Below are 72,089 nucleotides of genomic sequence, written 5' to 3'. Positions count from 1 at the left end.
ACACAACACGACTCTTCGGACCAGGCGCGATGCTCGGCTCCTCGGACATGGTGTCCGCTCGGCATCCTTTGGCTCCTCGGACACAGGCGCGGCCCCTCGGACACAGGGGTCCGCTCGGCCACAACACGGGCTCCTCGGACAGCCCCTTAGGCACGCACACACGGACCAAATTTTTTTGCCTATTTCCAAAATTTTTCGTCCATGCCCATTCTAGGGACCTTAAGTACTTTTAGGCACAAAAATTATTTTTTCCTCATGCATGCTAAAATTTTACGACTTAGACAAATTTTTTCTAAGTAGAAAAAAAATAAACATTGCTCTGTTGATTTAAATTTGTATGGTTACTCACCTCCCCATTTTTATTTTTTGTAGATGAATCGATTCGACTATAGGGGAGGTGACAACCACACGAATTCTGACACGTCCGTCCCGCAGTTGAGTGATACTCCTCAGAGCAGCGACTCCTCGTCGAAGTCTCCTGACAGTCGCATTCATGAGGACCGCCTCCACCGCTTTAAGAAGATCCTCCCCCGTCCAGCTTTATATTTTCTTCACGAAGAGCAGTTCCTTCATCAAGCTGAACAGTCGACAATGAGGGTAAAGAAGTCCAACAGACTCCCGCAGGACCAGGATCCTCAAGTAGCCTGCAGAGCAGTACAGAAAGTGGTGGAACGCAGTGAGGTCCGCACTGCAGCTTCTTCGAGACCACCCCGCCAGACGCCAAAACCACATAAGCCTCGGAGAAAAATTACCCAGAAATTTGCTACCGAGATCCAGCATCTGGCTGTCCAAAAACCAAGGAAGGAAGGAGAAGAAACACCTTCTTGGTTTATCGCCAAGCCTACGAAACTCAACCCTGGGATGTTTGACAAACACATCCAAGCCTTGGGCTTGAGAGGGGTGAATGTGATATGTCCGCACCCCCATCAGAGGGCTAACAGGCCTGGCGGACCTTACTGTGCCTGGTCTAGGCACCATATATATGCAGGAGCTACTATCCTGCTACACCCCTTCTTCCGGTCAGTAGCGGATTATTTCAACGTTTCTCCCTTCCAGATCGCTCCTAACGGGATTCAGGTGTTGTCTGCCCTGTTCATTCTTTACTTCCTGCAAGGCTGGGATGAGCCTACCCCTCACGAAATACACTACCTATTCGACTTCAGAACCAACCCGAGCCATAAGAATACATGTTTTTCCACCTCTTTCATAGGCATAAAGGGGTTAAATACCTTTATGGAATTGCTCACAAGTCGAATCTTGGGAAATACTATACAGAGTATTTTCTCACGTCGGACATCAAATCCAACAACCTGGCTTTTACGCATGCGGGTCCATTCCAACAACCCTTGCCCACAAAAGAAATGTTTGACCGAGCAGAGGAGTTGGCCAACATGTGCATCGAGGAGAAGGATGTGAAAAATTTGGTTACTGTAGATAATCTTCAGATGGTGGGCCTGCTACCAAGTAACCAGAACATCACAGTGGAGAGCACTACTGAGGAAAATAATGCAACTGATCAGTCCAACGCCGGCACTAAGGTAGTGACCGATCAGTTCTCTCCTGGACCATCTCCTCACTCCCGCAGACCAGGCGATCTCATCATTAGGGAGCTCTAGCCAGAGGACCAGCGTAGACCTGTTATTCCCACACAGCCTGGGAAGGGGAAGGCCATCCATCTTGAGAGGGACTTAAGCTCATCATCCGACGACGAGGACGACTTCCTCAACCAAATCCTCAACTCAGGTCTAGTAGTCATAGTGATATGTTTGTTAACTTGGTTATATGGGATTAATAGAACTGTCTAGTAGTAGTAATATACTTATCCACATATTGCTTTATTATTATTTTTTTTACTAACAAATCTTGTACTTTCTCTTTTGTAGATTCAGAGATGTTTAGGCATTTCAACGCCCCTCCTGCTCCAAAGAGGAAATCCGGGGAAGGAAGTGGCTCCACCCCTCCGAGCAAAGTCCCAAGGACCACTCTGCCCAGCCAAGGGAGACAATCCGAGGGGTCGATTGCAATCCCGTAGCTGACCCCTTCCTCGCTTCCCCCCTCTGCGAGCCTAACCCCCACTCGCCCGACTGGCTGGAGTGAGGTACTTCGCACTGCTGGTACTATTGGGAAGGAAGTGGTTGATCAGACTCTTCATGACGCTTCAACGATTCAACGCTTTGAACCCTTTCCTTGACTTAGCATTGATGTCGTCTTACAAAGAGGGCTTGCTCAGTTGGCGAATGTAAGTATTCTATCACAAGACAGTTTGTTATTTATATTTATACTTGTAGTAACCTCTTGTTTTTCATGCAGGCGCTCATCACCATCAGTCATGCTCAGCATCGAGCAGTAGACTACAAGGAGTTGATCAAGGTCTTAAATGATCAACTAGTGGAGGCCCAAGCTAAGGTGGATACTCTAACTGCTTCGGAGAAAGACTCCAAATCCAAGCTGGAGCAGGCAGAGAGGACCGTGGCTGAGTGGGATGAGTCTCTTAGGAGACTGTCTGATGAGAATCAACAGCAAGTTCAAACCAACAAGTCACTGGCCGATCAGCTGGAGAAATTGACTCGTGTGAACGAGGAGTTGACTTGCGAGAATGAGGAGCTAAGGCGGGAGAAAGAAGCCGATCTAGTTCGCAACGAGGAAATCTGCTTCAACTGCCTTTCCCAGGTGTGGAAGCTGAACAAGCCTCTCAACCTTGACTTTCTCACAGAGGAGGTCAAGGCGGAGGAGCTTGAAAAATGTGAGGCAAAGGCTGCCGAGGAAGCAGCTAATCCTACCGGCACTACATCTGTTTCCCCCACGCTGTCATTCCGACCGGAAGGAGCAGTTGATGCTGAGGAAGGGGTTGATCAACCTGCCAGAGCCGACCAATGATCTCTCATTCGACCAGAGAGGCCTCCATCCGACCAGAAGTTGCCATCCGACCAGCTCTCTAGTAGACTTTTGTTTTGTATTTTGTTATGTACTCTTGCTCGTATGGCCGAGCTGTTGGCATTTATACTTTACTTTTTCTTGGCTAACTTGAAACATTCTAAGTCTTTTTAGACTTAAAACATTATAAGTTTTTTGTGAATAGCAAAGTCACTCTAATGTATGCCTTATATTTTCGCATGAGTACTTAGTTTTCTAACTTAGAAATTCTAGACATTTCATAAGTCTATACTAAGTATACTTTCTCACACTCTTATTGCTCTAACATTTTATGAGCATAATGTTTATTGTCACACGAATATTTGCTTCTAACTTAAAATTTTAAAAAATTCTAAGTTACTTAAGCTTTGTCAAACAAGTTAGCTTAATGGCCTTTTTGGACTTCGAAAATTTACAAGTCAGCCTAAAAACAAATATCTTTGCTCGTGCTCTTATTGCCTGTGTTGAAGTGTATGCCAGTATACCCTATGTGCCCCCCAAGTGATTGAGGGTTGAAAAATCCTTGCTCACTTGCTACTTGACCGAATTTGTCCGAGCAATTATTACTTGTGAAACACATAGAATATACAAAAGATATTTCAGCAGTTAACCACTGCAAAAACATGCAACTGTTTAAACATTGGTATTCTTCTGATGGATACTGACCAGTTGAACACTGCCCGGTATTTCTTTTTAGAAGACCTTTTTTGTTTTAAGTTGTAATGACAGTTGAACACTGCCAAAGCAAGAATAATCAACACATATGCAAAATTTGTAGCAAGATTCGACTGCGCTGCGCGTGATCTCTTTTATTACTCGTAAAAAAAAAAGGACAAAATGTGTCTAATTACGAGTCTCAAACAAAATAACATTGTTCAAAATAACATGACTGGTTAGCAAATAGCCAGTTCACAAACAAACTTAAATAACAAGTTAAGCACTTGATACAAAGCTACTACTCTGTAAGTAGTATTCATTGATAATATTTCCTCAAGTACTCGCCATTCCAATAGTTCCTAATCAGCTCTCCATTTAACTGAGCAAGCTTGTAAGTGCCAGGTGGCAAGAGTTGCTCGATTTGATATGGTCCCTCCCAGTTTGGTCCTAGTACTCCAGCCGCTGGGTCTCTGATGAACACCTTTCTGAGGACCAAATCTTCGACCTGGAACTTTCGATCTCTAACTTTGGAATTAAAATAGCGCGCCACCTTTTGCTGATGAGCAGCAACTCTCAAGCTTGCTTTTTCTCATCTCTCCTCGAGGGAATCTAAAGATTCAGCTAGCAATTGGTGATTCTCCTCCTGGTCGTACATGGTCCTTCGATGAGATGGTGGGTCTACTTCAATAGGTAACATGGCCTCATACCCATATGCCAAGGAAAAGGGGGTATGACCAGTTGCTGTCCGGGCAGTAGTCCTGTATGACCAAAGGACTTCTGGCAATTCTTCCACCCAAGCACCCTTAGCTCGCTCTAGACGCTTTTTTAAAGTGTCCTTCAGAGTTTTGTTTACGGCTTCAACTTGCCCATTGGCTTGTGGATGGGCTACCGAGGAGAAACTTTTTGTGATGCCATGCCGAGTGCAGAAATCGATAAATATGTCACTGTCGAACTGAGTGCCGTTGTCAGACACTATCTTCTTGGGCAGACCATAGCGACATATTATATTCTTAACCACAAAGTCTAACACTTTCTTTGAGGTGATTGTGGCTAGTGGTTCGGCTTCAGTCCACTAAGTGAAATAATCCATAGCAACCACCGCAAATTGTACTCCTCCTTTCCCTTTGGGTAATTTCCCGATCAGATCAATGCCTATACTGCAAAAGGCCATGGGCTCTGCATTTGCTTCAAGACATTCGGAGGCGCCCTGGGCACTTTAGAAAATCTCTGGCATTTATCACATTTCTTTACATACTCCATAGAATCCTCGTTCATTGTAGGCCGGAAAAATCCTTGCCGCAAAATCTTTTTAGATAGACTTTGCCCCCCAGCATGATCTCCACAGAACCCCTCGTGCACTTCAGCTAATAATTTTTTTGACTGGTCGGGTGCTATGCACCTGAGTAGAGGCAAAGAGTACCCTCTTCTATACAGCACCCCATCCATCATAATGTACCTAGCAGCTTGCCTCATAATCTTCTTTGCTTCATTACGATCATCTGGGAGGGTTCCTTGCTCAAGGTAAGCAATGATGGGTGTCATGCAAGTGTCAACTATTGTGATGGGCATGGCTTCTTGTTCATTAATGCTCGGCTCCGCCAAGTATTCCACCGGTACTATATTTAGGGTTTCGGCATCTTTTGCACTAGCTAGTTTTGCTAGAGCGTCTGCGTTAGAGTTCTGCTCCCGTGGTACCAACTTAATGGTATACTCCTCGAATTGTGCTAGCAGATCCTTGGTCTTATTCAAGCACGCCATCATGCGTAGGCCCCTTGCTTGATATTCCCCTAAGACTTGGTAGACTACCAATTGGGAATCACTGTTCACTTTAACCGACTGGGCATGAACATCTCTAGCCAAGCGCAAGTCTGCTAGGAGGGCTTCATACTCTGCCTCATTATTTGAAGCATTGAATCCAAACCTTAATGCGCAATGAATTCGGTGCTTCTCTGGCGTGACCAATATAATTCCAGCTCTTGAATGATGCTCGTTCGACGACCCATCAAAAAAAAGTTGCTAGGTAGGAAGTTCCTCTTTCTGCCCAGTGACACGCTCTTGCTGGTTGGGAACATCAGCGATCCCAGTACATTCAGCAATGAAATCCGCCAAAGCCTGACCCTTAATAGCAGATCTCGGTTGGTACTTGATTTCGAATTGGCCCAACTCAACCGCCCATTTAAGTAGCTGACCAGATGACTCTGGCTTCTGCAAGACTTGACGTAGGGGCTGGTCGGTAAGGACTTTAATGGGGTGTGCCTGGAAGTACGGCCGAAACTTACGTGATGCAAGTACCAGGCAATAGGCCAACTTCTCGATCATGGGGTACCGGGATTCCGCTCCTATCAAGCGCTTGCTAACGTAGTACACCGGATGCTGCACTTTATCTTCTTCTCGTACTAGGGCAGCACTAACAGCGTGCTCCGTGACTGCTAGGTACATAAAGAGGTCTTCTCCATCAACTGGCTTCGAAAGAACATGAGGTTGGGCCAAGTGTTCCTTTATGGCTTGGAAAGCCTGCTCACATTCTACCGTCCATTCAAACTTCTTGCTCCCTCTAAGCAGGTTAAAAAATGGGACACACTTGTCCGTCGATTTAGAGATGAACCTGCTTAGAGCTGCAATCCGCCCAGTCAAGCTTTGCACATCCTTAATTCTGGCCGGAGACTTCATTTCTGCGAGCACCCTTATCTTTTTTTGGATTTGCCTCTATTCCTCGGGAATTCACAATAAACCCAAGAAATTGTCCAGAACTTACTCCAAATGAGCATTTGAGGGGGTTTAACTTCATGTTGTACTTCTTCGGCATTGCAAAGCATTCCATCCAGGTCTCGTACATGTTTTTCAGCTTCCTTTGACTTTACCAGCATATCATCTACGTATACCTCCATGTTCTTGCCGATTAAGTCACGGAACATACCATTTACCAAACGCTGGTAGGTAGCTCCTACATTCTTCAATCCAAAGGGCATGACCTTATAGCAGTACAACCCTATGTCTGTTCGGAAGCTGGTATGCTCTTCATCAGGAGGATGCATGCTAATCTGGTTATACCCCGAATACGCATCCATGAAGGACAATGTTTCATGACCAGAGGTTGCATCCACCAACTGGTCTATTCTCGGCAAAGGAAAGCAGTCCTTTGGGCATGCCTTGTTCAGGTCAGTAAAGTCCACACAAGTTCTCCATTTTCCATTGGGTTTGGGCACTAACACTGGGTTTGAAACCCAGGCAGGGTAATATGCTTCCCTTATGAACCCATTTTCCTTTAGCCGCTCCACTTCCTCCTTGAGAGCCTTTGCTCGATCCTTGTCAAGCAATCTCCTCTTCTGTTGCACTGCTGGATAGCTTTCATCCACGTTGAGCATGTGGCTGATCACAGTTGGTGAGATACCCACCATGTCCTTGTGAGACCAGGCGAAGACATCTTGATTCCTTCGCAAGAATTCTATAAGCTGTGCTCTCACTCCTGCCTTCAACTTTTTTCCAACCTTGACTCCTCTGGTCGGATCATTCTCATCTATTAAGACCTCCTCTAACTCCTCAGATGGTCCCACCTCACTTTCATAATCCCCAAAGCGAGGATCAAAGTCCCTTCCCTCACTTTGGGCAACGCCCTATTTGGTGACTTCATAACCGGATGGGGCTTTTTGTTCTCTTAAACCAAGAATGCTTTCTTGGCCAAACTCTTCTAACATTTCTTCTTCGACTGTGAAACTTTGATCGACATCCATCTCATCTACCTCCTCCCTCTCGACACATACAATCATGTTGCTCTCCTTGGCCCCCTTCCTTGCTTTAGCTACCGAGGCATTATAACATTCCCTAGCCTCTCTCTGGTCTCCTCGGACGCAGCCTATGCCTGCACTGGTCGGGAACTTCATGGAAAGGTTCCATATAGAGATTGTTGCATGCAAGGTTATGAGTAGTGGTTGACCAATAACCACATTGTAGGCGGACGGGCAGTCGACAATCAAAAACTCGGTTATCACTATCTCATGCTTGGGAGCCTCCCCCGTTGTGACTGGCAACTTGATCGTTCCAGCTGGTGACAATCCTTCTCTAGTGAACCCATAAATGACTTGAGAGCATGGCTTCAAGTCATTGATAGATAGCCTCATCCTCTCAAAGGATGAATTATAAATAATGTTCATAGAACTCCCTGTGTCGACCAAACATCTCTTTACTTTCATATTCGCTATCTGGACTGTCACGACGAAAGGGTCATTATGAGGATATCTCACGTGTCGAGCATCATCTTCAGTGAAAGTGAGGGACTCACTTTCGTATCGTGGGTTCTTCAGAGGCCGCTCCTCCACAGCCATAACTTCGGAGGTTGATGCTGCATCCAACTCATGACGGAGGGTGTGAGCATACCTCTCCCTTGCCTTGTTGCTATCTCCGACCAGATGTGGACCTCCACATATGGTGTCTAAAGTGAAGTCCACAGGCTCAGGTTGCAAAGGTGGGGATCGTTGCCGCTTGAACCCAGGATTGTTGTTACTTCCCTCTCCTTGGGTCTTCTCTGCTTGATACTTTTTCAGTTTCCCCGACCGGAGGAGAAACTCTATCTCATCCTTGAGATGATTGCACTCATTCATGTCGTGACCATAGTCTCCATGGAAGCAACAGAACTTGTTCATATCTCTCTTACTCATCTCCTTCTTGATTGTTGGGGGTTTCCGGTAGGGGACCTCCTGATGGCTTGCGAGATATATCTCCGCTCGGCTCGCCGAAAGAGTGGTGTAATTGGTGAACCGAGGTTCATATTTAGTTGGCTTGTCGTTTGATCCCGACTTAGCCTTTTTTTCATTGTGGCGGTTAGATCCGTTATTCCCACGTTTCTTACCACCACTTTGATCATTTCCACCATTCTTGGGAGGATCAGTCGATCCGCTCGGATTGTTCAGGCCCTTCTCTCCCTTCTCAATTGCATCATCCAATTTCATGTACTTGTCCGCCCAGTCAAGAAATTGTTGTAACGTTGAAATTGGATTGCGATGAATGCTGTCCCACAAAGGACTCCGATAGATTATTCCGGAAGAAATTGCCACCATCTTCCCCTCATCTCTAACTGCAGTAGCTCGGTTAGCTTCTCTCATGAACCTTTGTATGTAGTTCTTGAGAGACTCATCCTTCCTTTGCTTAATATCCGCCAAGTGATTGGCGTAAATTGGAGGGGTCCGAGCAGCACTAAACTGCCTGCAAAACTCCTTTCTAAAACTTTCCCAAGAAGTGATAGAGTTAGGCTTAAACTTCCAATACCACTCCTGGGCAGTGTCGGACAATGTGGTAGGGAAGACTTTGCACCGATAGTCATCACTCACTCCTAGCAGCTCCATCTGATCTTCGAATTTCCCCACGTGCCTTATCGGATCTGCCTTTTCTGTATAAACTGGCAGTACCGGTGCTTTATACTTTGCTGGTTGCTGGGCTGCTCTAATTCGAGCACAGAACGGGCTGCCACTCCTGTGGTCTACTGGATCGATCGCAGGGTCATTTCGACAGACCCTGAACTGCTGCTGTTAGAGCATCAAGCTGGGCTTTGATGCCTGGGGCCACTGCTTGGGACTCATTCTCGGGACCGCCTGGTCGGGCGCTCCTATTCGGCAGACCATCATCAAGTATTTCTACTTGACTGGTAGGTCGGATTGGATCTCGCCCTTCGACCGGGACGGTTCTTCTCCTATCAGCAATGGCGTCTCTTAGATCCTTCTGAGCGGTATGCTTTCCTAACCGATCGAACACCGTACTCCGAGTTTTTTTGGAAGGCTTGCCATGCGGAACATGTTCCTTGCCACTGCGCTGGTTGGGATGCAGTGGTGGCCTTCTTGTCTGCGCTGGGCGGTCTTTTCCTCCTCGATGGTTGTTATCATTCTTCTCCTTCTACTGGTCAGTGTGATGACTATCAGCTTCATCACGACCATGCCTATCTTTGAAGTGAGAAGTTTCTTTACCTCGAGGAGCTCTATTTTGCTCCTGCTCAGGTGGAGTTTTCTTGCTACCTGATTTATGACTTCTGGATCTAGAAGTCTCTGATCGGTGGCTCCTTGAGGGGGTTCTAGAGTTCCCCCTTTGAGTTGAGGCAGTGCCCGACCGGACCCCATCTTCTTCCCGACCAGGTGGGTTACTACCACTCCTGTTTGGCCCTCGAGAATGGGGTCTATCAATGTTCTTACGACCAGCTTCTGTGGTCCTTGCTCATGGGGTGGCTGCTCCTCGTGCTGCAGCTTGGGCATTGGCCTAGGTCAGCTACGTAGCTGCCTCCAGAGCGAGTGCAGCCTCGCGATGTCGCCTATCAGCCTCCTCCTGCTGTCGCCGGATCTCCTCACTCCTGGCGTCCATCTCCCGTATTTGCTGCTCGAATGCAGCCTTCTGCCTAGCCATTTCTTCAGCGAACGCCTCCTGTCTGGCGTTGAATTGTGCCACTTCCTCCTGGAAAGCCTCCATGGCCTCCTGGAGTTGTTCAACCTCTGGAGTCACGTCCTCGAGCATGACTCTAGGCTCAGTCTCACGGTCTTGGGGGCCAGGACCTTCTGATCTGGCAGGCTCTTTAGAGGAGCCTGTCTTCTTGGAAGCCGCATTGGTGTTCTTAGGCGCCATAATACTTCAAGGATCGTCTGTCTTTCTCTTCAGGCTCTCAATGAAAGCACCAAAATGTTGACCGCGTTTTTGGCCAACGATGTGTAGACGTCAAAAACAACAAAAACCTTCAAGAGAAATAAACGACACATACGATTTTTATAGTGGTTCAGCCCCAATGTGTTGGTAATAGCCTAATCCACTTAGAGTTGTGATTATAGATCTACACTCAAGATCAGATGAACCTGAGTCAACTTAGTTTCTTTAGTGCAGATTACAAGAATACAAGAATTCTCTCAAAATACAAGTACTCTCTCTCTCTAGAAAATTAGAATTCGAATCCAAAAGTCCTCTTTATGATGCCATAAGCCTTGTATTTATAGGCTCAGAATCGTACAGATGATGTCCCCCATCATCGGGATATTTTGTTATTATTATATTTAATTTACAATAATATTCAAAATATAACAATATACTATATTCGTGGGATAAACTGAGAGATTCCCGTGCAAGCCAAGACCGATTGTTGTTGAAGCCGTTTCTGGGATTTCTTGCGTAGCCCTGCTCTGTCTAGTCGATCCATATCACATTCAGGCTGGTCAGCCAAACCTTCATTGGGCAGACACGCACCTGACTGGGCAGACATGCACTTGGCTGGGCAGACATGCACTTGGCTGGTTGGACATGGTCATGACCGGTCGGCCAAGGTCATGCCTGGGCAGACAAACATGTGACTGATCGGACAAGGTCATGCCTGGTCGGTCATGACACTTGACTGGCTAGTCAAAATTCTTCACTAGTCTACCGGGTCATTCCTAAGCCAGATCACCCAACCATTCCTTTGCCATTTGTCATTTCTATTGCCACGTCATCGTTTTCAAATTTTGGGGATAAAAACTTTAATATTCTTGCTTTACATTTCTTAAGTTGAGATATTTCAAGCAATTTATATTAAAGTGTCCTTATGTCTGTTTATTCATACAAACACGTGGTGGATTTTAAGCTCGAGCTTCAATGCATTCATGCACAGTTTACCCGATGTATTCGTATCCGATCTCGTTACTTTTCAAGGCCGGAACTTACTTTTACCATGCACTCAAAAGTACTTATATGGCATGTAATGTAGCTGGTTTAGTTATATCCTGCTTTTCTAGTTACTTTTCCTTGTCCTCAGGTAGCTCCCCAAGGTTATGAGGTCGAAACTATCTTTTTGCGAGATACTCCAGCCTCGATCTCGACTTAACTTGAAGTAGGTTTATTTATATTCCAACTTTCTGTCGATTAATTTTAGCTGGTTTTGTTCCAAACCTATTTAGGTTGTGCTGTTGGTTCGTAATCCATACACAAATATTTTTGATCTAGTTATGTCTAGATCGCGCATTTGGTTTTATCCAAATTATTTTTCCTCGCGCATTTGGTTATATCCAAACTATCTTAGCTCGCGTATTTGGTTATTTCCAAATACTTATTTTTTAATAATTTGGTTATGTCCAAACTATCTTAGCTCGCGTATTTGATTATTTCCAAATACTTTTATTTTTAATAATTTGGTTATATCCAAACTATCTTAGCTCGCATATTTGGTTATTTCCAAATACTTTTATTTTTTAATAATTTGGTTATATCCAAACTATCTTAGCTCACGTATTTGGTTATATCCAAACACTTTTATTCTTTTCGTATATGCCATTTTATTTTTTCAAGCTGACGGTATATATACCACTAATGCCCCCTTAATATCCTATGAGTGTCACCATAGGTTATTAAATCAAGAGAGTTTGCAAAAAATACATCATAATGGAACGAAAGCGAACTTTATTCGAAATTGAACAATTTATTAACAGAAGCGTAGTAAAGATAAAAAAACATGGTTACAAGTGACATTGTTCCTACACTATTGATAGTAAGGTCGTAAATGTTCGCCATTCCATGCCCGTGGTACCAAATCCCCGTTCAATCTTGCCAATTTGTAGACGCCAAGTCTGATAACCAATTTGATTTGGTAAGGTCCTTCCCAATTAGGCCCGAGCACGCTAGCAGCTGGGTCCCGCATAGCCAAGAACACACGCCTTAGCACCAAATCTCCCTGACCGAATTTTCTGTCTCGAACCTTTTTATTGAAATACCGGGTAGCTCGCTGTTGGTATGCAACATTTTTTAGTTGAGCCCCATCCCTTCTTTCTTCGACCAGGTCTAGACTTACTTTGAGCTGGGATTGGTTCGAGCCTTGGTCATAAGTGTGGCTACGAATGGTGGGTATTTCGACCTCGATTAGTATCATAGCCTCGCATCCATATGCCAAAGAAAAAGGTGTATGACTTGTTGAAGTACGAGCTGTGGTCCGATAAGCCCATAAGACCTGGGGTAGCTCCTCGGGCCATTTTCCCTTGGCTTCTTCCAATTTTTTCTTCATAGAGCTCTTTAGGGTTTTATTCACTGCTTCGACTTGACCATTCACTTGGGGATGAGCCAGAGAGGAGAAGCTTTTTATTATCCAATTTTTCTCACAAAAATTAGTAAACAGGTCACTATCGAACTGAGTACCGTTATCCGATACTATCTTCCTTGGCATTCCATATCAGCAGATTATATTTCTTACCACAAAGTCTAAGACTTTCTTTGAGGTAATTGTTGCTAGGGGTTCGGCCTCGGTCCATTTTGTAAAGTAATCTACCGCGACTACAGTGTATTTAACTCCGCCCTTGCCTGTTGGTAACGAGCCTATGAGATCAATTCCCCAGACTGCAAAGGGCCATGGGGAGGTCATCATAGTTAGCTCGGAAGGTAGAGCTCGCGGGATTGCTGCAAACCGTTGACACTTATCGCATCTTTTAAGGTAATCAAACGAGTCTGCTTTGATAGTGGGCCAGAAGTATCCTTGGCGTATAATTTTCTTTGATAAGCTATGCCCCCCAGTGTGGTCCCCACAGAATCCTTCATGTATCTCTTCTAGGATCTTCTTAGCCTCGGGTGGAGTCACACATCGGAGCAGTGGCATAGAATATCCTCTCCGATATAGCCTTCCTTCCACAATAGTATATCTGGGGATCTGATACATCAGTTTTCGAGCGTTGTTCCGTTCTGCTGGGAGAAAGCCGGTTTCAAGGTATTCAACTATTGGGGTCATCCAAGTTGGCTCAGACTCAATCATGCAAACGTCCCCCTGTTCAGGTTCGCTTATACTGGGTGCCGACAGGTGCTCGATTGGTACAAGATTCAGCTCGTCGACCTCGGTGGATGCGGCGAGCTTGGCTAGGGTGTCTGTGTTCGAGTTTTTCTCCCGGGGAACCTGCTTTATTGTGTAGAACTTGAAGTGTTCGAGAGCTGCTTTTGCCTTTTCCAAATATGTAGCCATTTTTGTCTCGCGAGCCTGGTATTCCCCTAAAATTTGATTGACTACCAACTGTGAGTCACTATAGCAATGTATCGTCTTAGCCTTGAGTTCCTTGACTATTCCAAGTCCTGCTAGCAAAGCTTTGTATTCAGCCTCATTATTGGATGCTTCGAAGTCGAGTCTCAAGGCAGAGTGAAATCGGCTACCAGTCAGAGTGATCAATATGATTCTTGCCCTTGATCCATTTTCGTTGGAAGACCCATCGACATAAAGTTTCCATAGCTCGCGGCCTGGGGTTATAACTTCGTCGTTAGTCATTCCAGTGCATTCCACTATGAAGTCTGCTAGGGCCTGTCCTCTGATGGTTGTCCTCGGATGATAAGTAACCTCGAATTGTCCGAGCTCAACAGCCCATTTTAATAATCGGCCCGAGGCTTTTGGCCTTGATAAGACTTTTCGTAGTGGTTGGTCAGTCAACACATGGATGGGGTGTGCTTGAAAGTAAGGTCGGAGCTTTCGAGACGAGTGAATTTGGCTGAGAGCCAATTTATCCATTAAGGGATATCTCGATTCTGCCCCCAGTAACCTTTTGCTGACATAATATACTGGCTTTTGCACCTTCTGGTCCTCTCGGACGAGCACGGCGTTGATGGCGTGTTCGGTTGTAGTGAGATATAGATACAAAATTTCTCATGTGATAGGTTTCAACAAGATAGGTGGCTCCGCGAGATGCTTCTTAAGCTCCTGAAATGCTAGCTCGCATTCCTCTGACCATTCGAACTTTTTGCCCCCTCTCAAAAGATTAAAAAATGGTAGACAGCAGTCTGTAGACTTCGAGATAAACCTACTTAATGCTGCCATCCATCCAGTCAAACTATGGACATCTTTATGCTTTCAAGGTGAGGGCATGCCAATTAACACCTGGATCTTGTCAGGATTAACCTCTATTCCCCGTGCGTTTACGGTGAAACCGAGGAACTTTCCCGGCGATACTCCAAAGGAGCATTTCTGGGGGTTGAGCTTCATGTTGTATTTCTGAAGCACGGCGAAGCATTCTTCGAGGTCATCAAACATGGTTATTGTTATGTTTAGATTTGACCAACATATCATCACCATAAACTTCCATGTTATTTCCTATCTGTTCAGAGAACATCATATTTACGAGCCGTTGGCATGTGGCTCCAACATTCTTGAGCCCAAACGACATGACATTGTAGCTAGGGGTGGCAATTCGTGTAAACGTGTCGGATTCGTGTCGACACGATTATGACACGACACGATTAAGGTCGACACGAACACGACACGATTATTAAACGTGTCAAAAATATGAACACGAACACGACACGATTATTAAACGGGTCAACACGACACGAACACGATAACACGATTATGACACGATTATGACACGATTAATCATAATTATACGAAAAAAATCAAAAAACCTATGTAAATTATTCGTGTTATCGTGTCTGACACGATTATGACACGACACGATTATTAAATGGGTCGACACGATTATGACACGACACGATTAAGGTAAACACGAACACGACACGATTATTAAACGTGTCAAAAACTCAAACACGAACACGACACGATTATTAAACGTGTCGTGTTCGTGTTTACTTTAATCGTGTCGTGTCGTGTCGTGTCATCGTGTCGTGACCCAAATTGCCACCCCTAATTGTAGCAATACAGTCCTTTGTCTGTTACAAAACTCGTATGCTCTTGGTTTGAGGCATGCATGGAAATCTGGTTATATCCAGTATAGGCGTCCATGAACGACATAAGTCCATGCCCAGCTGTGGCATCTACGAGCTGGTCAATCCGAGGTAGGGGAAGCAGTCCTTAGGACATGCTTTATTAAGGTTAGAGTAATCGATACAAGTTTGCCATGTTCCGTTAGGTTTCAGAACTAGCACTGGGTTAGCGACCCAATCCGGGTAAAATGCATCTCGTATGAATCGATTTGCCTTTAACCTATCGACCTCTTCCTTCAGGGCTCTATTCTTGTCATCATCCAGGAGTCTTCGTTTTTGCTGCTTCGGGGGGAAGCTTTTGTCAATATTAAGGGCATGGCTTATCATATTCGGGCCTATCCCTACCATGTTCGAATGTGACCACGCGAAAACATCCTAGTTCTTCTTCAAAAAGAAAATTAATTGCTATTTCGTTTCTTCTGGAAGGTTTTTTCCTACCTTCACTATTTTCGAGGGGTCTACTTCTTCGAGATTGACCTCTTCGAGCTCTTCTAATGGCTCGAGATCAGCTCTTTCCTCTATTCTTGGATCACTTTCTTCGTCTATCTCAAAGACTGTCCCATCCTTATTCTGAATTATGACAAGTGTTTGTGCACTTGTCTGTTTATTTCCTCTAACGGAAATGTTGTAACATTCCCTTCCCACAAGCTGGTCTCCTTTCAGCGTCCCGATGCCACTAGAAGTCAGGAACTTGATGGCCAGGTGCCTAACAGAAGATACTACTCCCAGCCCTACCAGGGCGGGTCTCCCAAGCAGTATGTTGTAGGCCGATGGAAGATCCACTACTACAAACTCCATCATCTTGGTTGTCGAGACTGGGAAGTCTCCCAAGGTCACGGGGAGTTAGATGGATCCCACACATGCAATCCCTTCTCCTGAAAAATCGTACAACGTCGTTGCACAGGCCTTTAGGTCGTGAAGCGTGAGTCCCATATTTTCTAAGGTGGCCTTATAAAGGATATTTACTGAGCTCCCGTTATCAATCATGACTCTGTGTAACCTCTTATTCACGAGCTAAAGGGTGATGACCAGTGGGTCATTGTGAGGGAATTGTACATGAGACGCATCATCCTCAGTAAATGTTATGGGTTGAGATTCAACCCTTTGTTGTTTTGGAGCTCTAGGCTCGGGTTCGTCAGGAGATCCGTCACCTGTTTTCAGCTCATTCACATATCGTTTCTCGGTGTTCCTACCCAATCCTGCAATATGTGGTCCCCCCCGAGATGGTTATGACATCTTCTCCATCAATTGGAGGGGGTCGTTCATCCTCCCTTGCTCGGGAGTTCCTGTTCTGGGTAGGTGGTGCTGCAGTTGCCTTCTGGCTGGTAGAAGCCTGATTGGGGTTTTGATTTCTAACATATTGCCTGAAATATCCTCTCGAGATTAGGCCTTCGATTTCATCTTTTAATTTCTTGCATTCATCGGTTGTATGTCAGATGTCTCTATGGAATCTACAGTATTTGTTGGAGTCTCTTTTCGCTTTCTGGTTTCTCATGGGGTCTGGACGTCTGAAAGGGACCTGGTTTTCATTAGCTAGGTAGATATTCTCTCAAGACTCATTGAGCTCGATATACACTTTGTATACGTAGAAATATCTTTCCCCTTTCTTCTTCTTTCCCCCTTCTGCCTCGGGATTATTCCCTTCATTCTTCTTCCTTTTAGAAGGGTTGTCCCCAAGGGGTTTTGAGGTCGTAGGATCCGCCGAGGTCGAAGCAGAGTTTGCGTTTGTTGTTGTAGTTATGGGCTGAGAGGTCATATTCAATGTTGACCTCGCCTCTTCTACATTAACAAACCTCTGAGCTCATCGATTGAACTCGGTTAAGGACCTTACGGGCTTCCTCTGCATGTTCTCCCAGAGAGGACTTCCAGGCATTACTCCGGCTCGGACAACCATTAAATGGCCACTGTCGTCTATGTCACGAGCTCGGGCGACTTCCAAATTAAACCTTGTTAGGTAACTTTTCAATGTTTCATTCTGCTGCTGTCGGACATTGGTCAAGGTAGACGCCTCGGGCCTAATTCCGACCATGGATTTGAATTGCTTTTTGAAATCTCTAGACAATTGATCCCAAGAAGCGATCGAATGTCTCTTATACTTCTCAAACCAGTTTTTTGTTAGCCCTGTGAGCGATGCTGGAAACAGCATGCATCTGAGCTCGTAGCCTACATTACTCGCTTGCATGATTGTATTGAACATACTCAAATGACTGTATGGATTGGAATTCCCATCAAATGGTGGGACATGAGGAATTCAGAATCCCTGAGGAAATGGGGTGCTAGAAATATGAGGGGTGAAGGGCTCGAGTTCTTCGTCGAACTCTTCGTCCTGATCCCGACCTCGTTCATTTTGTAAGAGCTTGAATGCTCTTTCCAATTGTTCAATCCTTTCTTGGACTGGATCCACGGGGGGTCTGACTTGAAACTGGTTATCGTTGACCACAACCCTAGTTTCGCGCCTTCGCAAAGGGTTCTTGCGTCCATTGAGATGATCCCTCAGATCTGGATTTGAGGGGTTATCATTACCCCGATTATGGTTCAGGTGTTCTCATAAATCTGGGTGATCCCTTCAATTCCCAGTATTTCTGCATCCCAGGTCATACATACTGACTGACCTAGTGTCTCCCGAGCCTTCACTGACATGGTTTGTTGCACGGTTTTTTCAAGATGGGTTCTTTGCCGGTTGCCTTGTCTCAATAGTGTGAGACCGAGACATTTGGCTTCTCGTGGGTTGGGTACCTCTATGTCCCTTAGTGGTCTCCCCATTTCCATGTCTCTGCCCAGCTCACCTTTCCCTATCATCCTGAGTCGGTTGTGTATTTCTCCGAGTTGGTGATGGATACCTTATTGGTGATGGTGGGTGCCTTATGGGTGATGGTGGCTGCCATCCATTACGGGTCATAGAAGGCCCTGAGGTTGCTTGAATTGGTTTAGGAACGCTCTGCGCGTTACCAGGATTTTGGGTCCGAGCCTCCGTGGGGGCTCGGTTATTCCCTATCTGTGACAGTCAGAATCCCGTGATTCGTAAGGGGAAAGACCGGGTAAGCTGTGCAATCCCACACCGCCTGGGGAAGGTCAAGTGTGATGATTCTAAGACTGTGTAGGTATGGGACTACACAGTTGAAGAGGTCTTAAATGGATTGATGGGTACTACCTATATTAACAAGATGCATCTTCTTTCCGGTAGCCCATCACTTGAGAACTCCAAAGTTAAGCGTGCTTGACTTGGGGTAATCTAGGGATGGGTGACCTCCTGGGAAGTTTTCCTAGGAAGCATGTGAGTGAGGACAAAGCACGCTGGAAAGACTCGTGTTGGTTTGTAGAGCCAGTCATCATTCTAGGAAGCAGCCATAGTGACGTGGGGCGTCACAAATGGTATCAGATGAAAGTGTACGCAAAAAACTTGTAGTCTTCAATATAATGTACGCAAATGTACGTAGTCAACAAGTAATATAATGATAAGATGAGTATAGTCTCCACATGGATTGAATTGGAAATAAATTGGGTAAAATCAACACATAACAATTTGGGTAAAACAAATGGTATCAGAGCCTTGACCCAGCCGGAAGTGTGGCCGACGGGGATGTCGGGCCCGTAAGGGGGGGTGATTGTGACAGTCAGAATCCCGTGATCCGTAAGGGGAAAGACCGGGTAAGCTGTGCAATCCCACACCGCCTGGGGAAGGTCAAGTGTGATGATTCTAAGACTGTGTAGGTATGGGACTACACAGTTGAAGAGGGCTTAAATGGATTGATGGGTACTACCTATATTAACAAGATGCATCTTCTTTTCGGTAGCCCATCACTTGAGAACTCCAAAGTTAAGCGTGCTTGACTTGGGGTAATCTAAGGATGGGTGACCTCCTGGGAAGTTTTCCTAGGAAGCATGTGAGTGAGGACAAAGCACGCTGGAAAGACTCGTGTTGGTTTGTAGGGCCAGTCGTCATTCCAGGAAGCAGCCATAGTGACGTGGGGCGTCACACTATCCCGGCCAGTACCTCCGCAATTGAGTTGGCAGGAGCTCCAACCTGGTTACTTCTCCGGGGCCTTGATGGAGCAGGCTGTTCTGCTGGCGGCAGAGGTTGCTCCGTTCTCCAGGTGGCAGCGTTTTTGCGCGGTCGCCCACGAGGCTTGCGTGGTGGAACATGAACGTCCCATGGAGGCGGAGCTTGGGCCTCTGGCGGAGGTGGGGCCTGAGCCACCTGTGCCTTAGCAGCCAGTCTGGCCAGTTCCTCATTACGTTTCTTGGCCTCTGCCAACTGCTTTCGTAGTTGACGATTTTTGAGCTCCACTATTGGGACATATCGTTCAAGATTATAATACATGTCCTCGTCATCCCTGGGGGCCGGTGGTCCTCGAGAGTCGGATGACCCACTCCTCTCATCAGGATCTGAATTCACCATAGGCTGCTTTCCAAGGCGTCGGGGGTAGTCAGCTGTTGCGATCAATTTAGTATTTGATTTTAAATACGCAAGTGCACGTAATCACACAAGTAATATAATGATAAGTAAATCGTCTCCACAGGGATTGCAAATTAGAAAAAAAATAAGCAAAACAATTACTAAACAATTTTAGGAAATTAAAAATCAAGTGGGTTGTTTATAGGCTAAGCAAAATATTAAAATAAAATGGAAATACTTAAATTAAAAATTGAACTGAACAAGAAAATTGAGAGAAATATATGGATTGCAAAATGGACTTGAATTATTGAATTCCCCTATATTATTCATCCTGAACAAATTGCGGACAGATTGCTGCAGCAATATTCTAGCAAAACTCCCAGGTTAACAAGAATTCATTTAAACACCCATAAAACTTTCCCAAATTTTATGACATTAATTCTTCAACCTAATTAAACATATTCCTATGCAAAATCAGATTTAAGAATGCAAATCAAAGTTTAATTCTCAAAAGTTACCCAAGGCAAATAACATATCCCTATGTTACTTACTAACATAACCTAACCTAGATTATGACTTGTGTCATCCAAGTTTGTCCCATTACATTTAATTCTTCCAGCATTAAACATAATTAAATAACTTGCCATTGCTGGCCAAACAACAACAAGAAATTAATGTAAGCACACTTGAATGAACAAAGGAGATTTTACTAGAATAAAGTGCAAGAAATTTATAGACTATAACATAGGGTTCATCAACAATTCAAGCCACCTAAAAATTAGTTCATGGCTGAGTTCATAGACATTAATTTACAATCAAAACAGCCCATAATATTCAGATTTAGAATCCAACTCAGAAATTAATAAAATAAAGTTTAGGAAAAGAAGAAAGAACAAATCCAAAATGATGCTTGAGCTTCGTATGCTTGTTCTCCTTCTTCCTTGTTGGTATTCTAAGCTTTTCTCCTCTATTTTTTCTGGTCTTTTTTTACCAAAAATGACTGATGGGTACTTGTTACGGCTGAAGCACTCTTTTGGGTATATTAGGTTTTCTCTTCTCCTTCCAAAAGTACCATCTTGCCCATCTTTTATCTCCCAAAACATAAAGTCTTCCTTCTCTTTTGTCCTTTTCTCCAATATGCTGACTATTTCCTTTTGCCCTTGCCACCTCAGCCAAAATGTAAGCTTGCCCATTGACTGCCACGTGTTCCATGTGGCCCAAAATCTGCCTGATCAAAATGCTTCAATTTTTCTACAGAAAACCTGAATATTCAGCCATCAACAACATAATTTCAACAAAATAGACTCATATGCTAGCTCATTCCTTTGTGCAAATATTTATCCACGAAATTATTATCTTTAACCCACTAGCTATTAAAAACTAAACAAAAAATAATTAAACTTAATCAAGATAATAAAAACACCAAAGATAGCTACAAAAGCTAAAAATAAACTAACATCACCCATACTTTTCACAATTATAAGATCAAAAGTACATGAAATAACTCTTTATTCAAGAGTTATCATCAGCTTCATCTAAAATTTCCTCCTCAGGAACGTTGGGATCATTTGCTGCCATTGTTGATTCAGGGAGGCTTTCTGACTAGACTCACACACATATTGCTTAATGCTCTCAATGAAAGCACCAAACTGTTGACGCCATTTTTCGTCAACTTAAATAGTAGAGCAATTAAACAAATGAAAAATGGAGCAAATGAATTTAAAGAGGAAGACAAGAAGGTTTTTACGTGGTTTAGCAGTTAATTCTGCCTAGTCCATGAGTCCATGTTATTAAGACTTGGAGTTTTCTGGAAATTCTTCTGAAATGAATTCCCCAGAGCTTTCTCTCAAGATATCAGGAATCAGTCCTTTACAAGTGGTGATTCCTTCTCTATTTATAGAGAAGGATGCAGAATTCATTCCCACATATTTCGGGAAAATATTCTGTAATCAATTGAAATAATGATATTAAATGCATTATCTCCTATATACATGGAAACGTCCCATGAAGATCGGGAATAGATAACAGATTAAATGACATCCCTTAAATATTGGGATTACACAACAATAAATATGTTCACACGTAAGGGGCTATCCCAGACGATTCATCAAGTCTTCGAGATCAGTGATTGGCATTGAGTCTGTCAGGACTTATAGATCAATCACGAACTTTCCACCCAACTTCACGCTACGCTCGGGATAGGTAGGTACTATCGAGGTTGTCATCACCGAGCTGATACCTCCCGAGCTCGAACTATCTCGCCTGAGGATACTCGGTAAAAGATATATTCAAGTGTCGCGCCATTGCCCATCGCGGGCTCAGAGAATATCCGAGGTTACACATCTTCGAGGTCGTTGCTTTGCTTCAGAGGGTTCTTATCCATGTGATGTTTTCATACATTTCGAGCTCACACTTGACGAGCCCAGTTTTCGGAGTCATAACCTCTTATCTCGAAATCTGTGTGTAACAATAATCATAAATCAAATAAAATAGAATAAAAAAAGTGGAAAATTAGAAATATATTAGAGATTTTGACTTGAATTCTCCTTTTATTTTTTAAAAAAAACTGTGAGTTTTCCAATTTTGACATTGTCATCATTTAAAATATATTTGACGACAAACTTTATAGGTATTATTTATGTTTTTTCCAAATAAAGTTGCTTCAATTGGCTTATCACATTATTGTCAAGGCAATGACAGTATCCTAGATTTTGATTTGTTGATTATTTTAGCTTAGGAACAAATGGAACTTGAGTAGCTTAATTCTATAAAGACAAGTTTTAAGAGTTTTTTTGCTTCCATTATTAAGTTCATTTATGTATAGAGGACGTTTACTTCATTTAGATTTGATGAATTGAAATTCTAGACATGATCATTGTTTACCTTGTATGGTGTGAATATGTTATTGATCAGTGACATTATTCATACTTGTTAGTTTTAGAAGTTGGCAGGTGTGATAAGTTATTATATACTATTGCTACTAAAAGATATTACAATACCTATACATATATTAAATTTTCTATGTAGCAGCATATTTTGATGGGATGGTAAATTCATATTTTGTCCATTCTATTTACTCGTATCTCTTCCGGAAAAAAGAGAAGAATTATTGAGAGATATTATAGGCTTTTGCATATTTATAAGATTCAATTCAAATTGTACCAAAACTTCACATATAATAATAATAATATCCATTGAGAATAATATTTAATTAATTTAAAAAATAATTATTTAAATTTTAATTTATATTCATATACAAAAAATTATAAAATATTTTTAATTTAAAAAAATTCTACAAAAATAGATATGAACATATTATTATAAATAAAAAATTAATATCATATTTAAATTTAAAATAATAATAGTAAATTAATTAATCACAAATAAGAAGATAAAAAATAAGATGGTTATATCAATTTTATTATTTTTATTATTTTTTTTATTCATTTTAAATAATAATTGTAATTAAATAAAATATAAATATATTTGAACTCACAATAGCTTCCACACTATTGAAGATGGTAGAAAATATTTCGATTATTGATGCTACAAAATCTATTTGAAGATTTATCAATTAACTTATACTTACTAATTTGTTAAAACTTTGATGTCTTTTTTTTTCCAACCACCTCCAACAATCTCAATATCACCCACACAACATAAAGATCGAATAACATCTAAAACATGATAGAAAAATAAGATGAAGATGTTATAATATTAAGATCAATAATTTAAAATAAAAACTTTAAAGATTAACGAACATTAATAATTGAATAAATACTCAAACTTTAAAGATTAAAAAATATTAATAATTGAATAAATACCCGAGAGGATTGTGTTATCAATAATACGTAAATGAAACAAATTTAGAGATATGAATTGGAATTCATTGAAAATTGAAATTGAAAGAATTTAGAGAGAAGAAGAGAAAAACAAAATTAGAGTAGAGGAAAATATGATATTTAAATTATAAAAAAAATATTTATTATTATTATAATATATAAAATGAATACAACAATTAGATTAAAAAGAGAAAATAGATAGAGTGGTTTGAGATTAATAGAGAATATTTATAATATATATAGATTCACAAAGAGATTTATATCTATCTTTAAATAATAATATTTTATAAATATCTCATTTAAGTTTAAAAAATTAAATTTATTATTATTATAATATATAAAATGAATAAAAAAAATTACATTATAGGAGAAAATAGATGGAGTTGTTTGAAGAGTTATTAGAGTGTCACATCATCTCATTGAATCTCTCCTTTATATCTCTTCTATATAATAAGTGTGTAAATAACAAAAATTCTTGGTTTTAACGGTTTGTTTTGTTAAATTTAACGGAATACTCTAAATATTTAACGGAATATACCTTTAAAACTAACTTAGAAATAGATATTTATCAATTATATTAATATAAATTTAAATATTATAAAATATAATTATTATAATAATATTTAATATAAGACTACACGTATAATTATTATATTAATATAAATTCAAATTCAGATTTAAATGTTATAAAATATCATTATTATAATAATATATAATGACTAGATATTTAATAACTATATTAATATAAATTTAAATATTATTATGGTAATAATATATAATCCTATTTTTTTTTTACTAATTATAATAATATGATTCAAATATTATAAAGAATTATTATTATTATTATATAATATATTATCTTAATTTTTATTAAAAAAATTATCAAACAAGACTAGATTAAAATTTTTTATCAAATAAGACTAGATATTTAATAACTATATTAATATAAATTTAAATGTTATAAAATATTATTATGATATAATCCTATTTTTTTACTAATTATGTTAATATGAATTCAAATACTATTATTATAATAATATTTAATACAAGACTAAATATTTAATACTTATATCAATATAAATTTAGATATAATAATAATAATCTTAATTTTTATTAAAAAATTTATCATTTATATTTAAAAAGGTTATCATATTATATATATATTTAAAAAAAAATCTTAAACAATGTTTTGGTTTAATTTTTCATTTAATATGTTATGCTATTCTTTTATATATAGTATTATTTATTTATTTATTTGAAATATTTATATGACAATGATACAAATTTAATAAATATAATTAATAAATTATATAAATAAAACTAAACAAACGTGCATTGCACGTTGCTTGTTTCTAGTATATATATATATATCTCTAGATTTTTTGTAACTTTCCCACCTCCAAGTATATTTTGTCCACGTGTTTACTAGTTTTCACGTTTAAGGTTTTTTTTTTGTAACACTTTTTTCTCTCTTTTCTCATTGATTTCAAAAATCTTTTTTGGCAACGCCGCTGGTCGGTTGTGCTCAAGAGTGGTACCATTGCGGCCTACTCTTAAAGGTGGTCATTTTAATATGTGAGAAACATATGTTTTTTGCCATCGCTAGAGAAGATGACCATAATAAAAAAATAATTTTTTAGTTTCTTTTTATATTTTGTTAACAAAAATTAATTAAATTTTAAATTTGAACAAAATTTAGTTTACAAAAAAAGTGTATTCTTATTTTACATTTACAAGATACCATATGACATTCTAAACAATTTTAAAGCTATTTTAATAACATATCAAATAACTTATTTAAAATAAATTCTTTAGGATACTAGAACATAAAAAGAATCTTTTTGATAACTTTCTAAGTTTGTTGTTTGCTTTAAATTTGTGTCATACCCAAAAATTTAGCTATATATCAAACTGTAACTAATTCATATCTTAAATGATTTAAAAAGTAATGAAAATGTATATTTTAAAAGTAACTATGTAGTATACTAAATAATATCATTTTCTAATAAGCTATGCATGCTAACTTAAAATTATAGAAATAATTTTTTATACTATATGATAAATAATTAGTTTTTAGGGGCAACGAACAAATTAGACCAAAAAATAATCATAGACAAATGTCTTTGTATCAATTTTTTTTTTAAAAATGGCCCAATCCAACAAATTAATATAACAAAATACCACATATACCATTACCCTCTTCAACCCTTAGGTAAACCGTAATTTCACCCTTTCATCTATGGCCCAATCCAACAACTCCACCGCGGTCAAGTAATCCAGGTTCGAATTCGGTGGTTGAGGCGCTGAACTTCCAGTGCCGTCGTGGCCCATCGGTTGCTTTCCCGACCTCTGCTAAATCTCTGGGTTTTGTTCGTTGGAAACAGTGGTATAGTGAGCCTCCTGCCCACCATGCTGACCCATTTCGTTACCGTGCCTTGAACGAGTGACCACCATGATGAACTTTGTTCTGAATCTTTTTCAATAACACTAATTTGCATCTCTCAAGGAAAGCACCAATCTGTTGACGCGGTTTTTCACCAACAGTGAATAATGTAATTAGTTGGAATAAATTAGTGCTTAAGGATAAACCGTAGTTAGGAAAATAACACTTAGGGATGCTAGAAATGAAATATCAAGAACACTCGTTCCTTTTTACGTGGTTCGGAGGCTAAAATCCCCCTAGTCCACGAGTCAATATTATTGCTGTATATCTCTCTATATTTTTGCAGAGTATTTGCTTTACAGAGAAAGAGCCCAGCCCCTTTCCCTACCCAAGGTCTTGGTATTTATAGAAGAACCATCCCAGGTTAGGCATTGGGGTCATCATGTGAATACAAATCCTTCATGTGATCTGTCTTGCACAAATGATGAATATTACAAATTACATTAAGGTATGGTCTAATCATTAGGTAAAACTGATCATGGGTCGTCTGGCATAATCGGACATGTGATGTCTGATTAGGCACATTTATGTTACATGTCTGAGAATTCAGGGATAAACAGACATGTGATGTCTGATCACACACGTTTATATATAACGTATCCAGGTTTATAAAGGTTCCTGGAAATAGCAGATCTTTAGCGTACCTCGACCTGAACATAACACCAGCTCTTGTCTAGGATGATGTGCTTCATATGCGTCTTTAGCTCGTGTTATTTACATGGGGGAGTCGCACTGCCTTCGCGGAGGAAATATGAACTCGTGGATCATCTAGTACTGTTCTTGGCTAGCTAGCTGTACTTGAGCTGCCTAAAAGACCCGGGCTGAAATATCAGGATGTACATTTGCCCCCCAAGTCCCTGCCCGTGTCTTATGATGTCATCCTCTGACTGAAACGGTGGGGGCTTTTAAACTTTTGCCGTGATTACCCAGGTTCGGCATTACTTGAGTATGGGACACGTGGAACGCCGTAATTGGCGTCTGTTCGGGTTTCGAGGACTGCTTTAAATGGCCTAGCCAACTCTTTGCTGCCGTTTAATCTTTCGAAACATGATCCTCGTATCTTGCACCAGCCTGATCGGACGGTCCACGACGCTTTATGCCTTTTACGTATAAATAGGGTTGGCAATTTTCCACCTTTCATTCGAAAGTTTTCCACATCTTCTCTCTTCTCCACTTTCAACCCTTCTCCTTTCTCGGAGGAAACCGAAAACCATTTGTGGCAAAAAACCTCAGAAACCCAATTGCTCAGGATTCTTCCAGGAACTCTCCCTTGCAAAGTTTACTTCTCTCACCTGAAGAACATACTGTAAGTATTTTGAATTTGCTGAAATTTTTTCTTTTACTAGTTTCTGGGTTTTCTTCCTTTTCCTCTTTTAAATTTTTTTTTTATATATATACCATGCCTATCCGCACTCCTCCGTAATTCATATTAGACTATTTACCAAATGTCTTTGGCACATAGGCTTCGACTTAGTTTTTACTGAGTAGGTCTTAAAAATACCTCTATAACTGGGGTATCCATAAAATTGGGTAATTTCTGGGTAATTTACAGTAGATTTTAGGAAATACCCATTCAGGACATAGAAGATGAAAAGTTTTTAGGGTTCGACACTAGGTTGCTTAGGGGTTACACTTCTTGGGTGGTTTTTGCTTTAAACCGTTCCCCAAGGAGGGTAGTGGCCTGATTTTATGATGTACGAATCCCTAAACATCAGGGGTCTATTGGGAAACCTAGGTGCGTAGCATAGGTAGTGCGTGGCACCACACTGCGGGCTGAGATTGCCTCAGCTCGTGTGTTAGGATCCTCAGCCTTTCTTTGTTATTTCTTGCTTGTATAAAAATTCTAGGTTGCCTACTAAGAGTTCAATCGTTCTTGTTCTATAGGTGAGCTAACGGAACCCAAGAAAGGTGTCTCCAAGAAGAACGTAGATGGTTCATCGTCTCAACGGGCCAATAAGGGAAAAGAGTTCACCTCTGAATCTCCCATCCCCCAGTTCAGCCCCGTAGTGGAGGAGGAGGTTGTGGTCGGACCTGACGCCTTCTTTGAGGCAGAGAGGATAGCCTCCAAGATCATGACCCAAGGAAGGGTCAACAAGATTATGCTGTCCCACAACATCGAGGTCGGGACTGGCGTCCTAATTGCTCGACCTCCGTTTGAAGGGGAACGAAGCTGCGCACCACTTCAGGACGACTTTGCGGCCTGGAGTGATGAACACCTAAAGGCAAGGGCCTTCCTTCTCCTCGATCAATACTTTGCCAACTTCCTCAACTACGTGAAGTTGGTGCCATTTCAGCTCCCCCCGAACTCGTATCGGCTGCTGGCGGGGCTGAAGTACCTTTTCTTGAAGCATGAGTGGGAGGTCCCCACCCTCGCGAACATTCTATACTTCTTCTGCCTCAAGGCCAGCCTCAATTAACGAGGGCAAGGTGACGAGTTTTACTACTTGACCTGATTCCCAAACTCGCCTGCAGTCATCGAGCTGCCCAACCATCCCAACGACTATAAAGATCAATTCTTTATGTCGAATGGGTTTCACAACTGCGAACATCGCTACTTTAGCCGTCCTCGTAAGTCTTCTTTCCTTCCTTAGCTCGTGAAGTTATCTCTTCGTATCTAAAGTCTTTTCACGTGTATATTAACTGAGTAGTACCTTCGTGCAGCCATTTTTGCGAGGACGACCAAGTTTGTGACCCTCGGGGGTCAATACGATACACTCTTGTGGCTCCCGCCTGGCGAGAAGGATTACTTCCAGCTCGTGTTTGATGACACGATGTTGGCGTGTAAGCTAATTGTCGAAGGCCAGACTCTGGCCTTGAGAAGAACTCGAGCTAACCCCCCAGTTGTCCGCGAGCTAGCATCTATCCCTGAAGGGGGTGCTAAATCCGGCGAAGGCAAAGAGGAAGAAGAAGAAGAAGAGGTGCCCTTCGTTCGGAAAAGGTGAGCTCCCGAGGCTGCTTGGGACCCTGATGTAGAATGAGCTTCATCGGGTGTAGCAGCAGGCCCCTCCGGCCAAGTTAACCTGTACCCCTTTAGGGACTTAGATAGGGATGTCACTGACCTTAGGCTAGTTAGGTTTAACCCAAACTAGCTCATACACCGTCACCCTAATGACCTCGACCGTAACATATCCCTGCCCTAGTGCGTGGATCACTTAGTGGTTCGCCACGACATGGGCCATCCTAAGGGAACTATAGTCGTAGATAACACCCTATCATTTAGGTCAGCCCTTTTCAAAGAGTACGGGACCACCCTTAGGTCGTGGCCCTCCCTTCTCCAGGGTGTCTTTGCCCCTGGAATTAGGCAATATGTGGAGGAATTCAGCCCCGAGGTAGAACCTAAGCCCGAACCTCCCCTAATCCAAGAAGTTATAGACTTAGGCTCCCCTTCTCCTATAGCAGTTCTAAGGCCGGAGGTCGTGGCAATAGACTCCTCCTCTAGCTCGGAGGGTAGGACTTCTTGTTATACCTTGAGCATGTATACATATTTTATGTAGACTGATGACTTTGCAAGTATACTAATGTCTTTTCCATTCTTTTTCAGGCAAGGAGATGGCACAATCCGGGATCCCTGACATCTGTGCGGTCTTTCAGGAAGGGAAATCCAGCTCGGGGCCACTCGTGAAGAAACCCCGGCCTTCATCAAAGAAGGCGACCCCTGCTGCCGGGATGTCCTCTAAATCCCCGGCTAAGGGGAAGGACCAAAGCGCGTTAGCTCCGGCTGCTACAGCCCAGGAGAAAAGGGGTGCGGCTCCACCTCCTCCCCAGTTTCCCCCTGCCCTTGCCTGGGATCTGGCAGCGTCAGTTGATCCCCCAGCTCCCATTGCCCCTGCTGCCATCGTACGCACCTCGGTCGACGCCCAAGATATGGAGAAGATCCTAGACACCTTTTGGGGGACTATCTATGAGACAACACACCATACTGTGGAGCATTTCTACAAAGCCAATCCAAGGGATCTGTGGGTGATCGAGGAAAGGAGCCCGGAGAACGTCATGGAATTCGCGTTGGGGATGAACCTTACGGTAAGCTAACTTTCCTTAGCTAAATACCTTCTTGATTTTTCCCCAGCGCAGGTCTAACTTGCTTCTTTACTTTTGGAAGGCGGTCTTGGCTCAGCATCACAGCATAGCTCGGGCCAGGGCCAAGAATGAAGAGCTTAAGGCCGAGCTCTAGACCGCTCAGGCCGCTCTGACTGTTGCCCTCGCAGCTGCTCAACAAGGCGAACTAGGCGCCAAAGCTGCCCTGAAGGCGGCCCAAGAAGGGGAGCAAGCTGCAAAGGCTGTCTTAACAGCAGCTCAAGAGGGCGAGCAGGTTGCAAAGGCTTCCTTGGCCGCTCTTTAGGCCGAGCTCGCGAAGGCTAAGGCCAAACAGCTGGAGGTCGAGGCTGCTACTAAGGAGGAAAATGCGGCCTCGATATCTTCTATGGAGAGCATGCTGTATCATTGCTGGGCCTTCAATCAGGATGGCAACTTCTCCTTCCTGGCCTCCAAAGTGTGGGGGCATTACCTCGAGAAGTTCAAGGCTCGGCTTCAACAAGAGCTGCTGTCCGAGACCGGGGAGGCCTCTACCGCTGGCGAGCAGGAGATCGAGGAGGTGACGTCCTCAGAGCGCCCCGGAGGGTCCTAGTTTTCTTTTGTCTTTGTTTATCTTACATATTATTTTTTTTGGTTTTTGTAAACATTTGCCATTTTTTGGCTTGGTACGAGGTTATTCTACCCGAGACAATTTATTTATAATTCTAGTATCTACTTTTTTTTATCTATCCCTTGATTTTTTTCTTATGCTCATGACTTATACGTTCAAAATCTTAGGAAATGACTCTTAGGTCGAGATAGATACTTTAATTTTTTGTTGTAACCAAAATTGATGTTGATTTATATCCTACCTGTTAAGTATCAGGCCTTGAACCTGGTTGTATCCGAGATTTTGAATGTTCCAAACTTAGTTTTTCGTTAGGTTTTATTGTTATCTCGAGCTTTTGAGGAAGCCACTGGATCTTTTGCTACCTTCCAAGTTTCGGACCTGGTTGTATCCAGGATATTTAATTAAAACTTAGTTCGTGTTAGTTTTATTGACACCTCATGTTTTTTTAGAAAAAACACTGGTTAATCAATTTTACTAACTTCCAAGTTTTGGACCTGGTTGTATCCAGGATTGATTTTTAATTAAAACTTAGTTTGTGTTAGTTTTATTGACACCTCGTGTTTTTTAGAAAACAACACTCGTTAATCAATTTTACTAACTTCCAAGTTTTGGATCTGGTTGTATCCAGGATTTTTAATTAAAACTTAGTTCGTGTTAGTTTTATTGACACCTCATGTTTTTTAGAAAAAACACTGGTTAATCAATTCTACTAACTTCCAAGTTTTGGACTTGGTTGTATCTAGGATTTTTAATTAAAACTTAGTTCGTGTTAGTTTTATTGACACCTCATGTTTTTTAGAAAAAACATTAGTTAATCAATTTTACTAACTTCCAAGTTTTGGACCTCTTCTCGGGTTATATGCCCCCCAAGTAATCAGAAAGTGAACTTTCTTGGTTGCTTTGGACAAACGCTATCATTCGAACTAAAACATATATGAAACCATATGAAGATAAAAGAAATACACAATGATTCTTTTGTCTCTTTAAACGAAATTTACAACTAATCCTTACATAGACAGGTGGTATGATCATTGATAATACTTCTTTAGGTGCATAGCATTCCATGTCCGTGGAACTGCTTCTCCATTAAGTCGAGCCAATTTGAAGGTTCCCTCCTATATGAACTCCACTATTTGATAGGGCCCTTCCCAGCTCGGACCCAAAGCACCGTCTTTGGGGTCCTTGTTTGCCAAAAAGACCCTTCGGAGTACCAGGTCGCCTAAACCAAAGACACGCCTCCTGACCTTTGAATTAAAATAACGAGTGATTTTTTGCTGGTAATGCGCGAGCTGTAGCTGCGAATCCTCTCATTTTTCATCAACTAGGTCGAGGGATGCGCTGAGCAACTCATCATTCCGCTCCTGGCTGAAGGTCTGGAGTCTGTGTGTGGCTATCTTTGTTTCGACGGGAAGGACGACCTCACTTCCGAAAGTCAGGGAGAAAGGGGTGTGCCCCGTAGAAGTTCGGTGGGAGGTCCAGTACGCCCACAGCACATGCGGGAGCTGCTCGGGCCAGACTCCCTTGGCCTCATCCAACCTTTTCTTAAGGCTCGCTTTGAGTGTCTTATTCATGACCTCGACCTGCCTGTTGGCCTGTGGGTAGGCCATAGAAGAGAAACTCTTGATTATGCCATGCCTCTCACAAAATTTGGTGAAGAGATCACTATCGAACTGAGTTCCATTGTATGATACAACTTTCTTGGCAGTCTGAATCGGCACACAATACTCTTGACTACAAAGTCGAGGACCCTTTTTGAGGTGATTGTTGCCAGGGGCTCCGCTTCCGCCCATTTTGTGAAATAATCGATGGCCACCATCGCATAGCGAACTCCTCCTTTTCCTGTGGGCAGGGCTCCAATTAAATCGATTCCCCATACCGCGAATGACCATGGGGATGAGATCATTTTCAGCTCGACTGGTGGAGCTCGGGCGACTGTGGCAAACCGCTGGCACTTGTCACACTTTTGGACATAGGAGATGGAATCCTTTGATAAAGTGGGCCAATAATATCCCTGCCTTAATATTTTTAAGGCTAGGTTTTGCCCCCCAGCGTGATCCCCACAGAAGCCTTCATGCACCTCCTGCAAAATAGTTTTGGCCTCCTCTGGCAGAACGCATCGTAGAAGAGGCAAGGAATGGCCACGTCGGTACAACGTCCCATCCACAATTGCATACCTTGGAGCTTTATAGAGTATCCTCCTCGCATCTTTTCGCTCATCAGGAAACTTCCCTGTCGTAAGATACTCTATTATGGGAGTCATCCAGGTCAGCCTGGTATCAATCATCTCGACCTCCAGCGTACTTTCTGCCACGCTCAGATTTTCCAAGAATTCCACTAGTACTATGCTCAGAGTCTCGACTTCCTTGGAGGTAGCGAGTCTAGCCAAAGCATCGGCATTGGCCTTCTGCTCACAAGGGATTTGCTCGACTAGGCCATATTCAAACTCGGACAACTCCTTCTTTACTTTGGCTAGGTAAGCCGCCATCTTGGTCCCCCGTGCTTGATATTATCCAGAAACTTGGTTTACCACGAGCTGGGAATCACTGTAGCATTGGACGGCCCTGGCCTTTAACTCCTTCGCCACTCTAAGCCCGACCAATAAAGCTTCGTATTCGGCTTCGTTATTGGATGCCTCGAACCTGAACCACAGCGCAGAGTGGAAATGATGCCGTTAAGGAGATATCAAAATGATCCCAGCTCCAGACCCATTCTCGTTAGATGAACCGTCCACAAAGATTCTCCACAATGCCTGTACCGGCTCTCTCAAAAGCTCCTCCTGGAATTCAGTGCATTCAGCCAGGGCTTGGCTTTTGATCGTAGTCCGTGGTATGTATAGTATTTTGAACTGGCTGAGCTCGATTGCCCATTTCAAAAGACGTTCCGATGCCTCAGGTTTCTGCAGTACCTACCTTAAAGGTTGATCGGTCATGACGTGGATTGAATGGGATTGGAAATATGGCCTAAGCTTCCTGGAGGCTGTAATAAGGGAGAACGCCATCTTTTCCATTAAGGGATACTGTGATTCAGCTCCAAGAAGTCTTTTGCTTATATAATATACTAGCTTTTGAACTTGGTCCTCTTCCCGGACCAGCACGACACTGGCTGCATTTCCCGTAACAGCTAAATAAAGGAAAATGGGCTCTCCCACCGTTGGTTTAGACAATACTGGTGGCTCGGCCAAATGTGTTTTTAGATCGAGGAAAGCCTGCTCGTACTCCTCAGTCCATTCAAACTTTTTGTCTCCCCGGAGAAAGTTATAGAATGATAAACACTTGTCAGTGGACTTAGAAATAAACCGATTATGGGCTGCCACTCTTCCTGTCAGACTCTGGACATCTTTATGTGACCTGGGCGAAGGCATTTCTAGTAGCGATCTAATTTTGTTTGGGTTCGCCTCTATCCCTCTGGTTTTGACTATGAACCCCAGAAATTTTCCTGATGCTACTCTGAAAGTAAACTTTTGGGGGTTTAACCTCATACTATACCTCCTTAGGATCTCAAAACATTCCTTCAGATCGGGAACATGGTTATTGGTAGTTTTTTACTTGACAAACATATCATCAACATACACTTCCATGTTTTTCCCGATTTGATTAGTGAACATTCTGTTGACCAATCTCTGGTAGGTAGCCCCAGCGTTCTTCAGTCTGAAGGGTATGACTTTATAATAGTAAACATTGGTTAGAGTCATAAAGCTAGTATGCTCCTGGACCGTGGGGTTCATAGCGATCTGGTTATATCCAGAGTACGCATTCATGAAGGACATGAGCTCGTGCCCCGCGGTGGCATCCACCAATTGGTCAATCCTTGGCAATGGGAAACAATCCTTGGGACAGACTTTGTTTAAATCTGAGAAATCGATGCAGGTCCACCATTTTCCATTTGGATTTGGGACTAGGATAGGATTGGAGACCCGGATCGGGTATTTAGCCTCGCGAATAAAACCACATTTTAATAGCCGAGCTACTTATTCTTCCAGGGCCTCAGCGCGGGTTGTACCCAGATGCCTCTGTTTCTGGGATTTCGCAGGCATGCTTTTGTCTACGTTAAGGGTATGCATGATGACACTCACTGTAACGTCCCAACTCCAGGGACCGCTACAGTGCACATTGCAAACAGTGCTAAACTCGCTAATCGAGTCGTTTGGCCATAAACGTGTAACTAAGTATGATTAGCAGTTTAGGGATTAAAATTTTTGGTTAAGATACAACGTCTCACTAGAACGTTTACTGTATACATTGGGATCCCAAAAATATAATTTTAGAGTCTATTACAAGAGAATATTTACAACAGGCCGTTCTAAGCGGCAAAACAAAGTTTAACCCTAGTTCCTCTTTCAAACCTCGCCCATGTATTGGTTGAGCAGCTGCATATGTACACGTCACCACCTAAGCTCTCCAACTCAAGGATGGTCCAGCTTCCTTTTGCCTTTACCTGCACCACAAAGCACCCATGAGCCAAAGCCCAGCAAGAAAAACTCATATGCTCATGAACAGTCATATCATGATATCAAATCATATCTGGCATGCCTAGCAAACATAGCTTTATTCAGCATGTAAATGAACTCAAACAATGCTGGGGTATCCAGGATAGGAAATCCTGCCCTTCTGATTGGAGGACTATTAAGTCACTCCTAATCAGATGAGTGTCTCAACACTTGAGGTTCTGGTAAACCATGCTGAGTGACCAACAAGCAAGTCACTACGGGGCTCAACAAACAAAGCCATGCATATGATGATCAAAATGATCATACAGAGCTCATAGCTCTGATCAGATGAGTGAATATCACTTGAGGTTCTGGTAAACCATACTGAGTGACTGACAAGTAAGTCACTAGGGGCTCAGTGCCCATAGCCGTGTAACGACACCGTTACCTGGGCTTTCCTGCAATGGCTCTTATCAGATGAGTGATTGGCAAGCACATCACTGTGGGGCCAGTGCCCATAGCCATGTGACATAACAGTCACGGGGCTCGCTGGACCTGACTCTAAATGGCTAGCCCTTGGCTAGACAAGCGCTTTTAGTATTCATCGACCTTGAGGTCGGTCCGGCATTAATGCTCATTTAAGTCATTCAATGGAGAAAGTCGATTAGATCTAATATTTGTTTGCTTGCGTGAAACATGCTAAGGCCGTCCTGACTAATGAGTCAGCGCTATGTGACCAGTGTCCAGTACCACTGTCGAACCTGACTAATGAGTCACAGCTTCACAGTTGATACTAACACCTTTGCCAATTCTGACTAATGAGTCAGTACCATACACAAGTAAGCATTGCTACCAAACATATATCATATGTCACACATCCAAAGATGAGGCATTCAACATGCTTACTTAACAATTGCGAGCATAATAATGATCATGCACAAACATAGAGACTCAAGCTCTGACCAATCTCATATTCATCATTCATGGCATGCTCTAACCACATGTTTCTCGTGCATCACATGCATCACACTTAATCATCCAGCATGCCTCAATAATAATCCTATGCAAATGAGCAAGATTGCTAAGCATTTATTATGCTATCAATGTTTACATTTAAACATCCAACATGCATCAATAATAGCCATGCATGTCACACATGGGGTGCAGTTTTCTTACCTCGGGTTCGAGCAAGAATTAGTAAAAGAACCACCCTTGAGAACGATCAATCCTTTGGTCCTTTAGCGATCAACTAGTCATAACCAAATATGGAATCCCATCAATAAAATAAATCATAAAAAGGTTTATAATCTAAAACCACACTCCCGGGATCCATCCCGTACTCTCGGGACTCTTAATCTACCCAAACGGGGTAAAGGAATCAACCCTCGAGCCCTAAAAGTCATCCCGAGCCCTAAAAAATAGGTTGCTGGAAAATGCACTAGCACTGGGGCGCTGCCTAGTGGCGCTGGGGCGCTGCCCCAAAGTCAGAGAGCTCCAGAATTAGCTTTGCCTAGCACTGGGGCACCAGGAATGGCACTGGGGCGCCATCAGCAGGCCAGCAACTTTTCTGGTCTTCTCCCCTGCGATTTCCCTATGAAACCAAGTCCCAAAACCAATCCCAAACATCATCAAAACATCAAATTCAACCCCCAAACCTCATCTACATCACACCCTCATCAAAACCCAAGCAATCTTACACAAGAACTTCCATGAATTCTCACAACTAACATCTCAAATTCCCAACTGAAAACTAACTTGAAAAACAGGGTAAAGCTTAAGTTCTTGGATGAAACCTTACCTCAAGTTGGATTTGAGTCCTCTTCAATGATTGAACTAAGTTCCTAAGTTCCCACCTTTGATCTCCTAGCTTGGTTCTTCAAGTTGGCTTCAAAAATTCCGAAGGATGGAAGAGGAGAAATGGTGTACGGGAAGGAGAGAAGAACTAAAGATGAGGATGCTCTGTTTTGGTCTAAAGGTTTCTACAGCCTTGAATTGATATATATCTTAGGGGTGAAAAGACCATTTTTCCCCTAGGTCAAATAAAGGCTTCTAAAGACTCCCAAGGGTAAAATCATCCTTTCCCGCCTATCTTGTTAATTATAATTAACACCCTCCAATTCCCATTATTCTCAATATTCTCAAATACCAATAATTCACATCCCGTTACCCTTTAATCCCTGACAACGTTCTAATCACCAAATTACCCCGTGACTCACTTCGAGCCCCGAACTTAATCCTGTTATGACTAGACCGAAAACTTGCATTCCATGATCGTCTCATGCCGAATGGCTCGAGCCAATCCACATATAATGTGGTATTATTTATAATTCACCCACATGCATAAAAATACACAATCACGCCCTCAACGGGCCAAATTACCAAAATGCCCTTATAATTAAAATTGAACCCATATGCATGCATTTACCATCATATAATAATATAATTCACATAAACATGCATATAATCATTAAATATCATAATAAATCAATTATGGCCCACCCGACCTCCTAATCAAGGTCCTAAACCTTATTAGGAAATTTGGGGCATTACACTCGCGCTGATCCCTACCATGTCTTCATGAGACCAGGCGAAAACATCTAGATTTTCTTGTAGAAATTTTACCAGCTCCGCCTTTCTCTCAATGTCAAGGTTCTTCCCGATCTTAACCACTCTCGAAGCATCTTTGGGATCGATGTTTACTTCTTTGAGTTCTTCAATAGCCTGGAGCTCGGGCCTATCTTCGCCTATTCGTGGATCAATATCATCATTCGGGGTGGTTCCCCTGCCACTGACTTGCTGAGGTTCTTCCATCCCAGGATCAGTTCTTACTTTCTGGGATTCCTTGCCTCCATCCTGTATGGCCATCGTCTGCTGCCCGGGTTGTGATTTTCCCTTCATGGAAATGCTATAGCATTCCCTGGCAGCAAGCTGATCGCCTCGGACAGTACATATTCCTGTAGACGAGGGGAATTTAATCAGAAGGTGGCAGACATATGTTATGGCTTCGAATTCCATCAGCGTGGGTCTACCTAAGATTGCATTGTACGCGGTCGGAAAATCGTCGACCACAAACTCGAGCAGCTTGGAAAAAATTCGTGGTCCCTCACCCAAGGTTATCACTATCTCGATCCTTCCGATAGCTGCCGATCCCTCGCCGGAAAACCCATACAGCATCATGGAGGTTGCCTTCAGCTCGGTCACAGACAATCCCATTTTGTCCAGTGTGGACCTGAATAGTAGGTTCACAGAACTCCCGTTATCCACTAGTGTCCTCCTAACTCTCTGATTGGCGAGTTGGACGGTTATGACCAGAGGATCATTATGCAGGAACTGGACATGACTAGCATGTTCTTCAGTAAAACTGATTTGTTGTTTCTCCAATCATTGTTGCTTAGATAAACGCTGCTCCGGGACGAACTCAACTCCATTGGGAGACCTTAACTCATTGATATACCTCTTCTGGGAACCTTTGCTCGTGCTTGCCAGATGAGAGCCTCCGGAGATGGTTGTTATCTCTCCTCCTGTTATCGGAGGAGGGGTATCCTGATTCACCTGAGCTCTAGTCTGATTTGTGGGGGCTTTTGGAGCTGATTGAATGTTTTTCCCAGCAAGCTGATTAGGAGTGATTCGATTCCGGGCATACTAAGCCAAAGGTCCGGCCCTGATAAGTGTCTCGATCTCATCCTTCAAGTGCCTATAATCATTGGTGTTGTGACCAATGTCATTATGGAATCGACAAAATTTTGAAGGGTCTCTCTTCGCCCTTTGATTTTTTAGAGGCTCCGGCTTTTTCCACGGAAGGCGGGCCGAATTTGCCAAGAAAATGCGCTCTCTAGTATCCGTGAGGTCGGCGTAAGTTGCATAGATCGATTTGAACTTCTCCATGGACCTATTTTTCTTTGAACCATTCTGGCCGCCCTCACCACTTCCCTTCCTCTTGCTTCCTTGTAATGCCCCGGATTCCCTAATGTAGTTTGACGGCTGGATTAGTAGGTCGGGAGGGCCATAATTGCTTAATTATGCCATTTAATGTGTTTATGCACGTTTATGAGAATTATATTATAATATAATGTTAATTGTATGCATGTCAACGATATATGTTGAGACCACATTATGATGTGGGTTTGTTCGCGCTAGTCGACATGAGACGATCGTAGAATTTTGATTAGTGGTTTAGTCACAACAGGTTTAAGTGTCGGGACTTGGGTTGAGTCTCGGGGTGATTTTGATGATTAGAGCGTTACCGGGAGACATAGGGTAATGGGATGTGAATTATTGGTGTTTGAGATTATTGAGAATAGCGGGAAATGGAGAGCGTTAATTATGATTAACGAGTTAGGAGGAAAGTACCAATTATGCCCTTGGGAGCCTTTAGAAAGTATTAATTGACCTAGGGGTAAAATGGACATTTCATCCCTAGGATAGATATAACCTTTGACAGCTGAAGAAAGTGGTGGAAAACAGAGTATGCAAAAGGAGTTCTCCTGTACCTTCTTCTCTTTACTTTTCTTTGTGGTTTTTGAACCAACTTTGAGGATTCAAGCTTGGGAAGCAAGCCTTGGGAGTTTAGGAGTGTGTTCCACCATTGAAGACAATCATAAGCCAAGCTTTGGGTAAGTTTCTAACCATGGTTTTCTCTGGTTTGCCCTGTTCTGGTTTTATTTTGCAGCTGAGTTTTCTAGGGTGAATTCATGGTTTTGTTGGGAGATTTGGCTAGGGTTCCCATGCTTGTGATGTCTGGGGTGTGTTAGAATGGTTTTTGGGATCATTTGGCATCAAGAATAGGATTTGGAAGCTTGGAGATCGAGTTAGAATCGAAGGAGTTGAAGAAGGTCGGTTTAGGGGAGGTTGGGCCTGGAGGTAGCGCTACAGCGCCCACCCTAGGGCGCTATAGCGCTCCTCAGGAGGGTTTCTGGCACTTGGGCGGTTCTGAGTATAGCGCTGTAGCGCTAGGGGTTGAGCGCTACCCTGTTCCTTCTAAGTCCCGTTTTGAGTGTTTTTAAGGGTTTTTGACTTGGGGTTTCAATCCTTAAGGCCCGGGATCGAATCTACTCACCGTGTGGGCATGTTTCGAGGTCCCGAGGGTGGTGCTTAAGTTAAGACCCTATTATTGTGGATTCTCATTAATGGAAGTTATAATTGGTTGTGATTAGGTAACCGCTAAGGAACTAAAAGATCGATCGTTCTCAGGGGTTGTCTTTATCGTACTTCTCGCTTGAACTTGAGGTAAGAAAACAGTGTATGGATACAATTGCACCCTGTACAGGTATATGACATGCATGGTTTGTATTGAGGCATGTTGGTTGATATATATGAACGTGGATTGCATATTAAATGCTAATGAATGCTGATTACATGTTTAAGACACTGACTAGTCAGGGACCGACTCTAAAGTCGATGATCACGCATTGAATGGCTCTATGGCATTAATTCGGGACCGACCCTAAGGTCGAAGAACTTATAAGCGCTTGCCTGGTCTATGACCAGATGACTATAGCCAAGGTATATGACCCCGGTGACCGTTTGTCACATGGCTAAGGGACGTTGTCCATAGGTTCGACTCTAGAGTCGTGAGGAAGGTTATGTTAGTGACTAATCACCATACACCTGTCCTGATCAACTTATGAGAAAATCACTTATCAGTTAAGCCCTGGTGACCCTATCGTCACATGGCTAGAGGGAGCGATGCTCATTATTGTGACTTTTGGCTATTGTCACCTATTTGCTGGACTGATAGTCCTGAATGGTTATTATGTTCGCTATTGATATTATGTCATGTTCTATTGTGTTTTCTTGCTGGGCCTAGGCTCATGGATGCTACGTGGTTTAGGTAAAGGAAAGGAAAAGCTTAATCAACCCTGAGTGGAGAGCTTGGGCGATGTGGTGTACATACTGGGCCGCTTGACCGCCACGGTCAAGGAGTTCTCAGAGGGACTAGGGGTTTACCCTATTTTTGCTGCTTAGGCCGGCGGGGATTGTAAATTTGAAACTGTAGCGACTCTTTTGTATTACGAACTACTTGTAAACATTTTGAAAGGCTCATGAGCAGTTTGTTTACTTAATGAAATGTACCCTTTCCTCTTTACTGGTTTTCTACCTTAACCTGATAATAACACTTAGATCACGTTTTTAACCAAAGGACTCGGGTAGTAACGCCCTACTTCCTTAGAGCCGTTACTAAGTGAGTTTTTAAGACAAAACAGTGTGCAATGAACTCGCTAACCGAGGTTTTGAAACAAAAGTGTGACTAATTAAAAGTTAAGGCTGTAATCTTTGAAAATGCGTCGTTTCATTAAAACTTCTATTATTAAACATTTGGGATCCCAAAATAAGGTTTGAAAACTAATTACATTTTTGAAATAAGGTTACAGTTAAGAAATCATAAAATCATAGATTATTACAGCCACTTTCGAATAAACCCCCAACCAAAGCAGTCGGGCAGGCCGAACATGTACGCGCCGCTTCACGCTCTCCGTACTCATGGTTGGTTGATTCAGTCATTGCCCTTACCTGCAACACAGAGCACCCGTGAGCCGAAGCCCAGCAAGAAAACTCATGCAGAACATAACATATGCAATGTATACAGTTATCATAACAGATAATCCATAAATAAACAAGTCAATCATTAGACTAAGCAAACACGGCCAAGCCGCCCCAGAGCCTTACCGAAGCCTGGGGTATCGGTTCTCACCGCGAGGATAACTCATGTATCCCTTGGGTCCCACCCTGAATATAGCATAACACATGTATCCACCGGGCCCCGCCCTGACTATAGCATCCCATGTGCTAGGTGTTGCTTTCGGCCCACGGCCGCCCCGGCTTACGCCGTACTCGGCCCACGGCCGCCCCGGCTTACGCCGTACTCGGCCCTTGCCGCTCATTTCATCATAATCACACATATAGTACATTCGAAATAATCATTCACACACATCATGATTCATGTAAGGTTTAAACATTTGCACATAATACAATCTGGGGCCATGCCCTAACCTCGGGTGTTATAGTTTTCTTACCCTTCCAATCAATAGCTTAGATCACCTGACTCCTTGAGCACGATCCCACCCGAGCCTTAGCGCACACCTAGGCACAAACATAGGTCAAAGTCAACACCGAACCCCAAGTCCGAATACCTAGCCTCGGGACCAATCCCGAGCCCCCGGGAAGTCCCAAATCCCCAAAACAAAGTGGCGGAAACAAGCCCCGAACCCTAGGTCAAAATCCATCATCAAAACTCAAAAATTCCCCTCTGTGAACAGTGCAGCGCTACAGCGCTCTAAAGAGGGCGCTGTAGCGCTACAAGCAGAACACCCCTCCAGAAACAGGGACTAGCGCTACAGCGCCCACTGACTAGCGCTGTAGCGCTAGTTGCAGCCCAGAAATCCCAATATCGCATTTCTGCGATTTCTTTCACCCAATCTCAAACCAAACTTCCCCAAATCTTTACCAAACTCAAAATCAAGCTTATGAACACTCTCCATTCATCCCAAGCATCCCAAATCCTCAAATCCCAAGATCATTTATCCCAAATCTCAAAATCTACCATGAACAACCCTAAACCAGAAATTCAAGCAAACCACAAAGTTAAAGTCTTAGAAATCATACCATTGCTGAAAATTTCGACCTTGATTCAACCCTAGGCCTCCTTAGCTTGCTCTCCCTCAAAGCTTGCCCAGAAATCCCCTGAGATTCCCATCAATCCAGCTCAAAACACAGCTCAAACCATCAAAACCCTTAAAACCGAAAATCTCTAAAACTTACCTCAAACATTGATGTGTTCTTGCCAAATCTTCAAGTCTAACCCAAGATCCTTGATGCTCAGCCTATCCTTGCTCTCCCTCAAAGCTTTTCCCCAAGAAAAACGGAGAGGAACGGTGCAAGAACGCACAAACCGTTCCTTGAGAAAACCCCCCCTGTTTTCTCTCTTTTCTTTCTTTCCTTCTTCTTTCTTTTCTTTTTCTTTCAGCATTCCCTCTCTCTATAAAGCCTTATAAAAACCTATCTCCAAAAGCCAAATGACCAAAACGCCCTCCCTATAAATTCTAAATCCTTTTGTTCAAGTAGGGCCATTTTAGTCATTCACCCAATTCCCGCTAATCCTCAAGTGTCTCTAATATTTTCCCGTTGCTTCCCACTACCTGATAAATCACCAAATAATTATCCCCCATCATCAAAATAAATCTCAATCTATTTCTCTGAATTCCTGTTCGTACCCCCAGGCTCGCCCCGAGCCGGGTATAAATTCTTGTCATTACTTTCCGCTAGCCTGCCCACTGGGATCGCCTCGAGTCACAAAGCACAGATACATCCACATACCACTGTGGCCTCAACAATCAACACATATCAATACAGTTACGCCCAATCATGGCCAAATTACAATTATGCCCTTCTAACACGATCCGGGCCTACATGCACACTAACTTACATAGTCATGCATCTCAGATAAACAAATAGTCATATAACATGCTTTAAATCATAACCATGCATTTAAATAATTAGAATCACACATAAATCCCATCATGCCCTCCTGGCACGCTAATCAAGGCCCTTAAGCCTTATTAGCGAATTTGGGTCGTTACAGGTAGCGGGTCAAATTTCCGGTTCACCTTAACTGTTCTGGGGTAACCAGGGCGTTACATTCCTCCCCCTTGGTTATTCTGGGTAACGGTTTGAGCCGTAGCTGTAATGTTCGTTATCGCTCCAACGGGCTGGGCAGGGACTTGGCTGGTTTCTGCCACCGAAGCTCACGCCTCTTCCAAGTTGATCGACCTTTGAGCCCTGTTCAGGAACTCATCCACGGTGTTGACGCCCTTTCTCTGGATTTCTTTCCATAGGTCGCCCCCAACAAGGATTCCTGTTCTCATCACCATAAGCCTAGAACTTTCATCCGCGTCTCTAGCTCGCGCAACAATATTGGCGAGCCTACTCAAATAAGCTTTCAGAGATTCTCTGGAATGTTGCTTTACATTTGCAAGGGAGTCTGCCTTGATACGAGCCGCTTGAGAAGCCTGGAACTCCATCTTGAAATTAGCGGAGAAGCTCTTCCATGAGCTGATAGAATTCTTTTTGTATTGCTTGAACCATTGCCTAGCCGGTTCGAACAGAGTCAAAGGGAATACCGGGCACCTCAACTTAGGTTCGCTATTATGGGCCATCATCAGGGTATTGAACATTCCCAAGTTGTCGGACGGATCCCCATCTCTATCGAATTTTGATAAATGGGGCATCCTAAAACCTGGCAGGTACATTGTTGCTGCGACGTTGGGGGCGAAGAGCTCGAGCTCATCCCCCAAGTCATATTCCTCTTTCTCCTTCTCTGATAAGAGTCTTTTCATTAACTCCTCCATCTGGGCTAACCTCTCGAGGGTTTGGTCCTTGGCTCCCTGGGGCTGTTCAACAACTCCCATTCGATCGCACACATTTGGCGGGTTATTGTCCCTCCAAGCTCGAGCTTGGTTTGGTGGGACATTCCTATTATCACGTACTTCTGGAGACATCCCTCGTGGTGAGTGACACTGACTCCATCGCAAGCTAGATTTCTCCTTTGTGAATTTAGGCGATCTCGCAGATCGGTCTGCGGATCAACTTGAGGGTTCTGAGCTGAACTCAGCTGATTTCTCAAATCTGTGCTGGTCCTATCACTTCGATGACCCTCCATCCAATAACTTCCATTATAGAAACTCAGAGCTTGCGGTCGAGGATGAGGATCTGGGATATTTCTGCGTGATTGAGGGGCATGAGTAGGGGTAGCGGGAGGAGGATTCCTCCTACTATTCCCGTAGGTAGGAACGTTTCGAGAAGAACGAGGTGGAGATGGATGCCTTATCGGCGATGGAGGATGTCTAATTGGCGAGGCAATTCTCATCCCATTAGGTCGGACCAAGCTAGCCCGCAGTCGCTCTGCTACACCATTTCTGATTCCCTGTGTCTGGCGATCTGATCGCGGCATAGGGAGGTCGGTCGGGACATGCAGTCTTTGCAAGTTTTCCCTTGACCCTCTTCGTGGGTATCCATGGGTGCTCCTGGATGCATTTGACGGTGGTGCTGAACTCAGAGTTGAGGTTTTGACCGACCAGCTGACTCGTTGATGATCCCTGGGAAAGCCACAAAATGGGGTTTCCTGGTGATTGTGTGACACGGGCGCAGAACTCAGGGTTGAGGTTCTAACCGATCGACTTGGCCTGGGTTGACTATCCCAGTGGGACTTACGAGTCTCGCCTTGCCTCTTTCCGACGTTAACATCGGTTGCGAGAGGGGTTAGCCAAGCCAAGACCTCCTTGATTTGCTTGTTTGCTTTGGCTAGATGACTCATCAACTGCATGTTCTCCAAATCCACCGCAGTCAAGTAATCCAGGTTCGGATTCGGTGGTTGAGGTGCTGAACTTCCAGTGTCGTCGTGGCCCATCAGTTGCTTTCCCGACCGCTGCTAAATCTCTGGGTTTTGTTCATCGGAAACAGCGGTATGGTGAGCCTCCTGCCCACCATGCTGATCCATTTCATTACTGTTCCTTGAACGAGTGATCACCATGATGAACTTTGTCCTGAATCTTTTTCAATAACACTAATTAGCATCTCTAAATGAAAGCACCAATCTGTTGATGCGGTTTTTCGCCAACAGTGAATAATGTAATTACCTGGAATAAATTAGTGCTTAAGGATAAACCGTAGTCAGGAAAATAACACTTAGGGATGCTAGAAATGAAATATCAAGAACACTCATTCCTTTTTACGTGGTTTGGAGGCTAAAATCCCCCTATTCCATGAGTCGATATTATTACTGTATATCTCTCTATATTTTTGCAGAGTATTTGCTTTACAGAGAAAGAACCCAGCCCCTTTCCCTACCCAAGGTCTTGGTATTTATAGAAGAACCATCCCAGGATAGGCGTTGGGGTCATCACGTGAATAAAAATCCTTCATGTGACCTGTCTTGCACAAATGATGAATATTACAATTTACATTAAGGTATGGTCTAATCATTAGGTAAAACTGATCATGGGTTGTCTGGCATAATCAGACATGTGATGTCTGATTACGCACGTTTATGTTACGTGTTTGAGAATTCAGGGATAAACGGACATGTGATGTATGATCACACACGTTTATATATAACGTATCCAGGTTTATAAAGGTTCCTGGAAATGGCAGATCTTTAGCATACCCTGACCTGAACATAATTCCAGCTCGTGTCTAGTACGATGGGCTTCATATGCATCTCTAGCTCGTGTTATTTACATGGGGAGTCGCACTGCCTTCGCAGAGGAAATATGAACTCGTGGATCATCTAGTACTATTCTTGGCTAGCCAGCTGTACTTGAGCTGCCTAAAAGACCCGGGCTGAAATATCAGGACGTACAATGTTTGTTTTGTGCAAGATTACACTTGTTTTTGTCTTTGTTGTAGGTCGGTTCGTTGAATCTTGAGATAAATGTGAAAAGAAGAGGAAATGGTGAAAATAAAGAGATTTTAGTGGTTGTTTGACTCAAAATGGCGCTGAGGATGAGTTATAGTAAGTTTTTTTTTTTTTTTTTTTTTTTTATGAAAGAAGGATGTTGAAAGGTTAAAATTTGAAAATAATGGAATTAGAGTCACGACATGGGCTTAAGGACCACGACTTTAGTCAAGTTAGAGGCTGAAGGTTGCTGAAGGGAATTAGAGCCGCGACTTGCTCTTATAAGTCACAGCACTAGTAGAAGTCAGAGACGAACCTAGGTGGTGCATCAACATGCGAGTCGTGATTGGGGTTTAGAGGGTCGCGGCGCCTGAAGACCGAACTAGAATTTGAAGTGCCTTAAAAATGACATGGGTCTTGACCTAAGAAAGGCCGAGTCGCGGCCCGCCTATGAAAAAAAAAGAAGAAATCGTGTTTTTTTAGTATAAATTCATACTTTAGGTTTTAATTAGGGTTAGATCAGATTTTAATTACGAATTTAGAGACTAAATTTGATTCAGAGAAATTTTTTTCTGCGCTTTCATATTTTTTGTTTCTTCTTCAAGTCTTTGAATTTTATGTTTCTGAATAGTTATTTTGTTGTTTTAGTCATGTTTGATATGAACTAAACACCTCTATCTAGGGGTTATTGTAGTCGCTTGGATTTCTATTTAATGTTATTATGATGTTCCATTAATTCTTCATCTTTATTCTAATCTATATAATGTTTGCTTAATGCTAGTAAATATCTGATCAATATTTGCTTGATATATGATTTTAATTCAAAATTCGAAAGATGGGAGTTGAATATGATATCGTTATATAGACATAGGTTACATATTGGACAAAAATACCTGTATGGCTTGTGTAGTAATTAGGTTTCTATGCTTAACGCCTGCTATATATTTAAGTTTATCACAGCATGTAGAAAACCTGCATATAGGTTGAGATCTTATATCTTGAAAAAGAATAGGAATCGATTTATGTTAACTTGCTATTAGAATAGGAAGAAAGAAATTTAGAACTGATTAATAAAATTAATAGAATGAAAAGTTGATGAAGTTAATACCCTAGGTCTTTTTATTATTGATTTTTATCCTTTGATTAATTGTCTTGTTTTTAGTTATTGAAATTGTGTTTATATTTAGATCTATTCATCTTTATTTTACTTGCCAAATAGAAAGTAAAGAGCGATTATTGATAATTGGTTAATAGTCTTTGTGGGACGATAATCGTTCTTCCAAAATTTATTACTTGACACGACTATGTACACTTGCGTGCATGTTTAATAGATCAAGTTTTTGGCGCCGTTGTCGGGGACTTTATATCCAATATCAAAATTAATTGTTTTTTTTATTATAATTTGTTTTTTTTTTATATTTTACACTCATTTGGATCGAGGTTGTATTGTCTTTCAGGAATTATTGGTATATGCGGGGAAGTAGACAAAAGGAACTCATACCGATAGATCTTTAAATTGAGAGAACGTGCAGACAAAACCGAAAGATAAAGAAAAGGTTGGATTTTTCTATGGCTGAGAATGCTAATAATGGTATCAACAACAATGCAAATCTGGGTAATGCAGGCAACGTAGAAGCTAAGGCTGACCCGCCATTGAGAAATTATGTACTCTCTACTATTATGTGGATACATTCAAGTATTCGTCCTACTACTGTAGAGGAAAATAATTTTGAGATAAAACCCTCGATCATTAAGATGGTACAAAATTGTGTACAATTTAGGGGATTTCCAAACAAGGATCCAAATCTACATATTACCAAAATTTTAGAGTTGTACGACATTCAAAATGAATGGGGTGAGTAATGATGTTGTCAGATTAAAATTATTCCCATTTTTGTTAAGAGATAGAGCTAAGAGTTGGTTGAATTCATTACAAACCAATTCTATAGTCACTTGGGAAGACTTGGCTCAAAAGTTCCTTGGTAAATATTTCCTCCTGCGAAGTCAACCCGATATAGAGGAGAGATCAATAACTTCCATCAGCTGGATGGGGAGTCATTATATGATGCATGGGAACATTTTAAAGAGTTGTAAAGGAAGTGCCCGCATCATGGAATAGAGAAGTGGCTACTGGTGCATACATTTTAAAATGGTTTGGGGGGAAATACAAGGAAAATTATTGATGCAGCATCGGGATGAGCGTTTATGAGGAAAAGCACTAATGAAGCTTATGAATTATTGGAAGAGATGACCATGAATAACTACAATTGGCCTACTGAGCATGACAATAATAAGGTGGTAGGAGTCTTAGAGGTTTATCCTATTGCGTTATTGACTGCTCAAGTGGCATCTTTAACCAAGCAATGGCAGCAGAATAATTTCGCCGCACAAGAAATGCAAGTACAGAATGTCATGAGTTGTGATATTTGTGGGGGTATGCATTCTTATGAGCAATGCCCGAGCACTGTTAGTTGCTCGACACACGTGAATAGTATGCCTTTGGAACAGGCACATGTTATTGGTAACTTTCCAAGACCTGCACCCAACACTTACTCAAATTCATATACTCCCGCGTGGAAGAATCACCCAAACCTGTCTTGCAAAAATAACCAAGGTTTATAACCACAATATCCACCTTATCAACCGACTTATGAACTACACTCTAGGCCTTATTATGATCAAAACCCACGCCCATCTCATCCACCACCACATCCTCTAATGAACTTGTTGACGGTGAGAACTCGTCAACCAAGTTAAGTTAGCAAAACAGAAATGTAGATATTATCAAACGAAAAGCTTTAGAAATCTAAGTAGAAACTCCATGAATAATTGCAGAAGAAAAATGGTGAACTCAATTTGTATTGATTATGGTGCAATGCTACAGTGATTTTTCCAATCCCCTTCCAAGTGGAAATGGAATTTCTTTTATAGTGGGCTCTAATGGCCCCTGATACAATGTGGTCCATGGGACCAGGCAGTATGCAAGTACACTGTCAGGTGAGTGGTCTCAGAAGTAGTGGTGTCTACTCCAGTACATGATCAGGGTTGGTGGGAGCACCTTCACTTTAGTACTTGATTGTGCCTCCCCTACTCGCCCAGTACGGGTGTCAGAGGAGTGGCTGGTGAGGACCACAACAGGTACCTCACTCATACCACCACTAATTATCTAGTGTGGGTACTATGTCCATACTCTAACTCCTTTTAGTTTGTCAGTGCGCTCCGTACCCATAGGAAAAATGGTGCCCCGTTGGTGGAACTAATCTTAGGGAGAGAGATGAGGCCTCTTCAACGAAGCCTGCTACGTATGTGGTAATACTTGGCACCCATGTGTGAATCGTTGATCTCACTTCATGAGATCAATGCCATGTGGCCCCCAGTTGCGAGGTGGTAATGACCTATGCACTAGCCGTGCCTTGCGAGGCTCTTAGGGGCGAGGGGCCTTGCTATGCTTGCCTCCTTGTGGCACAGATCCAGGCGTGTGAGGCGATGGTGCGATGGCCTCCCGAGAAGATGCTAGCCCGAGGGCCTCGCGTGGCTCGCCTCCTGGGCACGCATGAGGGCCTCGTGTGGCGCAGCTCCTGGGCGCGCACGATAGCCTCGCGAGAGAGTGATGGCCCGAGGGCCTCGCGGGGGCGCAAGCACATGAGGGCCTCGCGTGGCTCGCCTCCTGGGCACGCATGAGGGCCCCGCGTGGGGCAGCTCCTGGGCGCGCACGATAGCCTCGCGAGAGAGTGATGGCCCGAGGGACTCGCGGGGGTGCAAGCACATGAGGGCCTCGTGTGGCTCGCCTCCTGGGCACACATGAGGGCCTCGAGTGGCGCAGCTCCTGGGTGCGCACGATAGCCTCGCGAGAGAGAGATGGCCCGAGGGCCTCGCGGGGGTGAAAGCACATGAGGGCCTCGCGTAGCTTGCCTCCTGGGCAGGCATGAGGGCCTCGCGTGGCACAGCTCCTGGGCGTGCACGATGGCCTCGCGAGAGAGTGATGGCCCGAGGGCTTCACGGGGGCACAAGCACATGAGGGCCTCGCGTGGCTCGCCTCCTGGGCATGCATGAGGGCCTCGCGTGGCGCATCTCTTGGGCGCGCACGATGGCCTTGCGTGGCTCACCTCCTGGGCACGCCCTATGGCCTCGCGAGAGGGTGACGGCCCGAGGGCCTCACGGAGGCGCAGGCGCATGAGGGTCTCGCGTTGCTCACCTCCTGGGCATGCCCAATGGCCTCGCAAGAGGGTGATGGCCCGAGGATCTAACGAAGGCGTTGGCGCATGGGGTGTAACGCCCTACTTCCTTAGAGCCGTTACTAAGTGAGTTTTAAGACAAAACAGTGTGCAATGAACTCGCTAACCGAGGTTTTTAAACAAAAGTGTGACTAATTAGAAGTTAAGGCTGTAATCTTAGAAAAATGCGTCGTTTCAATTAAAACTTCTAGTATTAAACATTTGGGATCCCAAAATAAAGTTTGAAAACTATTTACATCTCAAAATAAGTTTACAATTGATCAGTTATAAAAATCATAGATTATTACAGCCATTTTCGAATAAACCCCCAACCAAAGCAGTCGGGCAGGCCAAACATGTACGCATCGCTTCACGCTCTCCGTACTCATGGTTGGTTGACTCAGTCCATGCTTCTACTTGCCACACGGAGCACCCGTGAGCCGAAGCCCAGCAAGAAAACCCAAATAATACATAACATATGCAATTCATATAGCTGGCATAATTCACTGATAAATAGGAAAACCATCATAATAAACAAGCACGGCCATGCCGCCCCAGAGGCCTTACCAAAGCCTGGGGTTTCGGTTCTCACCGCGAGGATAACTCATGTATCCCTTGGGTCCCACCCTGAATATAAGCATCCCATGTGCTGTGTGTTACTTTCGGCCCCACGGCCGCCCCGGCCTACGCCGTACTCGGCCCTTGCCGTTCATTTCATCATAATCACACATATAGTACATTCGAAATAATCATTCACACACATCATGATTCATTTAAGGTTAAACATTTGCACATAATACAATCTGGGGCCATGCCCTATTCTCGGGTGTCACGGTTTTCTTACTTGTATTCCGAGCCTCCTGATGCACTAAAGCCGCGAGCACGGTCCTCTAGCACGAGCCTCACCAAAACCTAGTCACAACACACAAGAAACGTCCCTCAATACTAATCAAATCAAAAACCGCCTCCCGGGACCAAACCCACACTCTCGGAACTCCCAAATTCCTAAAACAATTTATCAGAAACATCCCCCGAACCCCCGGAGAAAAAGCTGAAAAATGCAAATTTCCAACCCCTGAAAATGGCCTAGCGCCGCGGCTCAGCCCTACAGGGCCGCGGCGCTAATCAAGTCAGAGGCTCCATCCCCTCCTGCCTTCAGCCTTGTGCCGCGGCGCCCCAACGCGAACCCAGAAAAACTGGGTTTTTCCCCTGCATTTCATCATCCAAAACATCTCCAAAACAACCCAAACAAAACCTAAACCCCCAAAACCCAATTCCAAACTTCAAATAGACCATTTAACAACTCAGAAACACAATCAAAGAAACCAAACACACAATCAAATCCCCAAAATCCACATCTTTGATTTTCAACTTCAGAAAATATAAAACCCAAAACCAAACTTAAACCATGCTTAAATTCATCAAACCATAACAGAAACAAGCCTTAAATGTGTATAAAATTCCTTACCTCAAATGGAGAATCCATCCCTAAGCTTCCTTCATCTCCTAAGTCTCCAATTCAGCTCCTCCACTCATCTTCTTCTTCTACATGCCCTAACTTTTCCTTCTCTTTTCTCTTCTCTTCCAACTCTATCAAGACCAACAAATGCCCCCTTAATACCCAAACCGTGACCCACTAAAACCCAGCTGAGAATTGCCTATTACCCTTGCCAAATGACCATGCTACCCCTCCAAATGATCCTTTCCCAACTAAGTCCTCAAGGGTACTCTAGTCCTTTCACTAATATTTCAATTTTACCATTTTCCAACTAAACTTGTTACTCATAGCAGTAACTAATGGTTACCCAGGTTACTAAATCTCCAATAACCATTACCCGCTAAATCTCAACTTAATCATAAAATTCTTGAGGTACCCCTAGGCTCCTCCCGAGCCGGGTACAAAATCCCGTTGTGACTCTGAAGTTAACTAGCTCTCTAGGACCGTCTCGGCACGTGCATCACAATAATAAAACCACACTCACGTGGTACAATTCACGGAATAAAATTATCACATACCAACACAGTTATGCCCAACATGGCCAAACTTACAATTACGCCCTTCTAACACGATCCGGGCCTACATGCATACTAGTAAACATAGCCATGCATCTCAGTTAAACAAATAGCCAAATAACATGCTTTAAATCATAACCATGCATTTAACTCATGAAATCACACATGAATCCCTTCGTGCCCTCCTGGCACGCTAATCAAGGCCCTCAAGCCTTATTAGCGAATTTGGGTCGTTACATGGGGCCTAAGCACGTGCTTTGGATCTTTTACAAGCATGGGATTTTGAGCATCAACATTTGCCCCCCAGTCTAGGAGAGGACCTTTAGGTGCTTTGGTAGACTCTTCTCTTTAATTCTTATAAATAGGCCCCCATGCCAAGTCTATTAGTTACACTCAATCTTCTTAGCTTAGTGGTATTTAGACTTTTGCTCTTTTCAAGAGGTAAGGGGTTCAATCCCCCACAACCTCACTTTTATCATAGTTTCCTTTTTTTTTTTTTATATATATTTGAGCTAATTTTTGGTATGTCTATACCCCTTCATATATTTGGAGGCTAACACATCTTTTCTGTTTATTTTTGCAGACACGCACTTTCGACCATTTGGCTCTTTTTGACCGTGATGGTACTTTTGGCCCCCAACCTCCTTTTGACCACGACAGTGTCTCATTTTTCCTGCTTAAGGTATATTCACTTTTTCCCTTGTTTTCATTGGGTTCACATTAGCACCACTCAGGATGGGGTACTTTGGCCTGAGCCCGTTGTGAGTTAGTCTTGAGGCATGATCCCTTATTCACACCCCGTGGCGGGTCATTTAGAGTGTTTGTGCCTAGAAGTTTTGAGCCCATTCCTTTGTGTTTTGTAGCAATACTCTCATTTATACGTGAACCCCTTTTTGCTTTCGGGACGAGGTCTCATGGCCAGTGACGGTCCGTTCGGCATACCTCTGGGGGTTGAGTTTGTTGACTTGTCTTCAGACTCAGAGTCCCCTGAGGAAAACCCTTACCAAGACCATGACTCCTTAAGGCAGGCTCGTATCCGTCATCTTGAGCACATGGCGAAACTTAGGTGTAAAATTTGGGTGGTGGAGAGTGATATCGACTCGGTGTTGAGAGGAGACGGAGCACCTTTCCCCCTGACCTTAGTGACCATGTAGCGAGCCTTAGGGTGACCCTTTTAGATTTGCAGGGGGAGTTGGAGTTTATGGAGAGACGTCTTCCACCTGAGCCTTCCAGCCCATCCTTGCCTGACGATTGTCATGGGGCTGCTTACGCTTCTCTTCAGCCCTTACTTTCGGTCTTCCCTAGCTTAGCGCTTCCGCAGCTGGTGCCCCGGTGGAAGACTCTTGCTAGGAAGAGAAAATGGAGGGTCAAGTGTTTTGTCTCTTCCTCACCTTTTTCTTTTGGTTTTGTAGATATGGCAAAGGGAGGACGACGATAGGTGTCCATTAATGAACGGGACGACGCCCCCCTATTGGCATCGACCCTGGTGTCCCACGTCTCCGAGAACAAGTTGAGGGAAATTGTAGATCACTACCGTATTCCTCTGGAGTATGCCTTATACACCCCTTCGGGAAATTGCTGGGCTGACCGCCCTAGTCCCGGCTTCGTGGCCCTCAGTGAGCATATCCTGAAGGCGGGTGGTACCATCCCATTACACCCGTTCTTTGTCGCGGTCCTCAACTACTTCGACCTTGTTCCACTTCAGCTGGAACCCAACAGTTGGCTGACGTTGAGCTGCCTCTTCATCACGTTTGCAAAACTTGTCAAACGTGCTCCTACGGCGCTAGAGGTGCACTTCCTGTACAATCTCATGCCCTCTCCCAGATCCAAGGGCTTCTACTTCTTGCAAAAAGCCAACAATGAAGTTCCTTTGATAGACGGCGCAATGTCTAATCCGGGGTCCTGGAAGCAGGACTATTTCTTCGTGAAAGGCCCTCTTTCTGTTCGCGAGCATTTCCGTTTCGCTCCCAATAAGTACCTCAAGCTACCTTTATTTCTCTCCTTCTTTTTGAAACTTATTGTTTTACAACTTATGTTTGTGTCGATAATGGTGTGGATTATGCAGAGTAATTCGCCGTACCCGAAGTTGTTGGGTCGGAAGCGGACGGTGTGTATAAGCTTATCAACGCTGACCTCGCTATGAAAAAGGCTGCATACCTATTCATTGTGGAAAATCTGAACCTCCACAAGATGTCCCCGGTTTTAGATCCCAGGTTGCTGTGGACCATCCTTGGGTCAAAGAAGATGAAGGCTGCATCGGCTGAGCCTTGCCCGGATGAAGGTGAGGCTGAGGATGTGCCAGAGGAAGTCTCCCTTGGACGCGGGGGACCTCACCAGCTGTCCTCATCTCTTGGGGGATGTCCTCCCTTTGTCTCTTTCGACCCGGGCATAGCCTCCCAATCCCAAGGCCAACATGCCATTCCGGGGCATTTTGTTTGCCCCGACCCCGAGGACTTTGACGCTTTCCCTCAGGCTCCCCTCGACCTTGGTCCATCGGGGGCTAACTTTGCCAATCTTCCTGCACTCCCTTCTGATCTACCGGGCCTCACTTTTCCAATTTTCCTGCGCCCCCTCCCGTTTCGGCGAGCGGGTCGTCTGTCCTTACCCAGCCAGGTGCCCTTAACTCGGAAGGGGCACCTTGGGTGAGTCACATGGCGACCTCTTATGGGCGTCGGTATGTCCAAATTGCCTTAGACCTCCCTGAATCTAACTGGAATGGTCTTGGGAGTTTCGCCCTGTCGGACCTTGCGGAGACTCTAACGCGCACTACTGCTTGGGTGAGTTCATGCATCTTGTGTCGGCCTTATTATATATAGATATATATACAAATTCTTTTTTTGTTACTTATCATTGTTGTTGTTAACTTTCTTGTGCAGGCCTATATTGTGGCTCAACGGTTTGCCGACTCGGCTCACAATCTTTCTGCGTCGAGTACCGAGCGGGACCGTCTTATGGCCCGGGTCCAGGAGCTCGAGAGAGAGATTGGTGAAACCAAGTCTAAGCTAAAAAAGGCTCGGGAAAAACTTTCTATCTCGTCAAAAAGGAAGAAGAAGGCGATTTCCAAAGCCATGATGCTGCAGGAAAAAGTCACCAGCCTAGAGGGCGAACTCCAGGGTGCCAAGGCTATTGCGGCTGCGTCGTAGGAGAGAATCAATTCCTTAGAGGCAGAACTCGAGGTTGCTAAGGCCGATGTAGCTGCGTCGCAGGAGAGAGTCATTTCCTTAGAGGCGGATAGGGCAGCTATTGAGTACAGGTCCATAGAGCGTGCCCTTTACGGTGTGTGGAGGCAGGATCCCAACTTTGATTTTTCTTCTTTTGGCGAGCACGCCGTTGCTCGGGCGGCTTGGTGGAACGCCTGTGGCAGGAGGCCCTGAGGTCATCATTTCATCGTTTCTGTCAGCTATCCCGCTGTGGGTGTATGCTCATTTGAGCCTTTGTAATATTATTATTTTTTGTAAATCTTGCCATGTTACCAAGACTCTTTTTTTTAATATATACATGCGTGGTTATTCATCTCTTATTCCTCTGTGTTTGAGGTCTTTTTGAGCCTGTATGATGGGGTTTGGTAGGCTCCCCTCTATTATTTATCAGGCTAGAGGTCCTTTGGAGCCCATGTGAAGGGGTTCAATGGGTCATTTTTTGGTGCCTCTTGATTACTTTTATAAGGATATTTTGACCCCTTGGGTTCTAGCTATCCTTTTATATATTTTTGCGCGCGCTTATTATTTTTTTGCGAGAAGCGTCCTTCTCGTCATTATTCATAGTACTATTTTTGCAAGGGCCTCTTTTAGGACCCTTTTTGGCTAGACGGCTTGGTGGCCGCTCTAGGCTTATTAGACCTTTTGGCTTCCTTGATGTTCATAAGGGTAGCTAATCCTTGTGAACTTCAGGAGATGCCTTGCAAGATCTCCTCCCTATTTTTTAGGGTTCACCAAGAATTGCATTCCTCTTTTAAAGAATTTTGTTTAAGGCTCTGATGCAAAGGGTCCTTTTTAGGATCCTCCTGTTAGAGGGCCCTTTTTAGGATCCTCCTGATAGAGGGTCCCTTTTAGGGTCCTCCTGATAGAGGGTCCTTTTTAGGATCCTCCTGTTAGAGGGTCCTTTTTAGGATCCTCCTGATAGAGGGTCCCTTTTAGGGTCCTCCTGATAGAGGGTCCTTTTTAGGATCCTCCTAATAGAGGGTCCTTTTTAGGATCCTTCTGATAGAGGGTCTTTTTTAGGATCCTGGTGCAAGGGGTCCTTTTTAGGATCCTCCTGATAGAGGGTCCTTTTTAGGATCCTCTTGTTTGTTGTGTGATTTGCCTTCACGGGCCACTATTGTCCCCTCAAGTGTCTGGCGAGGTTTATTTCGGCAGGCACTTTGATTGATGCCCACATAAAGGAGAAAAAAATAACATACGAAGATGTGAACAATTTCATTCATAGTGGGTAGGTTACAATGATATGTATACATATAAAAAGTTTACATCTTCTTGGGGGGTTATCTAGACGCCCTCCTTGATTCTTTTTTACTGAGTTAGCATAACACGTAACAAACTAAGCACGGATACTGATTGCATTGGATGTGGAGGTCTCACTGGTAGTACTTCTTGAGGTGCTCCGCATTCCATGCCCAAGGCACGACGGTGTCATCCATGCGCACCAGTTTATAGGTGTTTGGTGGTATGCACTGAGCGACCTGGTAGGGTCTTTCCCAGTTTGCTCCCAGTACCCCCGCCCCCGGGTCTCGCGTGTTGGGGAGTACTTTCCTCAATACTAAGTCTCCTACTCTGAATTTTCTCTCCCATATCCTTGAATTGTAATACCTTGCTGCCTGCTGTTGATACGTAGCCAGCCTTAATTGTGCCTTTTCTCTTTTGGCTTCCAGCAAGTCCAAGTTTTCGACCAACGCTGCGGTGTTAGCCCGGTCATCGTATGTTTGCGTGTGGAAGGAGTTTACCTTCATTTCTACTGGAATGACAACCTCGCAGCCGTAGGCCAAGGTGAAAGGTGTTTCCCCAGTGGTGGAACGAGTGGTGGTCCTGTAGGCCCAAAGTACATTCGGGAGCTCTTCAACCCAGGCCCCTTTCAACTTCTCCAACTTAGTTTTCAAGTTCCTTTTTAGGATCTTGTTGATGGCCTCTACTTGCCCATTAGCATGGGGGTGTACTACCGCGGAGAAACTCCTCCTGATCCCTTTGGCCTTGCATTAGTCTTCGAACATTCCTTCTTCAAATTGCGTTCCATTGTCAGAGATGATCTTGTAGGGTACCCCGAATCTGCAAACAATATATTTGTTGACGAAGGTGGTGATCTGCTTAGCCGTTATATTGATTAAGGGCTCCGCTTCCACCCACTTAGTGAAATAGTCAACCGCTACCACCGCGTACTTGGCTCCTCCTCTTCCGGTTGGCAGTGCCCCTATCAAGTCAATCCCCCACACAGCAAAGGGCCATGGGCTGGTCATGCTCACTAGCTCATTTGGGGATTGTCGCGGGTAAGTCGCATGTCTCTGGCACACTTTCTCGCGAAATCACTCGCGTCCTTCTCCATGGTAGTCCAGTAATACCCTTGGCGGACGACCTTTTTTGCTGTGGACTGCCCCCCAGCATGGTTCCCACACTCCCCTTCGTGTATCTCTTGTAAAATTTTTGACACTTCTCCCTTATCAATGCACCGCAGGAGTGGGGTAGAGAAGCCTCTCTTATACAAGATCCCGTCTACTAGGGTGTACTGGGCGGCTCTGTAAGCCAGTCTGCGGGCCTCCCTCTTGTCCAAGGGTGAGGTCCCGTCATTCAATTACCTCCTAAAGGGGGCAAACCATGGCTCCTCGGAGCTCTTGACCGTGTTGATCCTCTCTTCGGCTATGCTTGGCTTGGGGAGATATTCCACCGGTATAGACTCAAGCGTATCTTCATCTCTTGTGGAGGCGAGTTTCGCGAGTGCATCGGCGTTCGTATTCTGCTCTCTGGGGATTTGTTCTATCGTGTATTTTTTGAACTGGTCCAAATACTCCGTCACCTTGGAAAGGTATGCATCCATTTTTTGACCTCTGACTTGGTATTCGCCCTTCACTTGAAACACCACCAGCTGTGAGTCACTAAAGACATGAAAGTGGGATACCTTTAATTCCTTAGCTAGCCGTAGGCCAGCCAACAACGCCTCATATTCTGCTTCATTATTGGAAGCCTCGAATCCAAATTTCAAGCCACAGTACATCTTGTGCCCTTCAGGTCCTGTCATTACTATGCCAGCACCAGCCCCCCCTTCGTTAGACGCCCCATCTACATGGAGACTCCATTCTTCGGGGTGCCTCTCCTCTTCAGGTGCCAGCTCTTTCTCCTCTATTTCCCCCTCTTCTTGGGGTCGGTATGTGAACTCGACTATAAAGTCTGCAAGTACCTGCCCGTTGATGGAGGTCCTTGGGGTGTAGGTGATGTCGAATTGACTCAATTCAACTGACCAATTTAGCAATCTTCCTGAAGTTTCTGGCTTGTGCAAGACTTGACGCAGGGGGGTGTTGGTGAGCACCTCAATGGCATGAGCATGGAAATAGGGCCTCAATTTTCGAGAAGCCACTACCAGGGCATATGCTAACTTCTCTATTTCCGGGTACCGGGTCTCCGCGTCTACCAACAGCTTACTCATATAGTAGACCGGGTGCTGGTGCTTCTTCTCATCCTTGACCAAGGCGGCGCTTATGGCATGCTCAGATATGGCTAGATACAGACACAACTTCTCTCCTTTTTCTGGCTTGGCCAAAAGGGGTGGCCTTCCAAGGTGCTCCTTCAGCTTGGTGAAGGCCTCCTGGAATTCGTCATCCCAAGAGAACTTTTTGTTCCCTTTTAGAATGTTGAAAAAAGGAAGACATTTGTCAGTCGACCTAGAGATGAATCTATTGAGGGCTGCCACTCTCCCCGTCAGGCACTGCACCTCTTTTTTGCTCCGTGGTGGGATCATTTCCAGCAAGGCCTTGATTTTTTCAGGATTAGCTTCAATACCTCGGGAATTCACCATGAAACCCAAGAATTTTCCAGACGAAACTCCGAAGGTGCATTTGAGTGGGTTCAACTTCATTCTGTACTTGTGCAGGGTGTTGAACATCTCCATGAGGTTGCTAGTGAGCTCTTCCGCTTTTTTCATCTTCACTAGCATATCATCCACGTACACCTCCATGTTCCTTCCTATTTGATTTGTGAACATTTTTTTCACCAGCCTCTGGTAAGTGGCACCTGCATTTTTTAAACCAAAGGGCATCGCTTTATAGCAATACAACCCCTTGTCTGTTATGAATGAAGTGTGCTCCTCGTCAGCAGGGTTCATTGGTATTTGGTTATACCCTAAATACGCGTCCATGAAGCTAAGTAGCTCGTGTCCCACTATGGCATCCACCAACTGGTCTATCCTAGGAAGCGGGAGGTTGTCCTTAGGGCAGGCCTTGTTGAGGCTGGTAAAATCCACGTTCGTCCTCCATTTTCCATTGGGCTTTGGAACCAGCACTGGGTTCGACACCCATAGTGGGTAAAAAGCTTCTCGAATGAAACCGTTCGCCTTCAGCTTGTCCACCTCCTCTTTTAGGGCCACGTATCTTTCTGGGTCTAGTGCTCTCCTTTTCTGCCTTACCGGCCTTGCTTTCGGGTCGATGTTCAGGTGGTGGCACATGACCGCTGGGTCTATCCCTATCATATCCTCGTGACTCCAGGCAAATACATCGAGGTTGGCTTTTAAGAACTCTACTAGTTTCTCCTTCATGTCGTCGGCAAGGTTTTTTCCTACTTTCAATCTCCTCAATGGTTCATCCATGACTGTTACTTCCTCCACTTCCTCTGCTGGTTCAGCTCTGGGCTCTTCTATGACTCGTGGGTCTAACTCGCTTGGGTTCGCGCCTTCGTGCACAACCATCGCCATAGGTGCTGTTGTCTTTGTGGCTGTGCGGAGGGATGCGTTGTAGCATTCCCTCGCTTCCTTCTCTTCTCCTTTCATGCATGCTATTCCCCCGGGGGATGGGAATTTCATAGCTAAATGGTACATAGAAGTTATCACCTTCAATTATCTTAGGGAAGGTCTCCCTAATACTGCATTGAAGGCTGAGGCGTAATCTACCACAACAAAGTTTGCCATTATGGTGGTTTGTCTAGGTTGTTCTCCCATAGTAAGGGCCAACTTGATTGCCCCCAAGGGCTGTATCGAATCTCCCGTAAATCCATACAAAGACGTAGTGCAAGGCTTTAGATGGCGGAGGCTCAATCCCATCTTATATAGTGCTGGCCGATATAAGATGTCCACAGAGCTCCCGTTATCCACCAAGACTCGATGCACCCTCATGTTAGCAAGCTGGACTGTCAATACTAGGGGGTCATTGTGGGGGAAGTGCACACCTCGAGCGTCTTCTTCGGTGAAAGTTATTGAGTCATTTTCACCCTTGAAACTCTTCGAGGGGCGCTGCTCCAGACTTAGGACGCACAGAGGTGGGCTTCACCTGGCCTCCCTGGCATATCTATCTCGTCCCTTCCTTGATTCGCCCCCGAATCCTGGTCCTCCAAAGATAGTCCTGACCTCTCCTTGCACTTTTGGGGCTACTTCTCGCGCTCGCGGTGAGGACGCTCCTTCTTCTGGCCTATGGTTCTCCATGCGCACATATCTGCCCAAATGCCCCCTACGGATGAGCTCTTCAATCTCCACCTTCAAATGGTTGCATTCCGTAGTTGTGTGGCCTATATCTTTGTGATACTGGCAATACTTACTGGGGTCTCTCTTAGACCGGTCTTTTTTCATCAGCGGGGGCCTTCTGAAAGGGACCTGATTTTCGTTCGTAACAAAAATATGCCTTCTCGCATGAGTGACGCCAGTATAATAAGTGTAGGGGCCTTGTCTGTGCTCGTCAGAGTGCTGGTGCTTTCAGGGTCAATCATCCCTTGCCCCCTCATAGACCCTCTTTTTCTTGGCATTGCCTTGGTTCTCCCGGATTGAGGGCTTCGATGAATTTTGGTCTTTTCCGGCCTTGAGGCTTTCGTGACCATCTTCCATGCGAATATACTTTTGCGCCCGCTCGTAGAAATCATCTAAGTCTGTGACCTCCCTCTTGAGCATGTTATCCCATAATTTGCTTCCTGGGCGCACTCTAGCTGTGATGGCCATTTTCAGCTCTCGGTGGGTCAGCCTCCCCACTTTAGCTGCCTCCATGTTGAACCTGTGAATGTAGCTCTTTAGACTCTCATTTTCTCCTTGCTTCACGTTGGCAAGGCTGGTGCCTGACATCGTGTAGTCCCGCACGGCGTGGTGCTGTTGGAGGAATTCATCGAAAAGCTGTTGCCAGGACCTGATGGATCCCGGTCTGAGTCTTTTGAACCATTTGTACGCAGGCCCTTTCAATGTGACAGCAAAGCAGTAGCATCTGGCCCCGCTACTAATTCCCCTTAGTTTCATCAGATCATTAAATGTGTCCAGATGATGTTTCAGATCTGTGCTTCCTTCGTAGGGGGTCATATGGGGATCCTTAAAATTGGCTAGGAGCCGGATGGCTTGGATCTCCCTAACGAAGGGTGACTCATGGTCAAACTCTTCCTCAAAAGCTTGACCTTCAGAGGCGGTGATGATCTTGCTTCGCAGTCTCCTCATTTCTGTGTCTAGGTCCTGCCTCCTCTTGCTTAGGGAGTCTCTTAAAGAAGACGGGTTAAGTTCCCCCTTTCCTTTGCCCTCTCGAGGCGCCATAGGGGGCGTGGTCCTTTTACCCGCTCTTTTCTTGTTGAGCTCCTCCCGTAAATCTGAGGGTGCTCTCTTTGAGGTGACCTCGTCATCGTTGCGAGGGGCAGCATTGGTCTTCGGCTCTGGTTTCTGGGCCTGCTTTGGTGGTCCGGGATGTTCGTGTTGCTTCGTTCGGGGGGTGTTACTAGTGGAGAGTCACGTCTTTCCATCATCTACTGGGACTGTAGTTTCTACCTCCCTCTAGTCTCTCTCTTTGTGCTTAGGGAGTGTCACATTTGATCTCCCTTGCAATAGCCCATTTAGCACCTTTTGCATGTTTTCCAAGGTGGTCTCTAGCCTCTGGTTCTTGCGGTGAAGTTCTCCTATCTCGTCTTCATAGAATTGAGACTTCGAGCTTGAGCTGACGGAGTGGACCCGAGGGTGTTTGTCAGCCCGGCGCATCGATGGGCCTGGATCTTGTCGACCGTGGGTTGGCACCTACGGCAGCTTTGGAGGCAGGAACTCATCGGCGCCCTTTGCTGGGACAGTCACCGACCTTGGGCGATCCTCCTCAGGTGGGACCGCTGGGGACGAGGCCTCCCTTTCGTATCTGGGTGCCGCAGGCTCCCTTGGGGCCTCCATGTTTGCAGGTGGAGGAGGATCCCTCATGGAGGCTTTTAGCTGATCTCCATCAAGGTGGACCTCCACCTCGCGCGGCTCTCTCAAATGTTTCGAACGTCGCATCATTTTTTTCTTATCGGAATCGATGGAAGAACAGTGACTTGCAATCTATCCTTCCCACAGACGGCGCCAAATTGTTGACGGTGAGAACTTGTCAACCAAGTTAAGTTAGCAAAACAGAAATGTAGAGATTATCAAAAGAAAAGCTTTAGAAATCTAAGTAGAAACTCCAAGAATAATTGCAGAAGAAAAATGGTGAACTCAATTTGTATTGATTGTGGTGCAATGCTACAGTGATTTTTCCAACCCCCTTCCAAGTGGAAATGGAGTTTCTTTTATAGTGGTCTCTAATGGCCCCTGATACAATGTGGTCCAGGGGACCAGGCAGTACGCAAGTACACTGTCAAGTGAGTGGTCTCAGAAGTAGTGGTGTCTGCTCCAGTACATGATCAGGGTTGGTGGGAGCACCTTCACTTTAGTACTTGATTGTGCCTCCTCTACTCGCCCAGTACGGGTGTTAGAGGAGTGGTTGGTGAGGACCACAACAGGTACCTCGCTCGTACCACCACTACTTATTTGGTGTGGGTACTATGTCCATACTCTAACTCCTTTTAGTTTGTCAGTACGCTCCGTACCCATAGGAAAAATGGTGCCCCGTTGGTGGCACTAATCTTAGGGAGAGAGATGAGGCCTCTTCAACGAAGCCTGCTACGTATATGGTAATACTTGGCACCCATGTGTGAATCATTGATCTCACTTCATGAGATCAATGCCATGTGGCCCCCAGTTGCGAGGCATAGGTGTGAGGTGGTAATGACCCATGCACTAGCCATGCCTTGCGAGGCTCCTAGGGGCGAGGGACCTTGCTATGCTTGCCTCCTTGCGGCACGGATCCAGGCGTGTGAGGCGATGGCCTCCCGAGAAGATGCTGGCTCGAGGACCTCACGTGGCGCAGCTCCTGGGCACGCACGATATCCTCGCGAGAGAGTGATGGCCCGATGGCCTCCCAGGGGCGCAAGCACATGAGGGCCTCGTGTGGCTTGCCTCCTGGGCACGCATGAGGGCCTCGCGTGGCGCAGCTCCTGGACGCGCACGATAGCCTCGCGAGAGAGTGCTGGCCCGAGGGCCTCGCGAGGGCGCAAGCACATGAGGGCCTCGCGTGGCTCGCCTCCTGGGCACGCATGACGGCCTCGCGTGGCGCAGCTCCTGGGTGCGCATGATAGCCTCGCGAGAGAGTGATGGCCCGAGGGCCTCGCGGGGGCGCAAGCACATGAGGGCCTCGCATGGCTCGCCTCCTGGGCACGCATGAGGGCATCGTGTGGTGCAGCTCTTGGGCACGCACGGTGGCCTTGTGAGAGAGTGATGGCCTGAGGGCATTGCGGGGGCGCAAGCACATGAGGGCCTCGCGTGGCTCGCCTCCTGGGCACTCATGAGGGCCTCGTGTGGCGCAGCTCCTAGGCACGTACGATGGCCTCGCGTGGGTCATCTCCTGGGCACGCCCAATGGCCTCGTAAGAGGGTGACGATCCGTGGGCCTCGCGGAGGCGCAGGCGCATGAGGGCCTCGCTTTGCTCACCTCCTGGGCACGCCCAATGGCCTCGCAAGAGGGTGACGACTCGAGGATCTAATAAAGGCATTGACGCATGGGTGCCTAAGCACGTGCTTTGGATCTTTTACAAGCATGGGATTTTGAGCATCAACATAACTCACCAACAAGTCAGCCAGACCAATTAAATCAATTCATGACAGAGACAAGGTCTTCCATCAGGAATTTGGATACACAAATGGGTCAGTTGGCTAAATTACTTTCTAGTAGACCGCAAGGGAATTTGCCTAGTTCTAGAGAGGTAAATCCCAAGGAACAATGTTAAACTGTTACTTTGAGGAGTGGAACTAAGTATGATGGACCTATAATGGATGAAAAGGGAAAGAAGATAGAGGATCAACTTGTCACTAGTCCAGCACAAGAGGAGGTTACTAAAGACCTTCCAAAAATAGAGAAGCCGAAATACACCGAACCTACACCAAGGATTCCTTATCCTCAACGATTCCAAAAGGCTAATCTTGATAAACAATTCTCCAAATTTCTTGAGGTATTTAAGAAACTTCATATTAACATTCCTTTCGTAGAGGCTCTTGAACAAATGCCTAGTTATGTAAAGTTTATGAAAGAGATATTGTCTAATAAGATAAAAATGGAGGATTATGAAACCGTGGCATTAACCTAAGAGTGTAGTGAAATTATTCAAAAGAAACTTCCTCAAAAGTTAAGAGATCCGGGCAGCTTCACTACACCTTGCACCATTGGGAACTTTCATTATGAGAGGGCTTTATGTGATCTGGGTGCAAGCATTAATTTAATGTCGCTGTTCGTATTTAGAAGACTTGGTTTGGGGGAAACTAGACCCACTACTGTTACTCTTCAACTGGTTGACCGTTCATTGACACACCCCCGAGGTATTATAGAAGACGTTCTAGTAAAGGTAGGTAAGTTCATTTTCCCAACAGATTTCATTGTATTAGATATGGAGGAAGATGAGGACGTGCCTATTATATTGGGAAGACCATTTTTAGCCACAGGGCAAGCTTTGATAGATGTACAAAAGGGTGAGTTGAGGCTTAGAGTACAAGGTGATGAGGTAGTTTTTAAAGTCTTTAAAGCCTTGAAATATCGTCCCGCTAGTGATAGTTGTTTTAGTGTTAGTGTATTAGAGGAATAAGGTGAAGGGGTCACATCTATTAAGGATCCACTTGAGTTGAGTTTGGTTGCAATTCCTGAAGAGTGTGATGGCACTGAAGCCACTGAGTATGTTAAGTGGTTGAACTCATCGGGGCAAATTTATAAAAATAAATATGAGAAATTGGAGCAAGTGCCTGAGAGACCTCCCCCATCTATTGAGAATCCACCCGTTCTTGTGTTAAAGACTTTACTTGATCATCTTTAGTTTGCTTATTTGGGTAAGAACAACACACTACCAGTTATTATTTTAGCTTCATTGTCTCAGATTGAAGAAGAGAAGCTACTTAGAGTGTTGATGGTTCATAAGCTAGCAATTGCGTGGACTCTAGCAGACATAAAGGGTATAAGCCCTTCAACAATGATGCACCGTATATTAATGGAGGATGATAGTAAGCCTAGTATCGATGCTCAGAGGAGGCTCAATCCTTCAATGAAAGAGGTGGTAAGGAAGGAAATTCTTAAATGGTTGGATGCATGGGTAATTTACCCAATATCTGACAATGCATGGGTTAGTCCTGTTCAGGTGGTCCCGAAGAAGGGTGGTATGACGGTGGTGAAGAATGATAATAATGAACTGATTCCAACTCGTACAGTGACTATAATGTCCCAAATTCCCTAATAAGGCTTAGTGTCTGGATTAGGGGGCAAGGAGGGCCATAATTGTTTTAATGCGTTATTATGTGATTATATGCATGATTACGTGGGTTGTATTATTATATGGATATATTTGTATATTTATGTGCATGTATGTGATATATGGGTGAGAAAACATTATTATGTGGACATATTTGAGCTATTCGACATGAGACGATCCTAGGAAGCAAGTTAGCGGGTTAGTCATAACGGGGTTAATTAGCAGGCTCGAGGTGAGCCTAGGGGTAATTTGGTGCTTAGTACATTATCGGGAATGAACGAGTAATGGGAAATGATTTGTTAAATATTTGGGGATATTAGGAATAACGGGAATTGAGAGACGTTAATTATGATTAACGAGGTAGGTGGTAATGAAAAAATCGCCCTTGGGTAGCTTTGAGGGATTAGGTTGGCTCTAGGGGCATTTTAGTCATTTAAGGCTATTAGATAGGCTTGACCAAGGAGGGATGGTTGTGGATTAAACCAGGTAACAAGGCTCTCTCTCTCTCTCTCTCTCCTCTCATGATCATTCTTCCTTTCTCTCTCCCTCGATTTTATTTTTGAAGCTAAGCTAGAGGATTCAAGCTTGGAGTTCTAGAGCTTGAGGTTTAGGATTGAATTGCAGCAGCTAGGAGGTGTTGATCACAGATGAGGTGAGGCTTTCAATTATGTTTTTGAATTGTTTTCCCTATGGTTTTAGTTGTTTTTGAGTTTGGAAGTTTGATCTTGGAATTTGGTATTTGGTGGTGTTTTAAGTGTTATGAAGCTTGGGTTTTACTGCTGGATTGGTGGTTATGTTGTGCTGAGGTTTGGTATTGATTTTTGGTTTGTTTGGTAGGGTTTTGGTTGAGTTTGGATTGAAGGAAAAGCAGGGGTGCTGGGTTTGCAAGGGGGTGCCGCGACTCATGTGAACCCCAAGGGCTTGATGTGGCTCTGTCTGCTTAGCGCGCCGCGACCCTCTTGGGCATGTCGCGACCCATCCTTGTCACCGAGACAGGGGGTTTTCTGTCTGGGAGGCGTACCGCGGCCCTTGGGGGCAGGTTGCGACCCGTCTATCTGTTTTTGTCCAGGCTTAGTTTTATTTGGTTTTAGGCACGGGTTCTCGAACCTTAAGGCTCGGGACGAATCTACTAGCCGTTTTAGTAGGATTCAAGGTCCCAGGGGCTAGAACTTGGTCTAGGAACTTTTATTACTCATTTTATTGATGGGATTTCATATTTGGTTATGATTAGGTGACCGCTAAGGGGCCTAAGGTCAAGATGGTTCTCAAGGTTCGCTCTTTATTTATTTTACGCTCAAGTCTGAGGTAAGAAAACTGCACCCAGTATGTGACATAAATGATTATTGATGAAACATGTTGAGTGCTCTATATATGGAAATTTGTTGCATTGTGAATGCCTGGTTGCATTGCTTACTTGTGAGTGGCACTGACTTATCAGTCAGAAACGACAATAGTGCTAAGCACTGGTCGTATGGAATTGACTTATGAGTCAAGAGCGGCAATAGCGTATTGAACGCTGGTTGATATGATTAGATCTAATCAACAAGAGAATTATATGCTCGTCCGACCTATTGGTCAAAGAAAACTAAAGCGCTTGGATAGTCTATGGCTAGTTACTCAGAGCCAGGGCTAAAAGGCTCAGGTGACTTGATGGTCACATGGCTTAGGGCGTAGGACCCCAGAATGACTTAATAGTCATCTATTCAGGGCACAAGAACCCAGAATGACTTAACAGTCATCTATTCAGAACACATGACTCCAGAATGACTTAATAGTCACCAATTTAGGGCACATGACCCCAGAATGACTTAATAGTCTTCTATCCAAGGTACAAGACCCCTATGTGACTTAACAGTCTTCTAATTTATTTATATTTGTGTAAATGCAGTAATAAGTTTTCTTGCTAAGCCTTGGCTCACAGGTGCTATGTGGTGCATGTAACGACCTAACTATTATAGACTTTGGACCATTAATAACTACTATACACAGACACTAATCTTAAGAAAATATATATATGAAATAACCATAACTTTATTAAAACTGTAAAGAGTTAAAATACATAAAATTCATAGTAGGATATGGGATCCCATTGTTTTGAAAATAAAATAGAGTATAACTTAAATCTGAAATAAAATGGTTACAATATTAAGTGCGGAAATACATAAAAATCATAATTTAAAAGAATTAAACAACTTCATCCTCGAATCGTTCACGCAGTCCACCGATTTCATTCTCCCTCAATACACATTCCCAAGCTGCCAAGAATCTTCCCGCCGCCATAACTATTTTCCTGCACTTATAAAACATAAAGGAATGATCCTAATGCCCAGCAAGGAAAATCTACTACAAGCATGAAACATAATCATACACATAAACTATGAACATCTATCATATACTATAACACATATATCATAATTCTAACCCATGTACATGGTAACTATTGGGGTTTGCTAACTTAGCAACTATAAGCCTCAAACTACAATGAGGTTTGCTAGTCAAGCAACTATAAGCCCCAAAAACATATAACTATTGGGGTTTGCTATATAGCAACTATAAGCCCCAAAACATAAATGTGATAGGGTTTGCTATATAACAACTATAAGCCCCACAACATGAATATATCATAACACATAAAATCATACTATAGCATAATCATAACACTTTTATATAAACATAGCACATATCACATAAGAACTATCCTATTTTCCTTACCAAAATACCGGGATGATGAGAACAAGGTCAGGATTTTGGAACAATCCTAAAAACCATTAATAGAGAGGTGAGTTTTCTAAAAGAAAGAGATGAAGAGGAATGAACAAAACCATCGAGAAGATACTTACCAACAAGAAATCTCAAGTTCGAAGAACTTAGATGCCTAACTAAGAATAGAGAAGACTGAGTTAGGAATTGAGTAGAGAAAAACTATAAGAACTAATGAAACATTATAGAAAAGGAACTAAGAATAGGAATACCTTTGAAATTGCTATGACCGAACTACACCTCGAAACCGAAATACACACTATGAACCTTACTTCCCAAGTGTCTAATAAGCTTAGAATGGTAAAGCTTATAACCCCAACCCAAGTGTTTATCACTCTATAGTCTCACTAGCACCTGGAAGGCTCTGATCAATGCTTGAAGAATGAATGAAAATGCTTGGTGCTAGGTCCTATTTATAGAGTTCTAGGAATAAAAATCTTCTTTTTGGCTTTGAATAAAAATAATGAATTTAATTGAAAATATTTGAATATTTTTCAGCCAAAGGCTTAGGACTTGGTCAAATTTTTCAGAGAGTGGTTTAAGGAGTCAAAGCTTGATTTTTAAAATTTAAAAACAAAAATAATAAAAAAAACAAATAGAATCCTAACTTCTAACTCCCTAAATCTCGTAACTCTAAACTCACCTGCAGTAAAATCAACATAACTGGAGCTGTAGGACTTCGATTTAGAATATATTTATACCGTTAGAAAGATAATTCAATTATCTATAACTTTCTAGAAATATTATTTTTCGAAATTTATAACATAACTGGGTAAAAAATAGGTCGGAAGTTACAGTACCCTAAAGTTACGAAAAATCTATTTAATTATCTAAATAACAACCTAATCCACAAATAAATAAAATTGTGACAAATGTCATGCTCCTAACAGATTCTGGTGAAGACTAAGTCTTATATTTCCCTTATTTTATCATTAAAATAATAATTCCTTAATAATCATGCATATGACAAGTGTCATAATTCTATTGGCTCTTAGGAATAACCATGCTCCTGACAAGTGTCATATTCTTATTGGCTCTATCTAAACCTTAGGTTATGATAATTATCATATTAATAACCAGCAATATTAATCAAACCTTATGTTATAATTAATATTCTTAAACTATAGGTTAAACTTATAAAATCCATAACTATTGCTAGGAGTTTCCAACTAAGTCCTGGCTTGAACCAAAATCCACAGTAATAAACATACTATAACTACTACTAGCTATTACTATTACTACTACTATCTAACTAGCTAAGTAAAGTTCTTGGACTCTACAGTGCAGGTAAAGGGAAAGAAAAGCTTACCCAGCCTTGAGTGGAGAGCTTAGGTGGTGACGTGTGCATATGCGGCTGCTTGACCACCACGACCAAGGTGTTTCTCAGGGGAACTACGGTTTAACCCTATTTTTGCCGCTTAGGTCGGCGGATTGTAACTTTTGAACTGTAATGACCATTTTGGATTGTAAACAATTTTGTAATGACCATTTTGGATTGTAATGACCATTTATGGGATTGTTTTAAATAAAATATATCCATTACTTTTGACCGAGATTTTAACCCTGGCCAATAATAACACTTAGATGCATGTTTATCGCCTAATGACTCGTTTAGCGAGTTAAGCACTATTTAAAGTACACAATGTGACGGTCTTGGCTAACTAGGGCGTTACAGTGATGGGGTGGAGAATTTTTATTGACTACCGTAAACTGAATAAGGCAATCAGGAAAGACCATTTCCCCTTGCCTTTTGTAGATCAAATGTTGGATAGATTGGCAGGCCATCCTTATTATTGTTTCTTGGATGGGTATTCGAGATACCATCAAATTCCCATAGCACCGGAGGATCAAGAAAAGACTACCTTCACTTGCCCTCATGGAACTTTTGCATTTCGAAGAATGCCATTTGGGTTATATGTAATGCTCTAGGCAACCTTTCAAAGATGTATGATGTCTATCTTCTCAGACATGGTGGAAAAAGGTATAGAGATCTTTATGGATGACTTTTCAGTCTTTGGGCCCTCTTTTAATGGATGTTTGGCTATTTTGGAGAGGATTATGAAAAGATGTGAGGAGTCAAATTTAATATTAAATTGGGAGAAATGTCACTTTATGGTGATAGATGGAATAGTCTTGGGCCATAAAATTTCACGCCATGGTATTGAGGTAGACAGGGCCAAGATATCTACAATGGAAAACTTACTTCCACCAGTGCTTGTTAAGGGGGTTCACAATTTTTTGGGCCATGCTGGATTTTATAGGAGGTTTATAAAAGACTTTTAAAAATTTTCAAAACCCTTATCTACTCTACTTATGAATGGTGTGGTATTTAACTTTGATGCTGAATGTGTAAGGGCATTTAACATGCTGAAGGATAAATTGGTGTCTGCTCCGATTGTTGTATAATCGAATTGAGAACTTCCTTTTGAATTAATGTGCGATGCGAGTGATTATGCAGTAGGAGCGGTTCTGGGGTAGCGAGTTGACAAGGTATTCTGAACGATTTATTATGCTAGTCGAACCTTGAATGATGCTTAATTAAATTATGCAACTACTGAGAAGGAATTACTTGCAATTGTCTTTGCATTCGACAAGTTCAGGCCATATTTGATTGGTAATAAGGTGATTGTTTATACAGATCATTCCACTATTAAGTAACTTATGATCAAGAAGGATGCTAAACCCCGCTTGATTCAATGGGTCTTATTATTGCAAGAGTTTGATATGGAAATTCATGATAAAAAGGGGATAGAGAATCTAGTTGTAGATCATTTGTCTAGATTGGAAAAAGGAGAAGAACCTAATGAGAAAGAGGAACAAATAGATGAAAGCTTTCCGGATGAACAATTATTTTCCATTGAAAGTGAAGAAAAGCTACCTTGGTTTGCAGATTATGTCAATTATTTGGTAGCTAAAGTTGTGCCCCCGGATATGTCAAGAAAACAACTCAAAAAGTTCTATTCAGAAGTCAAGCATTATTATTGGGATGAGCCCATTATTTTTC

At 43.5% G+C, this 72,089-nt stretch overlaps 1 non-coding gene across 1 annotated transcript; it reads right to left on the bottom strand.

Annotated features, from left to right (window-relative positions):
* Positions 1 to 48,392: 48,392 nt before the first annotated feature.
* Positions 48,393 to 48,498, bottom strand: LOC133813086 (small nucleolar RNA R71). The gene has a single exon (XR_009884130.1). It is a non-coding gene; the product is annotated as a small nucleolar RNA R71 (small nucleolar RNA).
* Positions 48,499 to 72,089: the final 23,591 nt, after the last annotated feature.

This window comes from Humulus lupulus, chromosome 1, assembly GCF_963169125.1.
Source record: "Humulus lupulus chromosome 1, drHumLupu1.1, whole genome shotgun sequence".
Lineage (NCBI taxonomy): Eukaryota > Viridiplantae > Streptophyta > Magnoliopsida > Rosales > Cannabaceae > Humulus > Humulus lupulus.
This window is presented reverse-complemented; position numbering and strand designations above follow the sequence as displayed.